Below are 72089 nucleotides of genomic sequence, written 5' to 3'. Positions count from 1 at the left end.
ATTTCTTGTGCTGCAAAGTTCAGAGATAAAGCTGAGTGTCGAGTAGATTTTACAAGGAGCTGAGAGCTGCAGTGGAACTAAAGTTTAGTGCTGCTTATGCTGAGTCTGCTTGTATTGTTAATAGCACAACAGGTAGTGTACTTTTGATGCAGAAGGATGTGGGTTCTACTCCCACATTAGGTAGATGCATTGCTGATACTGTACTGTGTTGTAAAGGGGGGGTGGATGCTGCAGTCCTTTTTGGCGAAGGTAAAGCGGTAGCGTTGTTACCTCACAGCAAGAGGTTCTCCCGTTTGATTCTCGGCTTGGCTTGGGAGTGCCTTCTGTGTGGAGTCTGCATGTCCTCCCCGTGGTTGGGTAGCGTTCGAAAGACATACGTGCGTAAATGGGCGTGCCTTCATTGAAGGTTGGGCATCGAGCTGGCACCTTGGCGTTTCATAAAAAATCTACTGCCAATCATTAGCGGACCGGAGTTCCGCTGTGGTGACCCCTTACTGGGAAAAAGCCAAAAGACAAACAACAACAACCTAGTAACAATGAACCTGTTGTCATCTATTCCCCATTGCAGTATTACTAGCTTATTTTTTTAATGCAACATAGACAATTTATTCCTCAAGGGCAACAGACACTTTATTTGTAGATGAAACAATGAAATATCAAGTTGTTTGCTAGCAGCAACCTCTTTATTAGTTACAGATTTCTTTAATGTGGGAATTATTTAGATGACTTTTACTACTTCAGATATTGTGCATATTTACTGATACTGGTGAACTGTTACTGGTGGACTGTAGAATTTTTAGTAGACTTCTATGATGGAAATGTTCTGAATTAGGCAGTTGTTGCATGCATTTTGTTTCAATGTTTATTGGAAAAATGTTCAAAACAATAAATTTAAAACGCTCTCTAACAACTGTTCTGTATTGTACAAGGAATATAATTTAATATAATCAGGAAGGTGTTATCAAAGAGCACGTGTATGTTTCATGTACAAGGGGCCTATGATTTGAAAACAGCCCAAAGTTAATCTTTATCTTCCACTGGCAAAATGTATTTTCTTTGAATGTTGGTTTCAATGCTGCTTCAATGAATGAGAGTTTCAAGGGCAGAGAAGTTTTAATGCTAAGTCTATTTTCATTGTGAGACTGCATTGCTTTGTTCAACAGATATTTATTAAGTGTTTGTGTTGTAAAATGTAAAATAAAACTTTCAAATGAAATCCAAATCATTACAGAAGGAAAGCAGTATGCACATTACAGTGTTTATGGTAAATGGGGCAAAATAACCAAGGAATGGGACATTGGAATGGCTGCAGGGGGGTGGCTCCATTCGACCATGATTTTGTGAGGGGGGGAAGGGCAGCAAACTCAGACAGGCTTGGCTGAACTATACCTCTCAACTATCCAGATTTTTGCAGAATGAATAGATTTTTGCTTCTTATTTTTGGTTTGTTCCTCATGAAATTTGTGGTTTTCTTGCAAATCATTTAGGAATAAAGTTACTAAATAATGACAGACATTAAGTTTCAGACATCATGACCTTCAGAAAAATGCATGCTAAAGCAAGACCTGTTATTCTATCAGTTGTCTTAAGTTTATACAAGAGCAATTTTTAGTACTGTTTGTATGTATTGTTCCCCCCCCCAATATATTTGGCCTTGTCCAGATTTCCTACATTAAGAGGTTGAGAGGTACATACAAATTGCTTTATGGAATTAGGAATATCCAAACCTCTCAACTGTCCCCAATTTTGGCTCAAAATGCTGCTTTCTCCCTAATAATCCCTCTGCAAAATAGCAATTTTGGAAGAAAATGTGGTGGGTTTACAATTATAAATAACTGTACTGATCAGAGTTATAGATTACTTTTATTTCAGAAATGCATGTAGATTCTCCAATTTTGTCAGTTGCTCAAGTTAACAGTACTAATATTAAAAAGGTCTCCCTTCTTTGACAGGTTCCCAGCTGTATTGTGTGGCAATTTTTATATTTTTGCATCACATTTTTGGTCCATTTTTCATAAAATTGTGGTTTTCTGGCAAATGAGTGGCAAATCATTAATGACTGAAGTTAGAAAGATAATGGCAGACATTTGAGTTTCAGATTTCATACCCTTCAGAAAATTCATACTAATGCAAGACCTACTACTATTCTATTATCTTTCTAAGTTTATAAGAGCAATATTTAAAAATTGTCCTTATTTTTGGGCCTGTGTCCCACTTCTATGTATGGCTTTGTCCAGATTTCTTGCTATGAGGTTGAGAGGTATGGGTGTCAGAGCCATCACCGTCAGCCAGAGACATTTCAAATTGTGACATACTTGTTGCACCCCACTCCCCCATGTAGTGACTCTGGATGCATCCAAGCAAGGCAACGAGCAGTTATGCAGTGTAAGTGTGCGGAGTATTCCACCATCCAAGGTAGACATAAGTACGGCAGTGGATTTTCATCTGTCCTTGATTTTGCAGAATTTTCTAGTTTTCTGTCATATTTTTATACTGTTGATTTATACTTCTTCAGAAAATGCATGCTGTCACAGTGCCCTGTTGCTCTGTGTTTAAGTAGCAATGCTTTAATGACAATCAGGTAAGCTTGTCGAAGATTGTAAGATGCAAATAAGCTTTAATAAGCATACTGTTAAAGAATTACTAACATTGAAAGCCTTTTTTGTTGTTGCCATGCGGGGAATATTTACATAACCAGATAATGTCTAAGCCTTAGGTATTGAAATGCATATGACAGTATTTGTAATAAAGGACAGGATTACAGTATTTTAAGAAGCTCATTACATTTGTTGGAGACTTGCAGTTATCTTTGCAGGCTTTACATGTAAACTAAACAGAACGCCAATCTATCATGCGTGGTCCATAACCTGTGCAGTAATCCTTTAAGCAATTTATCTTGAGCTTGTTTCATGTTTGCTGTTCATGTTTTACTTTGATCACATCTTCTCCATGAAACAAGTAGATAGTCATTGTCAGGCAGCAGGTCTTTTTGGATAAGAAACATTTTTACAAGTGGGGGTATCACAGAGATTGTTACTTTCAGCATGTTACTTGGTAATTTTATAAAGCTGAATATAAATTATAATTGGAATTGCACTACAAGACACTACAAGGAAAAGTGGTTTGAGTTGAGTGTTGCTTGTTTTTTTAATACTTGATTTTGACTGGCATTCCAGCAATGTATTTAAAAAGTAATTTATTTTTTCATGCCTCACAACCTTTGTGTTTCCAACTAGATATTAAGTAAGCTGCCATGTAGCCAATCCATTGAAATATTTTTTTCTTCTACACATCATTTTGTCTTGATTGGACTCTTGTAATGATGGTTTGGCACCCAGGGCAGCATATTTAATTAAAGTTCCAGTTGTTGTGGTTTTGAGCATAGCTCCACCCCTTTCTAGTTGGCCACACCCCATTCCCATTGGCCCCACCCATTCAACTGTCTTCTGCAGCCCCCCTTTAATTTGAAGTCACCAGCCGCTACTGTTCTACGCCACCCCACACCCTCTAAAGTGAAGGGCTATGCCAGCCACACCAGCACACCTATGTTTATCAACTCCAGGATTGCACTACATTGGGGAAGAGGACATATACCCTGCCAGTAGCATCGTCAATGACAGTAAACTAGCAGACTGATTATTTACTGATGTGATGTTTTGCCTATTTTGTCTTGGTGGACTTACATAGGCTAAAATGGGGTTCACTGCAAAATTAAGTACATCCTTGTGTACAGTATTCTCTGTGTATTGCATCAACACCAAAGCCTGTGTGTGTGCGTGTGTGTGTGTTATTCACAAACATGTGGTGTGTGCCACCCAGTACACTTACCACTGTCCACTGTAGAAGGGCTGCTGACATCAGCCACCATGCACTCACCTGTATACACCCCTCAGACCTATCAGCCATGTGGCACATGCAGTAACTGTTATACAGACCTGTTACTTGTCTTCAGCTGTACGTAGGATATGACACAGTCAATGTGTCACCACAGTGCCATACCCCTTGTAAGAAACAACAGCAGACCAACATCTTGCTGACACATAGACACCTACAACACAAACTGAATACATTATGGAGACCACAATCAGTCAGTGTTAATAACAGCTATAATGCATCATGGCTGGACAGCTACACATCCTGACATGTAAGCAGTAAGCTTTCCAGCTGAACATATGTTGCACAGCATTACATTGCTAAACCTTAGTACAGTCACCCTGTGCATCAGAACCATATTAGCCTGTCCCTGCATCGATGGTATGGATGACAGGAATGTGGCACAGTTATCTTCATATGCACAGAGTGTTGTGTGGGTTTGCCAGAGTCCTAGGCTGAGCAGTTTGGTTGACATCATGTGTGTGTTAGGGGGTTTTATCAACTGAGTTGTGCAGATGTGGTGTGTGTAGGTATGGAGGTGCCCTAGCTGTGTTGGTGATGTGTGTGTATGTATGCACACAGTTCTACCATGTGGCTGCCCTATACAGGGGTTTGTTGAACAGCTGCAGACCATACATGGCAGGGTGTGCAGTTCACCATGTCTGGCCAATGACACGAGAACTGTGCCTTCCAGGGGTTCCATGGGCACTACCTGGTACCAGCTCATATATGGTACTCTCCCCTGATGATGACAAATGTCCTCTGGATCCAGGTCCCTGTTGGGACTGTCCAGGACCAAGTGCAAATGGCCTGTTGTGTTCTGGTGTAGACAGCACCCCCCTGCAGTGCTGGTGCTGGTACTGCCACTACAGGAGTGGCTGTGACTTTTTGCACATCCATATTTACCTCCACCTGTTGGTGTTGCTGACCTTCATCTATGTGGCTGTCACCCTACTCCCACTGTATGCTCTAACACAGACATTGCAAGGTTGAGGATTCCTACCATCTCACCCAACTGTCTATCCAGGACCTCTGCAAAATAAAGGTGGGCACCTGCAAGATCACGGATGTTGTCAAGTACAGCAGAATGAGTAGCCCTCTGGAGCCTCAGACTCTGTCTAGTATAATGTTACATATGTGCCTATGCCTCCATGATGGCCAAAACATGCATCTGGTGACACCTGCTGTGGCACTTCTTCCAGGGGCATGATGGCAAGTAGCCTCCTATGAGCCCCCCTGTACATCTGCCTGTGTGGTACCTCACTGGTCATACATCTATGGCTGCTGTGTACAGACACACTTGCCATAGTCACCACACTGTCCTGTCCCATGCCATCACCCGCCAACTATCCCTCATCCATAGCCACTGGTGATGGGGTATGCATGGGCATTGTGACTGTGTGCGAGGATGGGGTGGATAAAAGTGGGATGTCAACCGATGGCACAGCTTCATCCCCTAACAGCCCTGCCTGTGCCTCACCATACCTATCATCATTGTCAAAGTCTGTATGGATACTAAAATCAGTTTGCCTGCAGGAAGGACCCTGACCCACCTCACCACCTGTGAAGTGAAAACAAAAAATGTAATTTAAGACCTGTACTTCATTGCTTACACACACACACACACACACACACACACACACACACACACACACACACACACACACACACACACACACACACACACACACACACACTTACAGGTGAGGTGGCACAAAGATATCACACAGACCTCTCATTACCCAACAGTCAACATGCATGACATATGGCACTCAACAGCATGCACTGCAGCTATACTCAATCCTTGTTACCAACATTATACATCTCTGTGATGCATGAGTTGTGTTAGTAGGTGATGCCCCTTCCCCTGGAACACACTGCACTCATGTACACAGTATTGCTGTGCACCTGTTCGGTACCCTGGCATGTACTTTACACCATACCTCACAAGTGTACACACTTTTGATGAATGTGTATATGTGTGGCAGTTATGTTTGCTCTGTCGCTCACAGACCCTATTTGTTTGTATGACACATACCTGGGATGATATGAGGACAGATGTCAATAGTGAATGCCTGACTTCTGATTTGCAGATCTCATCATCAGCAGTGATGTATGCGCAATAAAATCCAATTACACTGACAACCTTCAAACTTACTGTGCTATGAGGACTGTACACACCTTTATTGACATGCCAGCCTCTTCCCTGATATGCAATGGGGCCACAGTACTGCATATGTTAACATTACACACACCTGATATGTGACATATGATCTGTGCAATCAAATGGAGTATCAAACAAATGTGTTAGTTGTGCAGATGCTGATTGAGACGCATACAATATGTGGGCTGCATAAGTGTGCACACCCTTAACATGATAGTATGTTGCAGCACCTATTAAATGAACTACAGCAGCGACTATTCCTGGAAGGGTATACTAGCATGGCCCATCTTGCCATTATTTGGTCACTCCACTCTACAAATGTCCCCCAACTCTGCCGGATTGCAATGTCAGCTCATGTGCATAGCCCTTGGAGGTCACACAGTGCCTTCACTATTGCTGTGGAGTCAGGATTATGTATGGCACAATTCATGACCTTGACTGTGTACAAATACAGACATTCTTATCAAGCTTTGGATGTATGCTTCAGTTCACTGTTGTGTTTCAGGATGACACCCCTCCCCATTCTCAGCCTTTTTGCAGATGCTTGACAACTATGGGCCACACATGAGTGTCATTTTGCAGTGTTCCAAATTCATAACACCATGTCTACTGGCCTAGTTCCTGCTAATGAACAGCAAACCTAAAGGTGTACACTGGCACCAGCAGGGTACAGATGGGGATGGTGGACCTGAGGTGGAGTGAGGTGTTGCTTGTGTACCACATGTATCTTTATTAATACTGTCTGTAGGTTTTAGCCTTGGTCTCAGTATACCATTACACATTGCAACCCATGCCTTTGGGAGACATGATGTTATGCATATGTTAACTGTAGAGAGCCCTGGATGATGTTTCCTGTGGAACAACTCTTCCATCTGATTACCCTAACCCATAGGCCACACTTATGCAGAGTCCAGGTGATTGTCAACATAGGTACTGCACAGGCAGTACTTGCTAGGCATTCTTGCAAGTCCCTCAGTGTTGCTGCAAGTCTCTGGACAGCCTCCATGACCAGTTTGCAACATGTGTTGTCATCTGTCTTGGATGGGCATCTGTTTATTTCCTACATTAATGTTGTCCCATACTTCATAGTTACATACATGACTGTCTGCACTGTTTGCCATTGTATATGCAATGGTGAGGTAAGGCTACGTCTCCCACTCCTGAGTGCTAGATTTTGGATATGGGATCCATTCCATGGTTTGTAAGATGTGTGCAAGCCATGGCTGCCTCTATTGCATGTGAGTGGGCAAATGTCATGGACATACTTCTTGGACAACAGACCATTACTTGGTGTGACATTGAGTCCCTGTACTTGATGGAAGGTGCATACTCCAGAAGAGTGAATGCTGTCAGTACCTCAAAAGCTGCTTCCACAAAATGTTATTTGGAGTGTGTGCACACATATGCTTCCAATGTTTGTTAAGGTATGTATTCCCCATATTTGTTGTCCTAACATTGGATTCCATATTACACATTCATTGCTCATGTTAGGATCACATTACATGTTGTAAAAGGTGTGGAATGTGGTATTGTGATATGCCGTTGTGTAGCTCTGAAACAGTTGCCATTGTAATAGTGGTGTATACACTGTTGTAGCCACTGTATAAAGGTAGTGTTTTAGACATGTCCCTACTGTAGGCCATTTGTCCCACCATTATGTTCATCTCTGTCCAAACATCTTGCACTAACAGGTTGTTAGGTATACTGCAGGACTCTTACATACCTTTCAGATATGCCACCATGGTGACCATTTTAATGCAGTGCAGTTAACAGCAACAATAAGTGAACATGTACAGCATGCATTATGGGTAGGTGTGTTAAATGTATGCATGGCAAATACCATGGCCATAACATGGTCAGTGTATTGACAAACCTGAACAAAACAATTCCATACTCACCAGCTACAGGCTGCTGCCTCAGTTGTATACCAGAGGGACCTAAATAGTTGTGAGAGAGAAGTAATGTCAGTAACCACACCTGTGGCATTGATACAGGGTGGGAGCAGCATTTCAGCCCATTGACAGTACAAACCCACAATACTAGAGATTATGCACATCTGTTCATTATTACACTGGAGCAACAGGCTATTTTTTCTGACATATGCATGAAGATACTTTACTGAAGAAGATGGATAAGCAACAATGGTCTACTAATGTGCCCTGGGGCCTTAGCTGCACGCTCCTCATCAGTTGTGTGGGTAGCACCCACCTCCACAATGCTATCATCAGGTTCTTGGCTTGGCTGGTGGGCGGGTGCCCCAAGGCTGGAGAGGAGCTCCTCAGCATGTGTCAGTTGGGGCTGGATGGCATGACCCCCACCTGTGGCTAGCTGGTCCCTCCTAACTGCAGCAGCATGCTGATGGGCATGGCAGATGAGATCAGTGCAACAATGTCGCACCTGTTCATAACTGCGGTTATGCAGGCCAACATCATTTACCCTTTGGACAAACTCGTTCCAGAGGGCAGTCCTCTCCTGGAGATCATGGGCCGTATGCCCAAAGAGGTTTCTGTGGTGATGTACAAGGTAGCTTATTATTATTTCATTCTCCTGTGGAGTATAAGCAGGGAAACGCTCCCGGGACATGGTACCTGGAAGACATTAACAGGAAAAAAAGGTCTGAGGACCTTATACTGCAAGGATACAATAGTTGTTAATTGACATCTCCCCCCCCCCACCATATCTGCAACAATAATCTGAACACACAAATGAATGGGTATGTTTGCACCAAACCTACTGTTGGGACATATATCCTATTGTGCAACAAATATTGAAATGTGTTTCTATTCATGTTCTATGTTGAAACACTATCATTAGTGGCCTGTTGCTAACAATGTAACCTGCATGCCATTGTAATGGCCACTGTGGTTCCACATATGCATGTGTTCTGTTTGCTATGCAACTGTACCAAATCTGGTGTTTTGGTTTAATGTGAATATCTATGCATGCTGTTATAACTAATCCTGGACTGTGTTGACTATTACTAGCCACATATGTTCTAAAACTGCAACACAATAGCATGTTTGGGAAGGCTGTTCCCAGCAGAACCACCTCTCCCACCTCATCTGGCCATGGCATGTCTAGGACCCATCCCAAGACCTTCTCATCTGCTGGTCCTGCACTAGCTTCAGGTGGAACCACCTCAGATGATGGTGCTCGTCCCCGCCGTGGGAGCGGCACAGACAGGATCCTGTCACCTGAAGTCAGGTCCAGGGTCTGGTGCATAGGGAGCTCTGCAGATAATTGGGGGATCTGCTACACCAGCTTGATGGTGCAATTAGAGGGACAGCCTGCCTCTCCTGCTCAGCCCCCAGAACAGCCACCTTCAGGGCCATGAAGGTGCAGTGGTGACTGCCCATGGGTGGGGACCTCAGTCCCACTGTTTCCATTTGGGGGCTCATGGGCTTCCAATTTCCAAACACCCCTCCCTGTCCAAGGTATTTACCCACACATGTGCCATTTACCACCCCTGTATGCTGTCTTGCCTGTCTTGTCTGTCTTCCAACCCAAACTACCTCCCCAAATATATCTTCTATCCTTCCCCAACATCGCACTCTCACCTTAACAACAACACACGCACACACACACACACACACACACACACACACACACATATATATATATATATATATATATATATATATATATATATATATATGTGTGTGTGTGTGTGTGTGTGTGTAGACATACATGTCTATATATTTATTTATTTACTTATTTCCAGTTTGATCACCTGGGAGGTCCACTGGGCTCAAGGAGCCCATTTTCAGTGGAGGCCCGGGGAGAAAAGCTCCATATTACATCGTAAAAATAAGAAAAATGTAATATTATATAGTAAAACTTAGCAAAGTATAATAGCAAAATTGAAGAGCATACATGACATACTTACATACTAGATTAGAGAACATGTTGTACAGTGCTTAAGTTGTACAGAGGTTGTAAAGCATCTGTAAATGGTTATAAAGCAACTAACATTTGTAAGATGGCAGTAAATAAAAATTCTTCCCAGAAAAGTGGTGAATAAATGTGGAAAATACATTATTTACAATGTATACATTCATGATATTGATGTATTCCGAGAGAGGCTGTTGTATAATAGAAAAAGTGGAGAGCATACATTACATTTTAGGGAAGCATTGTTGTTCTTTGTTAAATAGCATCTAAATATGTATGTTGGCAGTAGTGAGAACCATTCCCAGATGGGGAAGAGAGAGGATAGATAGCATACTATTTACAACATATACATTCAAGATACAGCTGTTAGATTACATCATATTCAGAGTGAGGCAGTTGTTTAGGAAATCAGTATGGAGTAGAGTTACTTGTAGTAGAGTTACTAGCAGGTTAGGTAGGGAGAGTGCAATTACATTTCCAATTATGGGAGAGGTAAGAAAGGAGCTGGGTTTTAAAGTGTTCAACGTTTTCAGAAAGTCTTAAGAGAAGGAGGGAGAGATTTCCATTTTTGGCTAAGGAAAATGATAGGAGAAGCTGACCAGTTGGGACGGTTTGGTTTGTGTACAGTAATTAGATTTTCGTGGACAGATCTTAGAGTTCTGTGTGGGGTGTATAATGGTAAGATGTTAGTTAGTGCTGGGCATTTAGCTGGTTTAAAAATTAGCTTGTGGGCTGTAGTGAGTTGGAGGTAGTCAAGGTAGTTGGGAAGTTCTAGCCAATTTAGCAGGTGGAGAAATGTACAGTGGTGGGAGGAGTATTTGGATTTAGTGGCAAATTATGAGATTTTGTTGTAACAGATTTCCAGTTTGGAAGAGCTAGAGGAAGATAGGTTGGTTAGAAAGGGGGCGCCGTACAATGGTGATGGTAGTAAGTAGATAATAGTGAGTGTTTGTCTTGGAGAAGGAGAGAGAAAGTGGGAGTTTCTGTACAACATACCAAGTTTTTGATGTGTTTTCTTAATATTTAACTGAATATGAGTATCGAATTTTAGGTGCTCATGAATAGTAACAATAAGACGTTTAGCAAAAGGAACAACTTCTATGGTAGAGTTAGCATGGCTGATAATTTTGAAAGAGTTTTTGTTGAGAGGGATGGATTTTGAGGGAGAGAATAGTAGACATTTGGATTTGTTGGCATTTAGAGAGAGGTGGTTTTGAAACATCCAGTTCTCAATAGTTGAGAAGGCAGTTTGGGCTTTTGTTTGGAGCTCAAGAAGGTTAAAAGTGAAGCAGACTAAAGTTGAGTCATCTGCATATTGTACTATCTTAGTGTTAGGAATGGCTGTATGGAAATCATTAATAAATATATTAAAGAACATCGGACCAAGTATGGATCCCTAGGGTACACCAATTAGGGTAGGTAAGAAGGCTGAGGTGCCAGTTCTCCATTTCACAGCCTGATATCTGTCTGAGAGGTAGCTGTTGAACCAGGTTAGTGTGTTTTGAGAGAGATTAATCTTAGAAAGGTGGTTCAGGAGATGGGTATGGGAGACTGTGTCAAAAGCCTTAGAGAGGTCTAGGACTGTGGATACAGTTTCTCCAGAATCACAGGCATGGTTTACTATGTCTAGGAAAGAGAGAAGAGCAGTTATTGGGCTATGGCCAGGATGGAAACCATGTTGTGTAGGGGTGGGGAGTTGGTTATCGGTAAGGAAAGGCATGAGCTGGAGATGGATACATTTTTCAAGAATTTTTGAAATTGGGGATAGAATGGCTATGGGCCGGAAGTTTGAGATGTTATTATTTTTGCCTCCTTTGTGGAGGGGCAGGATAAAGGCTGCACACCACAGTTTGGGGACATAAGATTCCTGTATGGATCTATTGATGAGAATGCTAATGGGAATGGCGATACCATCTGCTGCAAGTTTTAGAAAGAGTGAGGGGATATTGTCAAGGGCATTGGAGCATGGCTTAAGTTTAGAGAGGTTTTTTTATGTATGAGGTAGAGATGGGTTTGAGATAAAATATGGGGGAAGTGTTAGGGATGGAAGGTTGGGTAGAGGCTAGGGAAGAGGGTTTGAGTAGAGAAGAGGGGTTGTGGTTTGGGAAGTTCTTGGTGAGTTCTGCTATAGAGTTGGTAAAGAAGGAGTTGAATAGAGTAGCTATTTCTGGGTCAGTTTTACTGATGTCAGGGCAAGGATTGTTTTTGGTACCTGTGTTTAGAAGAGAGTTGATGAAGTTCCAGAATTGTTTGGGATTTTTGGAGTGATTTGACTGGAGTTTAGTATAGTAAGATTTTTTTATCTTTTATAATTTGTTTTTTGGCAAGGTTGCGGAGTTGCTTATATTTAAGAAGGGTGTCAAGGTGCATATTGAGATGGTAAAGTTTCCAGGTTTTGTCTCTTTGTTGCATAAGTGTTTTAGTATCTTTAGTTAGCCACAGGCCTGAGTTGGGATTTATTCGTTTTGTTCTTGGAGGGACTTGGGAGTTCAGGGTATTTAAGAAGGCTGAGTTGAAGAATTATACATTTCTAGAGGAATAGTTTTTAGATTGTCCCAATTTGTTAATTTGAGAGAAATGGAGAAAGTTGCAGGGTTAAAGTTTGTAAGGTTCCATGTATGGATATATTGGTGTAGGTGAGGAGTGGATGGGGTTGCTTGATAGATGAAGGCTGGCAAGTGGTCAATTATGGAGTCTGATAAGATGCTTGTGTGTGAGATTTTATTTGGGTGGGAGACTAGAATCCAGTCAAGAGTGGAGCCTGGGGGGTTGTGTTTATTGGGTATAGTAATGGCATTTGTAAGTTGAGTGAAATTTAGTAGATTGATAGATATGGAGGGATTATTGGTATTAATTTTGTTCCAGTCAATGTTCACATCCCCTAATATGTATGTCTCAAGCTTAATATTAGTTGTGGCCCATAGAAGAATTTCTTCAAGTGTAGTGGTATTGTTTCCTGGGGGGGATGTAGAGGGCCATAACACAAATGTTTTTATAGTTATTCATTTTGAGTATTCCTATGACTAGTTCAGTGTTGTTAAACTGAGGAATGGGATTTTGGTAGGGAGTGATGGAGAGTAGGCTAGAGTAGATTAAGGCTACTCCTCCTCCTTTCCTATGTTGGCAGTCATATCTGAGTGCTTGAAACCCAGGGGGGAGGATTTCAGAGTCAGAAATTTTGGGTTTTAGCCATGTGTCAGAGACAGCTACTATGTCTGGTAGGGTATGATATAGCCAGGCATGGAAGTGGGCTGTTTTGTTTTTTAGACTCTGGGCATTCATGGTCAGTATTTTGAGATATTTATGGTTGGTGATATATATAAAGTATATAAATATATATATATATATATATATATATATATATATATATATATATATATATATATATATATATATATATATATATATATATATATATAGGTCCCCTTCAAAACATCTAAAACACATCTAAATTCATAACATCGAAACCAGAACATCTAAAACCCAAAACATCTAAAACCCATAACATCGAATTTCATAACTTCTAAAATGTGCATCACAATATCGAACACTAAAAATCACATAAAAATAACATCCCCTCCACATATAACAACACCAAACTACCAAACACACTTTTTACTAACAAATGAATGTTGCCATGTACTGACAGCAATCAACAGGGAGAATGCTACTGATATGTCAGAGACTAGACCTGTGTGGTAAACAGACAAAACATAACAGACAATCATCTGGCCATCATGTGGATAGGCACACAGTAAACAGAAGCAGTAAACATTCCAACAAGCCCACCTGCACCCCCCATGTGGGGGCGGTCTGCCCCCACACCCCTGTAAATTAAATATAACAACTCCAAGATCGCACTACATTGTGAAAAAGTTAATTTCCTAACTCACTGTATCACGATCACCATAAAGAATGTGCATATAATGTCTATATCACCTATCTGTATGACCTAAAAAACACATACAGGATGGTAAAATAAATACTATATAAAGAGTATAAATTCCTACACTATATAAATAACTACTGAAATAAAAACTACATCTCATAGTGATACCACAAGATTAACAGATTAAACTATAACATTTACATATTTGATGATACCCTATTACATATTATACATTTTAGATGTTATGAAATTCTATGTTATGAGTTTTAGATGTTATGGATTTTAGATGTTCTGGTCTCCATGTTATGAATTTAGATGTTATGGGTTTTAGATGTTTTGAAGGGAACCTATATATATATATATGTGTGTGTGTGTGTGTGTGTGTGTGTGTGTGTGTGTGTGTGTGTGTGTGTGTGTGTGTGTGTGTGTGTGTGTGTGTGTGTGTATGTCTGTATATATGTAGACATACATGTGTGTGTGTGTATATATATATATATATATATATATATATATATATATATATATATATATATATATATGGAGTACATTCTGACATTGGATCCATAATCTGAACCTCATCTGTTCTGCCTTGCTATGAAACAGAGCGTCACATGTGCACACAGCCTGACATTAGGGGGGTATATATAGGGACAGATTGTAGATATGCCTATTACAAACCTATGAAGTTTGTGCATTATACATTTCACATTACCATGATTGTTCTGAAGGTTGTGGGGTCTGAAACTCATGTGTCTATCTATCATGACTTCATTACTTCCACCTTCAGCTATTTGCCAGACTAATATACATGTTTGTAGGAACAGAACAAACATTATGATGGCTTAAATCTTGTCATGATGTGCTGATCTGCACAGTTGACAGGTATGGCTCACTGCCCACAGGGCCAGATGCTATGTCCATAGTAGTTGTTCAGCAGGACATCATTACAGCAAATCTTGATGGCATATATAAATCTTTCAACATCATCTATCCCATTAGTGCACACCAAGTACTACATTCAATTACATGATGACATGTTTCACATACCTGTTTTATTATTGTGCTCTCTTCTGTTTACCACTTGGATGTCTTCCTTGTTTTTTTTTTGTAGTATATTTGTTTTTTAGTATTATTATTATTTTATTTTCTCTCTCTCTCTCTCTCTGTCTCTCTCTCTCCACTACAGGGATCAAGCTGGTTTGAATAGGTTGCAACATGGCTTTTGTAGGTGATGCTCATGATCGGGTGATGGCCTCTGCACCAATTGGTGTTCCCTACTTGCTAATTGCATGCATCCAGCTGTGTAGTACTTCCAATAGCCAATGTCACAGCAACCCACTACTATAAATGACTAGATCATGTGGGCGTTGTCCCTTTACCATTCCTGTATGGAAGACATCCTTCCTGTGTGTGGGCAGCTGTGTTACAGACAGCAGGTAGCAATACCTCTTAACACAGGCCAACTACGTTTGTATAAGTTTCCAGACCTTGGGACAGTGTGTGAGTATTGCTGTTATATGCATTAAATACTGCTAGGGTTTGTGTGTACATGCTAGTTTTGTATGGAATGCAGTCTGTCTGCATAGCTCTCAGCTGTGTGCCTATCCACATGATGGCCAGAGGATTGTCTGTTTACCACATAGGTCTAGTCTCTGACATATCAGTAGCATTCTCTCTGTTGATTGCTGTCAGTACATGGCAACATTCATTTGTGTTTCTGACTTCATATTCCAGAGTAAGCATATGTTGCAATCAATCCTGTCACACCAGCAACTTTCACAGTGTATAACAGCAATATTTCAAATATGGCCCTGTGTTTCAGCCTCTGTCCTCCACCTATATAACAGGTTTTGTCCAGATGTCATGCAGTAAGAGGTTATTAGGTAATGGCCTATCATTATTTAGTGCGGGCATTCCTGCTATCATTCCAGTGATGTTGTGGAACCCCACACAAATTTTGGGGTAAAGTCCATCTATATGAGGGCTTCAGCTGGACAAAATGGGTGTGACCTTGTACAGTCCAGAGGTTAATGCATGGCAATCACTGTTATATGCCCTTCTAAGGCATTTTATGGGGGAGGGGTATTAAATGTTTTTAACCTAGGCTGTTACAACATGTGAGGGATATCAGTGGTAAGACACATTAAGGTATATAGCTCTACATTTTCATATGTTTCACCATGGGAACAGTAGTGGGCTAGAGCTTACAGTCTTACACACAGTTCTGTTTGTCAGTGTGATAGTGACATTTTAAGTTAAGCATTGATATGTAACAGATGCATTTACATTGCGACAACTAATAATTTTCACCCTAGGGGTTGAGTACAGAGTGTAATTGGAGGCTGCTGAACTACATCTGTAATTAAGTGTTGATTTCTTCTTATCATCAAGGGAAGTATTTTTTTACTGTTGTACTACTTGAAGGCCTTAGGCTGGACAGTAAAGTATATTATGTTTTGCAGATTACTGTATCTTATGTTTTGTTTCAGAGTTGCATTAATCAGTTATTATGTATTTCAAACAACTAACTGCTATAAGAAATGGCATAAACAACTGAAATAGTACACAAATATTTCTATGTATACAAACTTGTGTGCGGTGTCATGTCTTTTGCATTGTGTGTGGGTATATGTTTCATGTAATAATTCTCATTTGTAGGAAAGAATCAAACAATGGCCATTTTAAAATGTGGTAGCTGTAGGAATAATGGCTGTTTGATATGCTGTGCACACTTAATATATACTCTTTTTATACATATCTATAAGTAGTTATAGATTTATATGTGTATATGTGTATGCATGTGTATATACATATATATACGTATATATGTGTGTGTTATTGGAATGTTTACTGCTTCCACATTGTATATTCCCTATGGTAGGCTGACTGTTCTGCATGATATGTTAAAGAAATCATCGTGAAATTTTACAGCTGAGATGGCTTACTGTTAACTTGTTGTGGCTATGTTGTGCAGGGTTCTGGGTTCAAGACTTGCAAATGCTGGTTATTCTGTGTTCAAGACTTGCAAGTGCTGGTTATTGTGTTGCAAGGTGGATCAGTTCAGCTGTGGAGGAAGGGATAATGGCAATAATTACAAGAGATCCCTATTTTGGCCCCTTCACCCCCATTAACAGTGCCTTTAGTCAGCTGTTTTGCAGTGAGGGGTTCAGAGTGTGGATCCAATGTGCGAATGCAATATATATATATTTACACACACACACATATATATATATATTTACACACACACACACACACACACACACATATATATATATATATATATATATATATATATATATATATATACATACATACATACATAGATCTACATATGTAAATACATTTCTCTACTGTTGAATGACTGTGCATATGTTTGAGAAAACATCACTTTTTTCATACAGCTCAAATGGCTTAGTGGTAAATAACTGTGGCTATGGTGTGCAGGGTCCTGGGCTTGATACTTGCAAGGGTTGATTATTTTGTTGCTGGCCAGAACAAGAGCTGTTGGATACAGAGTGATTAAGGCACTTTTAAGCAGTTTTGAGCAGGTTTGCTTGGGTTTGCATGACAGTAAGCAGTGCTAACTTCCAGTTAAATAAGCTTACAGACAGTTAGCCTGACAGTGCTTAATCTGTGTAGCCATTGCTTGCCGCCATGCAAACAGGCTTAAACCCACTTACTACTGCTTAAAAGTGCTTACTCCCACTTACCCCAAGCTAATTTCTTTAAAAGGAAAGAAAAAAGGGATGATAGGAAAGTGGTGAAAAAGGAGGCACACAGAAGGAAAAACAATAGGGAAAGTAGCTAGGGATGTGCAGGACAGGTGTTGGGCAGGGCCATAGCTGTCCATTTCTTCTACAGCTACAGCTGTGCATATGTATTGAATTTGGAGGTAGATTTGGACACTTAACCCCCTGAGAAAGGGGTGAGGACAACATTAATGTGTTGTGAAGCCAGTTAGACCAGATTACGTGTCCAGTGGACACGTGGGCAAAATGCACAGGTATGTATGGGGTGAAATTCTTTTTGGGGAAAGATTGCCCTTTTTTTAAGGTGAGAGTTGGATGTTGTGGAAGGATAGTAGGTATATTTCGGGAGGTAGGCTGGGTAGGAAGACAGACAAGACAGCATACATGGGTGGTATATGACACGTGGGGGGTGAACACCTTGAATGGGGAGGGGTGCTTGGAAATTGGAAGCCCATGAGCCCCCAAATGGAAACAGTGGGACTGAGGTCCCCACCCATGGGCAGTCACCACTGCACCTTCATGGCCCCAAAGGTGGCTGTGCTGGGGACTGAGCAGGAGGGGTAGGCTGACCCTCTAAATGCACCATGTGGCCCTCAAGCTGGCGTAGCAGATCTCCAAACTCCCTTCAGAGCTCACTATGCACCAATCCCCAGACCTGACTTCGGGTAACAGGATCCTGTCCGTGCCCGCTTCGAGGGGGATGAACCCCATCCCCGGAGGAGGTTCCACCTAAAGTTGTTGCAGGACCAGCGGACAAGGAGGTCTTGGGATGGGTCCCAGGCATGCTGGGGCCTGGTGCCATGGCCAGATGAGGTGGGAGAGGTGGGTCTTCTGGGACTGGCCTTCTGATACGTGCTATGTGTTGCAGTTTTAAAACATATGTGGGTTAGTAATAGTCAACACAATCCAGGATTAGTTATAACAGCATGCATAGATATTCCCATTAACCCAAAACACCATATTTGGAACAGATATATTGCAAGCAGAACACATGCATATATGGAACCACAGTGGCCATTACAATGACATGCAGGTTACATTGACAGCAACAGGCCACCAGTGATAGTATTTCAACATGGAACATTAATAGAAACACATTTCAATATTTATTGAACAATAGGACATATGTCCCAGCAGTAGGTTTGGTGTAAACATACCCATTTATTTGTGTATTTAGATTATTGTTGCAGATATGGTGGAGGGGAGAGAGAGATGTCAATTAAAAACTTATATATCCCTGTAGTACTCACAACTTTAATGATCATTGCTCTAATCATTAAAGTACAGGTATTATTACAATACCCTATGGCCTTGGTTTGGGCAGTGGTATGCTTGTACACAATGTATACTTGAACTGTCTTATAACTAAATTCTTATATCTCTTACCTGGTAGACCTGTAGAGGAAATGTTTATTAACACTACCTGAGTGTTTCTACACATATTCCCAAGTTAATATTATGCACATACCTCTCAATCTCAAATGTACACATTCTGGACAAAGCTTGACAACATGGGGGTAGGACATGTTTTGAATATTGCTGTCATGCATGTCATGCATTTACACAAATCATATCCACCCCTACCAGGATAGGTAAACCCAACCAAAAAGAAAGCATACTTGACTGGGTACTCATAAATAGTCACCCCCAACTGTACACCTCTGGTACCCTCCCTGATGGCCTAAGCGATCACCTTCTCATCTATGTAATTAAGCACAAAGCCATTAATTCCCAACAACACTTACTCAGAAAGGTTAGAAACTATATAAACTTTGACCTTGCCAAATTCCAACAAGAACTAAACTCATGTAATTGGTCTATTCTAAAACACCTCCCCTTAGAGGAAGCAGTAGCATACTTTAACAACAAATTCCTTGAGATCCTTGATTTGCATGCACCTGTTCGTTCAAAGAGAATAAAGGCAAAAACTGCGCCATGGCTTACTAAAGAGTCTAAACTCAAAATTACCCTTAGAAACAAAGCATGGGCTTTATGGCTTTCTTCTAAAGACCCCCAAGATCACATTGAATACAGGCAATCCAGGAACGAAACAAAAAAATCCATTTTACAAGACAAAAAAACAATACTACTGTAATTTACAGACAGTAAATCAAAATAACCCTCAGAAGTTTTGGGTAGGTTTAAATAATCTACTACATACTAGACAAACTTCAACCCCAATCCCTGCTGCTACTATTGATAAAACTCCTGAAGTTGTTTTTGACAGTTTTAACCAATTCTTTACTGAGACAATTTAAGCCCTAGCTAGCCAACTACCTCCTAGCTCCCCTGGTCCTAAAAGTAGCACCTCTAGAAACCTACTCACATTCAGCTTCCAACCAGTTGCCACTTCACTTATCCATACCTTGATCAAGAAATTAAAACCCACTACACTTTCTGCTGATCAACTCCCTGCCGAGTACCTACAAAAATCAGCTGATGTTATTGCTTACCCCGTCTCAATAGTAATCAATCGAACCATAGTAGAAGCTAAAATTCCCACCATCTGGAAAATATCCTATGTAATCTCACTTCACAAAGGAGGTAGCTCTACTGACTTCTCCAATTATAGGCCAATAGCTATACTCTCTCCACTTGCAAAGATTATGGAAAAATGTATTCATAGACAACTCATGCACCACCTAATCCAGAATCACCTTATGGCAGACACTCAGCATGGTTTCTGTCCTTCTCACAGCACTACTTCAGCCCTCCTAGCCTTTACCAACACCATAAACCATAATTGCAACAATAATTATATATTCTCAGCCCTCTTCTTGGATCTTTCCAAGGCATTCGATATGGTTGATCACCAACTTTTAATCCACACCCTGCAAACATTCTGTCTACATACTAGAGCCCTTCAGTGGTTTCAACCCTACCTGAATGGTCGACAGCAGGCTGTCCTCTGGCAGAACAAATTCCCTAACCTTCTACCTAACACCCTTGGAGTACCACAAGGCTCTATACTAGGGCCCTTGCTGTTTTCCATCTTCATTAACGACCTTTATTCAGTCATCCCAAAAGTCAGCTGTATCCAATATGCTGATGACTCTAATCTGATTTTCTCGGCCACATCTCCAATAGAGTTATGGTCAGCTACCCAGACCACCTTTAATACAATAGAAAACTGGCTTTCTGAATGTCATCTGATCCTAAATCCCAAATAAACTAAAATGCTGTTATTTTCAACAACACATAGGTCTACCGCTTTCACCTTTACCATAAATTCAAACGATGGCACTATAATCTCCCCTGACCCCTCTACAAAACTATTCGGTGTCATCATAGATAATAATCTAAAATTCGACCTACATGTTAACCAAACTATCAAAACCATCAATAAAAAACTAGGGTCACTTTACAGAATAAAAGCCTTTTTAACCCCTCCAGCTAAAATTGCCATAGGTCGCTCTCACCTTCTTTCAACCCTTCTGTATGCATCCCCTCTACTCTCGAATTTAAACAAGACTATCCTTAACAAACTCTCAATTTGCTACAACCACATTGCCAAGTTTGCTACTGGGCTGCCATTTAGGACACATCATTGCATCAATCTAAATCAGCGTGGGTGGCTTGAACTACCCAGCCTAATCCAGTATAACCAACTGATTATGGCCTATAAAATCCTCTATAATCCGAACAATACTCCTGCCCTTAAAAATATTATCACCCCTATAACAATCCTGGACCACTTCAATCCTCTAACAAACTACTATTTCAGACTAGCAAAATTAATAACACAGTGACTCTCTCTTTGCAAATTCTGTACGTAGATCCTGGAACTCTCTTCCAGCTGATATTACCTTACTTTCCACCTTAGGTCAATTTAAAACTAGACTCAAACAACATTTGCCACTTGATGAACCACAACCAAATGACTGGAAACTGAAACGATACCACCAACTGCAGGCCAATACCAAAGTAGTAATAAAAGAAATGTAATAAAAACTGAAAGTCAAATACACATAGATCTTCTCTAGCGCCTCGGCCACACTTGCCTTTAACAGAGTATACCAAAATTAATCAACCTAATCTACTTATATGCTACCAACCTAATCTACTTATATACTACATCATATACATTTATTCAATTAATCAATAAAATAAAACATTTCACAATAAAAGCCTAAAAAACATAAATCCCCATTACTTATACAAAACTTTTCCATACACATTACTGGTTAAGCCCTAATGGGCTCATCGTATTAAATTTCAAAATCATAAGAGCCTCCTTTTTCCTTAATATATATTTTACTTGCTGTTCATTCATAAATGTATTACTCTTTGGGCAGGATTCAAGATGGTTTGCATGGAGTCTAAGAGACATGTAAGACTCCATGCAGCCATAGCGATCCAGGAACAGCCCGACATACCATGTAAGAGACCAGCTAAAACGTCTCTTACACGGGCAGGGAGTGGATTTGCTAATTACCTCACTTGCAGCCAAAAGGCATGTAGATGAGGTAGTTTAGCGATCCACAAAGCTGAAACCAGCCCGTGTAAGAGTCGTGTTAGGTGCAGAAATGTACTCAGTTGACAACTGAGTACGTTTCTGCAACTAACACAGTGGAGCCATGTCAGCTCCAAATAAAGTGTGCATATGTGTCAGGCAGCATGCCAATGGCCAAATATGTGGCCATTGGCACGGTAATCCGAAGCAAACATGAAAAAAAATAAATTTTTTTTCCGCGATCAGCGATGTTTAAATGCAGCGCAGCCCCGCGCAAGCGGGCTGCGCTATATAAAACATAAAAATAAAGGTTTTAAACCCACAAATGTGGGTTTTATGCAATACATGGATTTACAATGCAGGGACTAGCAGACCAAAAACAACATGGCCACCGTTTAGTGGTTGCTAAGGAGGGAAGCTGAGTGTAAGACACATAACTAAGCATTAGTAGGCAATCCTATGTAAATGAGTGGTAGGATAGTGAATCTCACTGTCACATAGCAAATGAGCACATTCCGTGTAGTGTAAGAGTTAGATAAGGGTGAGTAACAGAGTAGGAGATAGGTAACATCACAGGGGGGGAATGTTAGAAAGAAATCAAGCTCATTGGAGCAAAGTAGTATGTGAAAGATGTCAGTCACACTGCATAGAAAGAGGAGTGTCAACAGATAAGCATGGGAAAGTCAAGAAATGGAAGGTGTACACTGTGGCTAACACCAAAGTTTCTTGTTGTGTGTGCATGCGTGTGTGCGCACGCTGGGAGGCGCAAGTAAGGCAGAGTGTGCGCGTGTAAGGCAGAGTAAGCATGTAGGAGCCTGTTTAAAGATCTGAAAACCTGTTTGCACTGGTGTGCGCGCGTTATAACCGAATAAGCAGATTCTAGTCCATGTAAGCATGTGTGCGCACGTGGTAGCCACTGTGAGCGTGTTTTCGCTGGTATGTGCGCTGCTCCCCCGTGAGGAAACAGAGAGGAAAAAGGAAGCAGAAGAAATAGTAGGAAGCTAGCAGGGAATACTGGTAGAGCTAGCAGGTGAAAACAATTAGAAGCAGGCAATTACACAGGCAGAATACTATCCCAGCCCAGCACTTAAAACACTGCAAACAGCATTGCAGTATGTTTCTCTCAAGAGACACTGCAAGACAGGAGTAAGCTATTAGAAGTGAAAACTGAAAAAGCTGCACTCAGACCAAACATGCTAGGGGCTGCCATAGCTGTTATAAGGAGACATAGGAGACTTGCTGAGGGTAGTGACAATGCAAATGCTGCCAGATAACACACAGTGAGGAGACGGAGAAGAGTGTACAGGCCCAGGGTCACCTACCAGGGGTTACATGAGCTGGAGATAGTGGAGCGCTATAGAGTGGACAGAGACCTCCTGCAGCAAATTGTTGAGCTGTGCAGGCCATGCCTCACACACAGAACCAACAGAGGGGAACCCATCCCAGTGGAAACCAAGGTATGTGTTGGCCTAAGAATACTAGCAACAGGTACTTTCCAGAGACCAGCTGGTGATATGATGGGGATCTCACAGGCATCAGCATCCAGGGTACTGCACCAATTCCTGGATGCCATGTCGGCACATGTCGGAGATCATGTATATTTCCCCAGTTTCCATGAGGCATTGGCCAGCAATATGCAATTCTTCCATGAAATAGCGGAATACCCTGAGGTAGTGGGTGCAATAGACTGCATGCATATACGCATCAAGGCACCAGCTGGTGAGCGGGGTAGGGCCTACATTAACCACAAGGGCTTCCCCTCCATCAACTGCCAGGTCATGTGTGATGCCCAGGGCAAAATAACGAATGTGTGTGCTGGCTGCCCTGGAAGCTACCATGATTCCCATATCTGGCGTCTGACACAGCTGTACCAGACATTTGCCAATGGGGACATCCCACATGGTCACTTAGTGGGGGATGCTGGATATGCACTGGAGCCGTGGCTGATGACACCCATCAGAAATGCACACACACCTGAACAAGAACGCCATAATGAGGCACACGCACAAACACAAAATGTAATAGAGCGTGTGTTTGGGCTGCTCAAGTCACGGTTCCGGTGCCTGGACACATCTGCTGGAGCCTTGTAGTACTCACCAACTACAAGTACCCAAATTGTCATGGTATGTGCTATGCTACATAATATGATACTGTGAAAACAGCTGCAGCAGGACCAGCATAGGGCCGGGACAAACAGCCCCCCACCATTGCCAAGGCCATCACAGGCAGAGCGTGACTTGGAGGAGGAGGAACAACCTGAGCCTGCCCCAGTAGGCAGAAGGAGGTGTGCCCAGTATGCCCTGGCCTTGGCAAAGAGGCAATGCATAGCACATACACTGGCTCAGTAGGAACCCTGGGAATGATACCCCTCTCTGACTCACTCATATAGTAAAAGGGATGCCTAACATGACACAACCTGCTTTTAAACATGTACAGGGAGTGTAGTATGTGCATCCGACATAGGCAGCCCTGCAGCACCACCTGAGGCATGATTGCTATGTGTTAAGCAATGTAACACCATCTAGTATATGCAAACATGATGACCCTGCCTAACATCTCACCCTCACCAGGCATGATGCCACACTATGAAGACAACAAGATCAAGTACAATAATTGGCTGAAGTATTGCTGCTAGTCAAAGGGGAACAAATGGCTGACAGCCTGGGATGACATGCCAAGCAAGACATGATGCTCCACCTGCTAGGGATGGCACGCACCCAGCACACCTGGCTGTGTGGATACTGGCAAAGGCTGTTGTCACCCCTACTGTGCCTTGAATAGGTAAGGCTGGAAACACAAACCCACCACAATAGGTAGCACAAGGGATAACAACCTGGACGTAATGCTACCCAATGCCAGAAGTCTAAACTGCAAGATGCATGCAGACCAAACCCACCTCAGTATGGAGAATGGTAATATCTGTTCTGTAACAGAAACCTGGGTCAAGGCTCAGAAGAGCACCCTAATACTACCAGGTTATGCCTTATACCATGCTTTACAGCCCCAAAACATGGAACAAACTACAATAGGAGTGTGGCTATCAATAATTGTCAAGGATAACCACACCCCCAGGTTGGTACCACAGCAAGAAGCAGCATGGACTATCCACAGGCAAGTAACAGTGGCTCAAACTGCGTCCCAGTTTGCAGCCAGCTACAGACCACCCTCCCAAACCCAGGAACCCGAGTCAGCCTTCCTGAAGACACTGCAGAGTATGAATGTCTCACCAAATACCAAACAAGGCACACACAAATTATGACATAGGTGGTAATCCATTATGTACGGAAGAAGTAATCAGGGACCTAGGGACACAAGTGGATAGTAACCCATCATGTGACACTCACATTGCCAAGGTGGCCAGGAAGACCTGCTATATTGCCCACCTTAACATGAAAGGATGCACATGTAGATCAAGAGAGGTCACTGTGCCCCCATACTCTTCTCTTATCAGGCCCATACTTGAGAACAATGTCCCATTTTGGATGTACCTTACCTGACACCTGCAGCAGTTAGAGAGACCCCAAACGTACCTCACCAAGAGGATAAAGGGTCCAAACATTTGTCATCTGCTGCCTGGCTGAAGAAACCACAACCCAATTCACATGCATACTGCCCAGTCAGAGGCTATGTATGCCTGATGTACAAGGCCATGTCCAATCCAGAATGAATGGACATGCTCCACTGCAGAAACTCCAAATCCAGCAGAGACACCACAGTGAGATATCTGAACCTCAACACATAGATAAATAGGATATGCTGGAGGAACAGATTCATAACCCAGAGGCTCCTTACACTCTGGAACAGAATCCCAGTCCATCATAGGCTGAGCTCCACACTCATACTCAACAAGAGAAATCCGGTCAAGTGTATGGGAGATAGTAGGTGTACACTGGGGGCCATCTCTGTGTCACATCTAGTAAAGTAAACCCTAAATGGGCATAATATGCACATTGCAAGGGGTGTTGAAAGCCACACACAGTCTGTCTATGCTCAAACATGGCCAGGGCAGATAGCCTAGTATGAACCTATGAACTTATGACGATACAAATTGTGCAGGACACAAAGGATAATCACACAGCTGTCCTAACTGATGGTAGGAACCATGGTGATAATCCACAGATATGCTCTGCATTACTCAAATATCAAAAAACAATACACCAAACCCACACACATTGCCAACATTCAACCTAACAGATTCTTTGCAAACTCCCCACCAGCACCAAACTGCCAAATATCTATCCCAGCAGAGTGCTGCCCCCCTGGCATTGCAGATGCTGAGGTAACAGCCAGCATCTACAATGCAAACCACACAGCATCAATGGTACCAGATGGTGTCCTGGGTTGTGTCCAACAAGAACTGTAAGAAGAATGGAACACCAAATAGCACTACTGCTCACTCTCAGTCTTACCACAGGATATGTACCCAAAGAGCAGTATACAGCAACAGTGGTCCCTCACCACAAATGTGGTGCCTGAATGGATACTGCAAACTATCAGCCCTCAACCCTGACTATCTTGGTCGGCAAAGTAATGGAGAGGATGATCATGGACCCCAGGAATAAGGAGATTGGGTACCTACAGACATTGGACCCTACCCAGTGTGGCTTTCATAGGGCAGATCCTGCCTCTTAAACATGTCTGACTCATATGAAACACGCACCAAGGCCATTGAATGTGGTTCACACAGCCTATCTGGACCTTGCTAAACCCTTCCATACAATACCCCAGTTGTTCAGTACAGATAAGCTCACCAGCCTAACTATAAACCCCTATCCAAGTAGATGGGTTGCAAACCAGCTCAAGGACAGAATTGACCTGGTCAGAAATGCTGAAGCCATGTCAGACTACAAACCAAGTACAACTGGCATCCCACAAGGCAAGGTCCTGGGACCTCTCTTGTATGGTATATATGTCACATATGTACAGGCCAACATGGAAGGACTGTGTCTGAACAGGTTCGCAGATGACTACAAACTGCCCACCATATCGGACCCTCCAGCTGACACAAGCATCCTACAAAAGGCACACATAGAAACAGACAAGTGGTGCCACAGCCATGTCAACAAGCAAAATGCAGAATAGTGTATAGTCATCCCCTGTGGAAACACAGTACGTGGCCATAAATTACCACATAGGTGTTAACCCATTAAGTACATCAGGAGCAATAAGAGACCTGGGGACACAAGGTGATTAGATATCCTGCATGTGGCAACCATGTGTCTGTAGTGGTTACAGAAACATACTATATACCCACCTAATCATGAAGGTAAGCACAGCTAGGTCATGGTAGGTCATTGTGCCTCTCCAGTCATCCATCAGCAGCCTCACAATTGCGTACAATGGCCCTTGTGGGATGTACCTTAGCAGACACCTGCATCAGCTGGAAAGACCCCACAAATACCCCACCAGGAGGATCTCAAAGCTGTAATAGATGCCATGTGTTGCCTGATTAAACAAACTGCAGCTCCACACAGTGCCATACCGCCTGGCTAGAGGTGATCTGTGCCTGATGTATAAAGCCATGACCAAGCTGGAATCAATGGACATTTGGCACCATGTAAAATCTGAATGCTGGTGACCTATGCACATGACAGGCCTGAACCCCAGCACAGACATAAACAGGACATGCTGTACCGATTGGTCCATAACCCAGAAGCTCACTCCACTCATGACTAAACTCCCAGTACAGGTTATCCAGGAGTCCCTCATTGACTGTCATCCAGAGGAATCATGATGACTGGATGGGAGATGGTAGGTGTACCCTGGATATCACCTGTATGTCATGGGTAGACAGAGGCACAGCACACTAACCTTGAAATATGTCATGGCAAACACCAGTAAATATGTGTGTTGAAGGACAAACACTCTCTGACTAGCATTACAAATGGCCTAGGGCACATGGCCATTGTTTGTCACTGTCCACACAAGTTGTGGAATACATTAACAATGTCGGACAATCTTGTTCTATGTTGTCCATATCTGAACAAAAAGCAACAAGGTCATATCTGCACAACTGGCCCTCAACCAGTCTGGTCTGCTCACTATAAATATTACAAGCAGTGATAGGACTGAAACCAATGATACTGTCCACCACAGTGAAAGTACTGAGCCAGTACACTATACGACAATCCACTGTTTGGTCAGTATGAAATGATGTTGACAACTGTATGCAAACCATCCCATGGCAACCCTGCAGGCACAGCATAATGCCTGTTAGGTTCAGACACAAAGCAGTTGGGCAGTAAGAACACAACCTGATGTCCAACACTCAACTGTACATGTGAAATATAGATGAAGTCCACACACAAACACAAATGTGGTGGACCACAGATCTCAACATATGGAAAGTTCACACTGGGAATGCTCGCACACTTAGATAAATGAGACGTGTCAGTCAAGAAGCCATATAAACTGTGAACTGGGCATGCTCACACACTTAGGCCATGTCACAGTTCAGCAGTTGCACACACATATCTGGCATTTGTATGTGTTAATACAGGAACCTCCCACAATACAGAAATCTGCCCAGTGCACACAGTGAAATTACAACAGAGACATAAGTAAAGTAGTGGATCCCACTCATATGCAAACATCTGCCACAGTACACAAGTTGTTCATAGGGATAGGGAAAGCTATGGCAATAAAGACCCACAAACAGTTTATGAGCAATGGATACTTGCATCTGACAGGTAAACATATGGCAGTAGAGTTCTATACTAGGCTATTGTCCCTAGGGAATACAGAAGGCTATCCACAGTGTATTTGGCGTCTACCTCCGCAGTACAGTAGACCACTGTGCCTCTGCAAAGTTAATGCATATATATGCTCTCCCCCTTACTGATGGATAGTAACAGATGTACATACCTCTTCATAAATAATGATGTCAGCACACTATACATATGTCAGGAGCACAAATGATGCCCAGTAATTTGAATAGCGTGCTCAGCTACTGTGTCTCCCACAAGTGTCATAACATAGTTAGGTAGGGGTTTGAATCCTGAAAATGCTCCGTGAATGTATGGGGGGGGAGTAGGGTGTGTGCAATTCTATGTGTAAGAGAAATGTCCCTTTTGGCAACTAGTACAACACACCACATGCTGCATATTCCACTGTCTAAACACTGATGATGTTAGCACCCTAAAAGTACAGCAGGAGAAAACAAGCCTGCCAATAATGCAATTAGCACGCTCTGCTACTGCGTCTCTCACAAGTGTCATAATGTAGTTAGGTAGGGGTTTGAATCCCCCAAGTGCTCAGTGTGAATGGGGGGGGGGAGTAGGGTGCATGCAATTCTATGTGTAAGAGAAATGTCCCTTTTGGCAACTAGTACAACACACCACATGCTGCATATTCCACTGTCTAAACACTGATGATGTCAGCACCCTATAAGTACAGCAGGAGAAAGCAAGCCTCCCAGTAATGCAAATAACTTACTCTGCTACTGCGTCTCTCACAAGTGTCATAACACAGTTAGGTAGGGGTTTGTATCCTACAAACACCATGTGTGTTTTTGTCACACAGTTTGTCCATGTGTGTGGGGTGTTGTTCCCAATATTGCACGACATAGATTATATCAGTAATGTCAATGCACACATGATGTATGTGTGTGCCACATACACATATGTACCTGTGACATTCGATAGTTCCCATGTCTGAAGCATGCCTCATGTGAATACATGGAATTTGCATTAGACAACTTTATGACTGTGGTGTTCTGTGCAGGGGCTGCATGTGGTATGTGAATATACATTGTGAGTTGTATATGGTGTCATCCTACCAGCGAGGGATACACGTCTGGTCTGGAGCATATAGTCCACATGTTGTTGATGAACAGGTGCAGCATGTTTTCACCTCTTGTGGGAGTGGTAACAAGTTGTTCCATAGCAATTCAGTGAATAAATGCTAGGAACCTTTCAGCTAGGGTCTTGGAGCTAGAGTAATGCTCACACTCTATGTTTGGGTAGTTGCAGTCTACCCATATAATGGTGTTTGTAGAGACCGTCATATTCCCAGTGTTGTCAGGAAGGCCAAGTGGGTTTCCTGGGTATGGGAGGGTGATGTGTGCCAGGCTATGAACCTGAAGGCAGTCTAACCCACTGTTAGTTGCACATGGATAGGCTCTGATGCTTTGTGCTGTGCCACCAACCTGGAGGTGTGTGTATCTGTGGTGCCTTTGGATACTTCCCCCCTGTTCTGGTTTGGTGCATGTTTAGGGGACGACAAGCATGGTATGAGGTATGACCTGGCAGTGATGGGGTGCACCTGGGAGCCTTGTACCAGGATTCTGTTACTGCACAGATATTGCTGTTATCCATGCTAAGTACAGTTTCCAGTGCATGCATCTTGAGGTTTACACTGCTGGCGTTGAGTAGCATTACTATTAGTGTCCTATCCCGTGTGATACCTGTGTAGGTGGCTATGTAATTTGAGCCTTGCATAAAAAGGCACTATGTGTGTAGCAAGAGCCTTTGCCAATATACAAAGGCCCATGGGTGACAGGTGCAAGCTGTCCCTAGCAAAGCATCGTGGCTTGTCTAGCATGTAATCCCACGCTGACAGGCATTGGATCCCCTTTGAATGTCACCGAAACATAAGCCAATTGTAGAAACTGATCATCCTATCTACATATTGTGGCAGCATTCTTGGTGAGGATAAGATGCTACTCAAGGTCAGGGTCATACCAGCCTGTGTCACATGCTCAGAGAGCCCCTCTATGTCCCCTATCATGTAGTCCAGGGAGGTATGTCACAGGTCATTCACACTGGCACGGACAATGACTGAGTCATATTTGTACATGCCTTGGAGTGACCTGTATGCTTGTATTATGTGGTGGATCATAGTGGCCGATGGGCATCTCACCGTGACCTTCTCCTTGTTCAGCCTGGTGAGCGGGACCTCAGTGTACCTGACAATAGAGGTACCTATTACAACTGTAGCAGGTGTGTTGTTTAGCCATATGGGCTGTGACTGTTCGGCACACAGGCTTTGTGAGCTATGTGTTGCACGTGCTCTGTTCTGGCATAATGTTTGCTTGTGTGTCTGCTTTGCAGGTGTCTGCTGCTCAGGCAGGATGCTATTCTGAGACTCCAAGAATGTTCCTGTGTGTTTCTGTGTTTGGATTGCTGTCATGGTAGATCTATGTGAGACTGGTATTGTATTCACTGTAGTATCCCACTCCACCTGACAGGTTATGCCAGTACTGAGTTAAGAGAGCTTAGACCCCAGTTTGACTATGTGGTTGCATCTCTCACATGTGTTGTAAGTTTATGGGAAGGGGAGAGGGTTGTCTGTGTACATGAGGCAGCTGTAACATTGCCACATGACTCACAGATTCACCAACTGGACCAGAGAGGAGATTGACAAGTGACCTTTGCACATGCTACCATAGTATTGTGAATTCCATAATACTTAACAACACATAGGGCCAATGGGGAACAAGGTACTCAAGGTGAGTATGTGAGGGTGTAGTGCTTCTGATTTGTTAGTGCTGGCATATATAAATGCTTTCATGAGCAAATACCAGGTAAGTCATATGCAATGTGTTACAGGCAACTTACATGCAAACAGGACAAACAGCGACGTTCTGTCAAGTGAGACATGGACATCAGTACAGTAAGCAATACAGATGTCGCTAGGGATCCACAGAGGCACTGTAAATCTGCATTGCAGGTGGAATCAGTGTTTCAGGGAAATAACAAGAAAACATGCATAGAAACAAAGCTACAGTCAGCAGGCCTGGATCTAGTCTATGCTACAACAAACAAGGTGTACCACTTCCAGTAGGTAACAGTGCAAATATGCAGGCACTATAAGCCTGTACCCATAAATTCACAGGTCAGACGGGCAGGGTCCAGCCTCCCCTCCCACAAGTGTACAGACCATGTACCTTCGTAATGTAGAATAACTGGCTTGAAACCCAAGTGCTCATACCTGAACTAATACACATTTCGAATAACAGACACTGAGCCCTCACTCAGCAGTTCCAAACTTAGTAGGATGTATGCTACCTGTCCTGGCACCACAGTATCCTTGACATGTATGGAGACTCTCCCTCCTGTCATAGTTAGTTCTGTGTTTTGGGGCTGTCAAGCATGGTATGAGGTGTGACCTTGTAGTGCTAGGGTGCTCTTGTGAGTCTTGAACCTGTTGTGTATTACTGCACAGATATCAACATCCTTAAACATCCTCATTGCAGAGTCGAGTGTGGACAGCATGCAACTTGCAGTTTACATGTCCATCATTGAGTATCAATACTTACATTTTCTTATCTCCTGTGCTACCTATGTAGGTGGCCTTCTGTTGACAGCCTCACCACCAGTATGCAAAGATGTGCAGACATTACACTATGGTAATTACTATGGGTGTACAAAACAATACAATGACAATCATACTGTTATTGCATCAGGCATGCTGGGATATACCCACAATGATATCATTACACTGTACTGTTGACAACATGATACTATTACTACACTTTTATGTAGTCACCCTGTGCATCAGCATCATGTTAACCTGTTCCTGCACTGATGTTACAGATTGCAGGAGGTGGCACAGTTTCATCATATGCACAGGGTGTGTACTTGGTTTGCCTGAGTCTGCCACTGATACAACCAATTGACATGTATGTGTGTGTGTGTTGGTGAGGGACAGCAGTACAAGATGGGGCAATGTTGATGCAGTGTGTGCATGTATGCAGTAGCCCTAGGTGTTATCAATTCACATGTGTATATGCATGCACACAGTTCCACCTCATGGCTGCCATATACAGGTGTTTGTGGACAGCCACAGACTGTACCTGCCAGGTCATACAGATCACTGTCTCTGGCCACGGACACGGTACCTGTGCCTGGCAGGGGTGCTACGGACCATATCAGGTACTAAGCCAGACTGGGTACTGTCATCAGAAGCAGGTGGTTGGTGACTGGAGACAGGTCCCTGTTGGGACTGTCTAGAGCCACGTGCACGTGGTCTCCTGGGGTGGTCTGATGACAGCACAGGCCCAGCATTGCTGGGGCTGCTGCTGGCACTATGGGAGCAGCCGTGGTCCTGTTGTCGTCCGCAACGAATGCCAGCTACTGCTGTTGCTGGCATACTGCCATGTCGATGCCTCAACCGTTCACCATTGCCCTGGCTCATGGACATGTAATTGTGGAACAGATCTAATGTGTCCCCCCAACATCTGTCAATGAACTCGGTGAAATTACGGATGGCAGCCGCAACATCACGCATACTGTCATTCATAGCTGTGCGACATGCTCTCAGCTCCCTCAGACCCTGTCTGGTGTACCGTTCCATACGTGACTGTGCCTGCATTACAGCCCGAAACATAGCTGAGGTTGAAAGACCTCTGTGGGCACATCTGACAGGGGCAGTACACCTATGGATGCTCCCACGTGAACCCCTGAACATCTGCCTGTGTGGTACCATGTCAGGACCCTGGCCATGGCTGCTGTGTGGGGATGCATGTGCCACAGATACCACATTACCTGGTCAATGCCCACTGTCAATGCCCACTGTATCCTGTCCATCACCTAGGGACAGGCAGCTGATTCAGGTTCCCTGCTGCACAACACCAGAGCAGCACCAGAACCTGTGGGATTAAGACAGGAAACACAGTTTACAATGTGTACACAATGTCACCACAGATACACACATGCACACATGCACACATGCACACAGGTGCACATGCACACATGCACACAGGTGCACAGGTGCACATGCACACATGCACACATGCACACATGCACACAGGCACACAGGCGCACAGGCACACAGGCACACATGCACACATGCACACATGCACACATGCACGCTCCTCAGTATATGATATATCAACACACAGACACAAACACACCTGTAATCAAACACATAGCACTACTGCTTCAGCCTATTATTACTATTAGTATCAAGAGTATTGAAGGTATTGTTATTACACACTCACAAGCATGGATAGGCTGCCTTGCTGTTACACCAGAGGGACCTGCAGAAATGAGACATTTATTGTCAGTGGGCACAACTGTGCCATTGATACTGTGAGTATGATACAGTTCAGTAGTACAACAGTTGGCTTCCACAGGTCTACTGCTGATATTGAGAATATCACTCTTGCACAATAATTACCAAGATAACAGCTACAAACCGAGGACACACCTCACACATGCATAAACTACCAGTGTACAGAACAGTCAACTATACATATGGCATGTTACCTGCATGCTCCGAGTCCTGCTGCTGGGTGGCTCCAGCCTCCATCATTATGCATGTATGCTGCTGCTGTTGTTGCTGTTGGGCTGGAGCCACAACACTTAGGAGTAGTCCCTCCAGTCTGGTGAGGGTGGGATGTATAGCCACCCCACCCCCTGTGGCAAGCTGTTGCCTGTGGATATCCGACGCACGCTGACGGACATTTCTAATTAAATCCCTGCAGTACCTGCTCATATGTCCGGTTATGCGTGCCTATGTAATTTACCCGATGGACCAGGTCTTGCCACAGTGCAGCCCTCTCCTGCTGGTTTTGGCTGGTGCGGGAAAAGAGTATTGCAAAATCCTGCACCAGGCTCTGGTGTATCTCCTCATCCTCCGCAGTGGAGTAGGTAGGGTTTCGCTGGTGAACCATAGCCCTGAAAAGAAAAAGAAAAATATGTCAGCAACATACGTCAGCAAAATATGGCACACATAATACACATAATACTCGACTGTAGTGATATAACTTAACTCCCATATATAGCATCTGTCTGTCTATTGGGGATACACATGTAAATGACCAGATATCAGTGCTCAGCCGACAACTGTGCAACAGTACCTGGCACAATCCATACGACAGACTAGTATACTCCAGCAGTCAGCACATTGGTTCAGGTCCAATGCACAACCTCACACTGGGGGTTTGTATCAAGGTACTGTATGGGGAACATTATCAACCCATGCACTGCATGCAATGCACGTTACATATTTCACTGGTAATGCACACTACTCTTACTTGCCCTAACCCTACCTACACCGCAGTCACATACAGGGTAACACAGCACAACATATGGCAATGTAGTATGTTTGGATCGCAATACCTTACACATCTATCTCTGGCCTCACACCATAGACACACACTACTATGACAGACAGACAGTCATGGTGAGCAATCACACCATTACATAACATGCACCCAGTCACTGGCACACTCATTCCACCTCACATAGTTGGTTTGCAATGGGGTCGTGGGTGTGCATTGTGTCTTAGGTAGGTAGTATGCTATTGGCCCTGGGCCTACAGCAGCATACTGTTATGCTACCCTGCCCCTTGTGACACATGTGATGTGATCGTACCTGCTCCTGTCAAACAGTTACACAGGGTGACTCATATGGCATATTACCCATCTGCATAACATTCAGCAGGGGTATGTCTGACATCTGTTCATGGGGAGCCTTGCTTCTTAATGCTGTGTGGTTTACTCCAGGGTATGTCTTATCTGTGGGTAGGAACCTGTACTTCCACCATGTACTCTTTACTGCGGTGACAAGGACGACAGACATAGGTCATTTGGGTTGTGGATGTTGTGAGGTGTTACCATGGTTGTTGGACAACTGTCATGGGTGTGACTTAACTATGTATATCCAGCAGTGGTAACCTCTATGTAGGTAGTATGGGTGTGCTCTGTGGTCTTGTCAGTCACTCTGCATAGGTAATATGTTTGAGTGCATTGTCACAGTTTCTTACGTATGACTGTGTCCTTCTCCATATCTGTAGCTGTCATGGGAGGTACATACCGTGTAGGACATTGTGGGGTGTAGAGGGGTATAGTGACCTACATGTCCATAGCTGACACACCACGTCTGCTGACACATACCATGTACAGGTATTACAGGACTAGTGTGCCACTGTGAATATCAATGGGGAGCCTATTGTACACTTGTTGCCCCTGTTCCCCCCTGACACATGCAGTGGTGGGCAGGCAAGCACATACGTGGTGGTTACTGGTGTAAGTGTTTTGAAATGGGGTATGGTACTCCAGTATCCACACTGGTGTTCACTCCATACCTTTTTCACCAGGCACCTGTTGCAATACATCTGCATACACGTGCCTCACTCAGTATATATATATATATATATATATATATATATATATATATATATATATATATATATATATATATATATATATATATATATATATATATACATATATACATATATATATATATATATATATAAATATATACATATAATATATATATATATATATAAAGATATGGAGAGAGAGAGAGAGACAGAGGGAGAGAGAGAGAGAGGGGGTGGGACAGAGAGAGAGAGAGATAGTCATATACAGACATATCTGTAGACAGTCAGATCTGTCTGTATATGTATCTACATATATCTATATATGTATGTGTGTATTACATATATATGTATGTACATATTCTATCTATCTATATATGTCTATGTATTTCTACATCCCTCTCTATGTATACATATATGCATATTATATATATATATATATATATATATATATATATATATATATATATATATACATACATATCTCGATATACATACGTATACATATGATAGATATATATATAAACCTTTTTATTTACACATATGTATACACACACTAACGTACTGATAAACATCCATTACTGTACAACCTACATTGTACATTGCACATAGTTACCTTCACATACATATGTATGTACAGCCTTCAGTGACAGTTGCAGTATGTCCCCTGCCCTATGCACATCTTCATATACATAGATACAGACCAATAACACATATGGAGGGTTCATAGTATGTAGACTATTATATTATTATTATTACATTACCTGTGTTTGTTACAGCTGTTTGCGTTGGCTTTGTGATAGTTGGCCTGCTGCTGCTTCTCTTTCCAGCTTCAGTTTGGCTTTGCAGTGTCAGGTTGTTGCGACAACTTGTTTGTTTTGTTGTTTTAAATTTTCTCTCTCTCTCACTCTCTCTCCCTCTCTGTCTCTACCTCCAGAGGGTGCAATGAAAGTATTGCATGTGTGTACTGGGAGTACAGGATGCTTTTGTAGGTATCTGCACATGTCCATGTGATGGCCTCTGCACTAATTGTTAGCCAGCATTTACTAATTGCATGCAGCCTGTTGTGTAGTGATTGCAGTTCTCACTGTGATTTCAGGACAGTGCTATAAAAAGGTTTGTTAGGTAGGCGTAGCCCTTTCAGATTATTACGGTGGGGATCATGCTGGTATGCTGTGGACACTGTTCTGTGAGTGTAATGGTTGGCATGTCTCTCATATTTCAGGCTGTGTTGTAGACACTGCAATGCATGTTGTACTGTAACCTGAGTTTTCCTTCCTCCAGTTTCCTCTTCTCAGTGGTGTATGTAAACTAACACCTAAGTCTAGTAATACTGTGTATATGGGTGTGTGTGCTTTCCTGTGGGACTTGTGGTGTAACTGGTATATAGCAGTGGCTCTTGCAATTTGTTGCTATGGCTTCAATATTTGCCCTTTACATTCACTCCTTGTATGCCTGCTAGGTGTCTTTACTGGAATGTGTTGCTATGGCTTTCCTATTTTCTATTTACATTCACAGCTTGTAATACTTGCTATATCTGTTTGAGCAGCAATTCCCTGTGTGTTTGTTGTGGTAGGGTGGTACTGAATGCAGTGTGGTCTGGCCATGGTGTGGGCCTTGACACCTAGAAGGGTATTTGATTATGCTGCTGAGCAGGCCTCAGATACTCTCAGGTGCATCTTTTATCAGCCTCATGGAATGGTACATATTATTGGGATACACCCATGAAAGTTTCTGATATTCTGCAGTTGTGACTGTGGGTTATTTTGAGCATATGTATTACTACACCATTTGTGACATGCAAGTGGTGCATACTTTCAGTAATTCATAGTTACCATTGCATGTGTTGTAACACCTTTCTGCCTACTGTTAGTACATTTCACAGGGAGTCAGTCGGGCACAGTTAACATTCGTTTTCAAATCAGGGACATCCCTGTAACTCAGTCACCGTTGCTATGCTATGGCAGTGTTTATCCTGCTCTGAGTATGTGTGTGGCTTGCAAGGTGCTACTGTGACATTATTACCTACTAGCTACCAACTAGCATGGCTGTTTCTCTTCACACAGTAATATTTTACAAATCCACTAGATTTGACAGTAAATATACATGACATGCTTTGTGTACTAGACTTCCTATAGTCCCTTTACATTCATTCCTACTATTTCATGATATATTTCTTTCAGCACAATGTTCTTGTATATCAGTCATGGCTTAGTGGCAAGTCATGCAGACTAGTGTTTCCTAGGTCCTGGGTTCGAGACTGACAGAGGAATTTTATTTTTCTTCTGAGCAGACTACAGGCCTTGTCATTCAGAGTGACTAAGGCACTTTTAAGCACTTGTAAGTGGGTTAGTGCTGGTTTGCGTGGAGCTCACGCATGCGCACTGTCGCTTAGCTTCGCACACACACGCTTAGCTAAGCGCACACCCACTTACAACTGCTTAAAAGTGCTTACTCTCGCGCACACCCGTGCTAATTTCTTTGAAAGAAAAGAAAATGGGGAGATTGGAAAGTGGTGAAAAAGGGGGCACAAAGAGGGTAGGACAGTAGGAAAACAAGCTCGGGATTTGCAGGAAGGATGTAGGAAAGGCCCATAGCTGCCCATTTCTTTATCAGCAACAGCTGTGCATATTTGTGTGTAATTTTGTGTGAAATTTGAAACCTTCCACCCCTGAGAGAGGGGTGAGGACAACAATATTTGTTGTACAGCCAATTGTAATTGCCAGTTTACATGTCCAGCAGACATGTCTGCAAAATGGGCAGCTATGTATGGGGCATAATTTTTTTGCGGGAACAGAGTGCCCTTTTTTTTTTTTTCAGGTGAGAGTGGAATGTCAGGTACAGGAAGTAGGTATAGCTGGGGAGGTAGGTAAGGAAGGTTAACAGACAAGACAAACAAGATGCATACAGGGGTGGTGTATGACACATGTGGGGGGGGGGAACACAATTGACGGGGACGGATGTTTGGATATCTCGAGCCCATGAGCCCACAGATGGCAACAGTGGAACTGAGATCCCCACCCATGGGCAGTTGCCACTGTGCCTTCACTGCCCAGGATGGGGCTGTGCTGGGGGCTGTGCAGGACGGGCAGCAGGCACACCCGTGAGTTGTGCCACCCATGCCTCAAGCTGGTGTAGGGGCTCAAGCACAGAATGCCTGATCTCCCTACGCACCACAGTCCGGACACTACGGAGAGTGAGTGGATGGTCTCCTCTGGCCACGCTTGCAGAGGGGGGGGGCGAGTCCCATCCCCTGCAGTGCTTCCACCTGAAGGTGGCACAGGGCCATCGGAGGAGGGTCCGGCCTGCGCACTAGTGCCAGGTGCACTCGCCAGCTGAGGTGGGAGAGGTCGGTCTGCTGGATCCCGCCTTCCCTGTCGTCCTATGTTTGGCATTATTTTATGACAGTTTGGGTTAGTAACAAACAATACCATTCACAATTAGTTGTAACAGCATGCATTAGTATTCCCATTAACCAAACACCCATAAATTCAAGACATTGAACAGCAAGCATAACACATGCATAATTTGAACAACAGTACACAATCCAACAGCATGCAGGGTTGATTGATGGCAACAGGCCATCAGGTTTGGATGTATGAACAGGGCACATGCATCAACGTACATGCAAATATGTATGAACCAACAGGACAAATGTCCAGGGGAATTAATTGTGAATACACATACCCATTTCACGTGGAATGGATTATTTGTGGTTATAGGGTAGGGTGAAAAAATATTTCATTAACAACTTCAAATACCTATACATATGCTGTACATTTCTACTAGCTGCAGATATATACACCCTACAGGTCTGACTACAGTTTCCTATGTGTAAACTTAGGCATGTTGGTGATGGGAATGTTACTGCTACATTAATATACATTGCATTTTTATTCATACACATTCATATCTGTCTCTGTTCAGCTACAGCATCCTGCTATATTTGATTTATATGTCTCTAGACAACTGTGGATGTTTGGTATTTCATACAACCATACTATCTGCATATTGCAAAGGTACAGCAACATATCCAAATTGTGGGACAGACATTCCAGCTTCAGTACTTTATTGCACACATTTCACTCTTTGGTTCTGCCTGTCAGATTCATTTCATTCTGTACTGACTGCAATATACTTTATTCAGGAGTTATTACAACTTTCTTGGTGGATTCATACCTCTTTCTCACACTCTCACTTGTTTTATTTTTACAATTCAGGATGGTACTTAATTTTAGGCTTTATTGACATGTTTTACTTGGTTACAACATTCCTTTCCAACAGTGTCAGTTGTGTCATGTTTCAGATTTTAACCGGGGATATATTTCACACATGTGTTGTACTCAGCTTGTGTAGCTGTAATTTACAGCCTGCTGCAGATTATGTACTATTACATTACAGGTGGAACATCTTCATTTCAGACTTGTTTCATTTTTATTTTTGGATTACAGGCTGCATCACACTTACGTAATCACACAGTACTAGCAGAATCTCTCTTACACTGTTACTTGAACTTTTTGTTAATAAGTGACTACACTGCACTCTTTTGCAAGCTGTCATACTTATATTTTTTAACAGTTACAGGGAGAGAATTACTAACCTGCCTGGTGGTACAACCACACAAGCCTATCGGCATAGGCTCGACGATTCATGGAATGGACACCTGCAGCTGTAATATAAATGAAGTAATACTGGAATACACATCTCCATAATATCAGCTAGGTTAATTTCTTACATAAATAATTACATGTAACTTACTCAGTAGTGGGGCGTTGGGCATTTGCCGGGCCTCCTGGATCCAACGGTTCAGCTGGTCCTGCTTCCATCTCTTCAGGTCCGCATGGTGGTGACGGACCTGTTCACCAGTTCTTGGTATTCCTGTGGCACTGGTGAGATCATGTGCCAACCGGCCCCACGCCTCAGCCTTGTATGCTCCCCACAGGACCTGGCCCTGCATGAGTTGGGCCTCATGATCATGGACGAGGAGCCAAGCCATATATTTGGACATCCTCAATGCCCCACCTCTGTGCTCGGAAGCAACTACCCTATCCTACACCTGCCATCCTGACTGCAAATCGATTCCACAATCAGTTATGCTGTGTATTCCCACCTATGGGGCTTATATATGCCGTTTTTCCCACACTTATCTGTGATTGGCTATTTTGGAAATGTATCAGCTTCACAAAACCTGCTTTGTCATGCTTCTCTTTCCATTCATTCCTATATATATGCTAATACTGCATTTCTAAGAGCAACTGTCATGGCTTAGTGGTTCAGTACTTTGACTATGGTGCGTGCTATCCTGAGTTCGAGCCTGGCCATTGCTTTTTTTATTTTATGACTGTCTACACAGGTTAGGAGGTGTGTCTGTGTAAAGGCAGTTTTGATACAGCTTGCTCAACGTTGCCCGCCGGTTAGCTTGTTGGCACGGTGCGCAGCTCCGCGCAAATGGGTTACGCTGGTTTACGTGTCATTTGGCTGTCAGCACGCATATTACGCTCAGCTACCGGCACACAGTTTCAGCATGTTACAACATTGCTCAACCCCGGGCACTCATTTTACACCTGTTAAACCACTGCTCACCTACGGGCAGATATACTCAGCTTGTTAGAGTGTAGCTCAGCTATAGGCACTTCTGACATTTTATTTTTTTTATTATCTCACATTTCTTCAAAATGGCCCATTTCATTAAATTTTTACATAAAATATAATTTTATATATGTACATATATGTCAGGGAATTGTTTCATGCTTATTTCACTAGAAATAAAAATTTATGTTGTGGGGGCTCGAACCGTGACTGCCTCCTCTTCAGCCGACGTCTCTACCGCTACGCTATTGCTTCTTGGCTTACTTTGCATATTTAGATCTTATATGCTTTTCCACTGACTGCTAACTGTGGCTAAGCGATGGGCACACCCGCGCAAATGAGCGCAATTACGGGCAAACGTCTTTAAAACTTATAAAAAAATATATAACATGTTCATTTTTACATTTTATGTTTATAGTCTGTGGGGGCATGTGTTGTGTTTGTTGACATTTACGCGGACTCTGATGTGGGGGTTTACTTTCGGGACTGTTACTCTTCTGGGGGCATGTCCATTTGCAGGACTCTCCCTGCGGACACGCCCCCTACTCTTTACATGGGCCGTGTTAGCCTTGGGTGTGAGTCAGCATGCCCTCATGAATATGCATGGCATGCTGACATCACACCATTTAACTGCAGCCTCCATGTAAGACTTGTAACTCTTACACCGAGGCTTTGTGAATCCTGCCCTTTATATTATCTAACACTGTCACTAGTAGCCCCTCAGGGCTACCATTATGATACCTATTAAAATGTATTGCTATAGGGCTAGTCTGTTTATTATTTATAATGTCCCTAATGTGCTCCTTTATTCTACAGGCAAACTGTCTTTTAGTCTCTCCAACATAAAATTTATTACAAGGGCATTTAAGCCCATATAGAACCCTCTCAGTTCTACAATTAAAAGACCCATTAGTTTGAAAATTAATACCATTAATATTAATAAATTATTTACTTATATATTTACAGATACTACATTTACCACAGGCTTGTGTACCCTGTATATCAATTGACTTCACAGATGTAGCATTTGGCATACTAAATTTACTATGAACTATAAAGTCTTTTATACTTCTGCCCCTTCTAAAGGAGAAACACAATTTTTTACATTCTAAAAAATCAACTTCCCTTTTGACTATTCTCCAACTATGTTTAACTTGTTCCAAAACTTTATCAGATAATATAGAATAGGTGGAAATAAAATAAATACATTCACTATCATTGCTTTTATTTTTATTTTTATTAACACCATAATTATATCCAATTTTACTATTATTTAATACTTTATGTAAACTGTCCTTTAAATCTACTTCAGGATAGCCCCTCTCATGAAATTTATTAAAACTCTCATTCAACTCCATTTTCCTAATACCTAAGTCATTACATAATCTCTTAACTCTAACAAACTTAGTATATGGTATAGATTTAATAGTATTGGGGGGTGGTAACTACCACCATGTAAAATACCATTTGTTTCTTTAAATTTTCTATGTATACTGGTAGTAATATAAGCACCAACTTGTCCCTTCAAAACTACATCTAGATAATGTACTTCTGTCCCCCTTTGTAAACCATCAAATTTTACCCCTACATTATTTTTCTGTATTTCATCTATAAATTCATAAATATGATCTTGTCCTCCCTTACAAATAAATATGAGATCATTAATGTAACGAAAATATTTATAAACATATTTGATGAAAAACTGATTAGTATATATATATATATATATATATATATATATATATATATATATACAAATTCTCAAAATGACCCATAAATATATTTGCATAACTCGGAGCAAAAGGTGCCCCCATAGCTGTTCCGAGTCTGCTTATAAAGACTCCCATTAAATTCAAATATGTTATTCTTCAAACAAACCATAATTAAATCAGTAACATATTTTGTAACTGGATTTTCACCAAAATATTGTTTTATTGCCTGTATACCATCAAGATGCTTAATAATGGTGTACAGGCTAACAGCATCCAGTACAAGAAAATACATATTTTTTTCCCATTTTATGTTACCAATTTTATCCAAAAATTCAAACACATCCTTCACATAAGATGGCAATTTCTTAACTGTAGGTAACAACAATTCATGAAGGAAACATGCTAAATTATGCAAAAAACTACCACTTGCCAAAACTATTGGTCATCCGGGTGGGTCTATCATACTTTTGTGAATCTTAGGAAGACAATAAATCATGGCATTCTAGGATTTTTAATAATAAACTTCTCCTGCACATCCTTCTGTGAGAAATAATGTAATCTATGTCCTTTATTTATCAAGTCATTATATTCTTTTTGGGCTTTTTCATATTCTACCATATTGATTTTTTTATATACCTGTTCATCATTTAAATGTGTGTAACACATAGCTAGATATTGTATATAACTTAAAATAACTAACTTACCCCCTTATCTGCAGGTTTGAATATTAATTCAGCTTTTCGACAATTTATTTAGGCATTCCCATTCTTTCCTATCCATATTATATCTAACATTCTTTTTGTGCTTCAGAAATACATGAAATTCCTTTTCCATGTTATACCCAAGTGACATATTAAAATCCCTGATACTTTCATTTCTTTGCGGAGGCATAAAGTCACTTTTTACCTTAATACCATCTGTATTTAATTTACAATAAGCATTTTCATCTTCATTAGAATGGCAAGAATAAAAACTGCCATCAGTACTAATCAAATCATCATTTGTCACTTAACTGACTATGTCACCATATTAAGCCTGGCTAACTCTCTCTAGAATGTGTAAAAATCTGTTAACCAGCTTACTGTGTAATTTAATTTAATCCTGACTTACGCTCGGGATTAACTATAACCTGTGGAACTTGTTTAACTTGCTTACTTATGTAATCTCTGTAAATAGTATGTTTGTATTATGTAATGCTGGTATTATGCAATGCTGTATCTGCTTACCCTTGGAGCTTTTCTTCCCGGGCTTACACTGAAAATGGACATGCATCCAGTCAGACTATTCCGGTCAACAAATGTAAATAAAATAAATAGAAATAAAAAAAATAAACTTGGAGAGTTGCATGAGTGGCAGGATTTGTTTTAATTTTTGAGGTCTGAAAATCAAATGTATGTCATTATTTCGTGACTACAATTCTGAGATCATCCTACTGATTTGCCGGGGGGAGAGAGGAACAGGCAGAAAATATCAGCCAATTATCTGGACTTTCTGAAAAATCTGTACAGTTGAGAGGTATGATTATGCATACAGCTTACTACCACTCCCAGGATTCAAACCATGGATGTGTCTGCTAAAAATACAACAATTTAAGTTACAGTAGAGTGTGCTATTTGGATATTGCTGTCTCTGTCTTCAGTCTTTTCTGTCTAAGTCTCTCTTGGTTTTACAATCTGACTTTGTAATTGCAACAGTCTTATACAGACATTCCTACACATATTTTTATGTAGCACAGTGTGAGAAACAGTGGTTGACACCACAGTACTATTCTGATAGATGTTACTGAATGCTACATGTCAGGCCATACTATACCAGAGTAAACACTACCAGTCCAGGATTTAAATCTTTATTGGCAGGCACAGTTTTCTTATCTAACAGACCTGTGGAAGGAATGTTTGTTAACACTACCTGACTGTTTCTACACATATTCCCAGATCCCAGTTAATATTATGCACATACCTCTCAATCTCTTAATGCACACATTCTGGACAAAGTTTGACAACATGGGGGTACAAATAGGGACATGTTTTGAATATTGCTGTCATAAACTTGGAGAGTTCCTAGAGTGACAGGATTTGTTTTAATATACATTTTCTGAAGGTTTTGAGGTCTGAAAATCAAATGTATGTCATTATTTTGTGACTCCAATTCTGAGATTATCCCAATGATTTGCCAGGGGGACAGAGGAACAGGCAGAAAATATGGGCCAATGATCTGGACATTCTGAAAAATCTTAACACAACCTTACTATTTAGAGAATGCAACAATAAATGCCATACAATACCCGAGTAAACACAACCACTCCAGGATTTAGAGCTTTATTGCCAGGCAGTTAGTTTTATTTAAATATGACCTATATGGGACTATTACTGTCATATTGTCTGGTGTATTCAGTACAACCCATACAACAGTTTTTGTACTGCCAGATGACTTTCTACTACTTTATATTTGGTATGACTACTACAAGCAGGATTGTTATTCACCCAGCCTCGCGATGCAGCCTTTGCAGCCTACTAGCATGGGCTTTCTGATTCATAGCCTGCTCAGCTGCAGTTGTAAAGGAAATAGAGACATATTTAGGCATACCTATCCATCACATACATATGCTGGACTTTAGTAAACAGTAATGGTATGACTACTTACACACTGCTGGGACATCACCCCTCTGCCTTGCTTCTTGGATCCTCTCATCCAAGAGATCCCTCTTTCTCTGCTTCAAGTCGGCATAGTAGTGCTTGACCTGCTCACCAGTCCAAGGGATACCAGTGACACTGGTGAGATCATGGGTGAGATGGTCCCAGGCTTCTGCTTTATATTGGCAGCACTGGTACTGGCCCTGCAGCAGTCTCTCATCATGTTTTTTTTACCAGGAGTCCTACCATGACCTTGGACTCTTGTATGCCCCAGCGCTGTGCCTGGAAGTGCAATCCCTCTCCAACTCCTGCCATCCTGCCTACAGTGGGAAGCTGCAACTAGTTATGTGCTGTATCCCTGCCTGTGGGGTTGAAATATGGCCAATTTATCACCCTTTGCCATGATTGGATGGTTTTGAATATGCTGAGCTAAGCTAAGCTATGGGAAAACCTGCTTAGCTAATATTGGCATTACTTAAAGGGACAGGTTCAGCACTGCTTACCGATGGGAAAATCCATTAAGCTGAGCTATTAATTGCTTAGCAGTCATATTTACACAATGCTTACACCTGGTAAGCAGAGCTATGCAATGCTTAGCACTGCTTATTTTTCATTTTATAGACTATCTGCTGTATGGTATTGATTCATCATTCATTACATATTATAAATTTGTTTACTGTCTCTGACATCCCCCAATGTGCTTTCATTACATTTATCCATGTGTGACTATACTGTATGGGGCACTTGTGTTTATATGGGTATTTGACAACTTTATTAAACTGACACCTCACATTTGGACCTAGTGCAGTACTCTGGTTAATAAATATATGTTATTTAGTAGGTAATACTAAAAAAATGTTTATGTACTGCGCTCACATGTAAAATGCAAAGTGGTTACAGTGGGGATTGAACCAGGAATGTCTGTTTGCAAAGTGCACACTCTACTCACTACACTATTGCAATGCTTATGTTGGATGTCTCTTGCTATTTAACTTCTTGTGCTGTTTAAGCTGGACTAAGCGTAGCTAAGCAACAGGCACACCCGCGCTTTTACTCTTAAACTTTATCGCATTTATAAAAAAAAAAAAAAAAGGTTTGGTTGTCTTATTTTATCTATACCCTTCAGAATATCCCTGCTAATGCTGAACCTATTATTTTATCAACTTTCTGCTTTGTGGGACAATTGTCCCTTTTGGCTTTGTCCACATTCCTTACTCTGATGGGCTGGGAGGTGTGTGCTATGTGCTTTTGCTACCTATGTTATTCTAATAACTTTTGACTTGGTAACATACCTCTCAACCTCTTAGAGCAAAATATCTGGACAAAGCCTAAAATGATGGGGGTACAAATAGGGACATACTTTAAATATTGCTCTTACAAACTTAAAAAGTTGATAGGATAATAGGTTTTACATTAGCATGAATTTTCTGAAGGACGTGTGGAGTTTTAAACTCAAATGTTTTGCCATTATTTAATGACTTCAATCTTCAGCCATTTTCCAGAAATATACAGATTTTAGGGGGAACACACCAAAAATATGAGGCAAAAATCTGGGCATTCTGCAAAAATCTGTACAGCTGAGAGGTAGGCTTGGTAGGGATGATTGTCCCTTATTCCTTTGACTACAGATTTATTTTCCTGACGGGTTCGGGGTATTATGACCATTCTCACTCTTTTTTAATTGCTGAAAGGCAATTCTGAAGTGCAGGGGCATGTATATTGTAAGAGGTCTGCTCTCAGACACACCCCCCTGTGCTCGTACATGGAACCATGTCAGTTTTAGAGCATGACAGAGTGCCTTCATAAATATGCATGGCGCGCTGCTGTGCTGAACAGGAACAGTCCCTGCCATACAGGAATAACTTATTCCTGCACAGTTGCTTGCTGAATCCCGGGGAATGACTTACGCATCAGTTTGTGTAATTAAGCCCCATGGTAACTTCTAAATTTTGCAAATAAACTTTATTTTCAAGTATAAAAATAGATAAGGGTCAAGCTTGAAATAAAGCACACTGAGTATAAAAATTGGTACTTGAGCCCTCTGTCAAAAATGTGCCATCTGTCAGTATACCTTACATGTTTTATAGATTTATATAAAGAACATCCATCAACTGACAACGGATAATGCCATTGTAAATTAATCAGTATCTGTAGCTAATTACTTGTATCTCTAGTTACGTATTCCAGCTAACAGACATAAGGCTTCAAAGCAGAATTAACTCTTACAGCAGTATCTCTTTGAGGTAAGACAGCTGAATGATGTAGAAACTTCGGTATATTTTATATATCATGGGAATTATGTAAATTATGAATCTTCTGCATATACCACATATAATTATTCCACATTCTGTGTAGACCAAAAGGCCAACTATTTCCCTCACTTAAACAGTTGTAACAACCCAAGTTTATACCTTTTTTACTGACAATTTTGGGAAACATCATGTAATCATCTGTAGCCAATGGCTCCTTGCACATTTGAATATATAGCTGCCTATCCATAACATTATATTGCCTCCTTTATTTGTACCCCAAATTAACGTATTGCTGAAGTTCCTTTCTAAACTGTTGTATAACCTGCCACTGATATTAAACTATACTTAATGTTCTTTTTGTCCCTTCTGAATTAATTCACATCTTTAAGAATTACTTCTTCAAATGTTATATTTGCACTTAAATTGAGATGATTAATACTGGTATAGATACACAAGGCTGGTACCTGTCCCCTAGTAGAGCCTATAGTTTTCCTTAAAGTACTTAAAATGATCAGGTTTTCTCCTGTTCCTCTGAAGTTTCAGATTATCATCTCTCTGACATTTCCTAATCATAAACACTTAAAATTTCAAATTTTCACAAGTGTCATTACTGTTACTTAAAACTGAATCAAATAACAAGGTCCAAGCAGTGTTCCAGATGATGGTCAATGTTGATGTGACACCCTACCTCATGAGGAAAAATGGGGGAGAATGGATGGATCTCTATTTCCTCCAATACAATCACTTTTTCTACTCTTCTATACAATCCAGTCAATGCCCAGCAAAGTTTCCAGAATAATAAAAAAATAAACAATTTGATTTTTGGAGTCATTATTTAGTAGAATACTTGCTTAAACATTTCCTTTGAATTATTGTTGTTTTTGGCACAAATAGTAGTAACCTTTTAGATAAATGCTGATGGTAGTGATATGGGTTATATCCCTTCTTATCTCCACAAAAAAACAAAAAAAATTGAATTTGTATTACTTTGCTAAGTCTTGTTAGTTTCAAAATCCCTGTTAAACCAAATCACCCTTCTTGCCCCAAGCTATTTATTAAAATTGTTCACTAAAACATTCACATACTGGGTACCTAGACTGTACAACACATATATATTGATGACAGATTGACCATTGGGTCCCTACAAACTATGTTCTGGTTCAAGTCTTTTCATAACAATTGCCTTCATGAATCATTTTTGTGCAGCTGTGAGGACAGATACATATTTTGTATAATCTAATTTAAGCATAAATTCCAACTATTTGATTAAGATAGATGTTTATTAATTATATTACTATTTAATGTTGTGTCATTTTTGCTCCCCATATCTGCTGTCCATTAAACCTACTCTTGATAAGATATTAAACTGTTTGAGGAGGCCATTATGCAGGTAGACATGAAGGTGGTTTGTGTGTAAACCAGCATTATGGCAATGAAACTTTTTTTTTTATTCTATGACCCAACTCTGCCCATGGTGGTAATATTAGCACTTGAGTAACTGACTGGGCCATCTATGACCCTTTGTCTATGCATGCTCCCTCTCATTCACCAACAGATGCTACTATGACCAGACTGACTGTTCATGCACATGTCTTCTAAGCACTGTGTCCCTGAATCATGACAGGCTCCAGCTCAGTCCATGTCACCAAGACAACAGTGTGAGCTAGACAACAGCCACTATCCCTTGTCTCCAAGACGGAAAACCAAATCATCTCTAGCAGTATCATGAAGTGCCTGAGTCATTACCTGAATTCAGTTTGCTTAGACTGTAGTGGGAACTTTATCCGTTTTACATCAGTGGTGCAGGTAACTATGCACCGTTTTGTGTTAAATTGTCACTGCATTGTGACAATGCTGTTTATTGTACTATTTCTGCTGTGTCCTTTGAACATAGATTATTCATTTTGTGACAAAGCTGTAGCTGAAACTGAACCTTGGGGCCATCTGCTATTTTCAGTAACTAAATAAATAAATAATGCTTTGACTATTATATCTATTATATAGTTGTATCTAAATAATATTCTGGAAACTCAAAACTATTTGCAGTGGTATTAAATTGTAAACTAAATGACTATCATAAAAACTGTTACTTTCAAACTTTATTATAATTGAATTTTGTTATATTGCTATATTCAAGGCATGTATGCTTAAAAGGATGTAGTCAGAAGGTTTGTACTCATACACAGAGTTACCAGTTATCTCTCCTCACACTTGTCATTCTGCCCATGACATACTAATTCATAGCTATTTAAAAATGTAACATATAATGGAATTTTTGGACTCCTAGGTCTTTACTTTTGCAGCTCATAAGCTATACGTACACATCAGTTTGAGCAACAATGCATAATTTTTATTTCACTTAAGACTGTCTTCCTTAATATAGCCTGTGTGATAATATGAGACAAGTACTTTAAAACATCAAATGGAATATCCGCGGTGGTACAGCAGTAGCATTGTTGCCTCACAGCAAGAGGTTCTCCCATTCGATTCTTGGCTGAAGTGTGGGGAGTTCCTTCTGTGTGGAGTCTGCTTGTCCTCCCTGCAGTTGGATGGGCATTCGAAAGACATGCATAAATGGGCGTGCCTTCATTGAAGGTTGGACGTTAAGCTGGCATCTCAGGCTTTCGTGAAAATCTACTGCCAAGCATTAGCAGACAGGAGTTCCGCTGTGGCGATCCCTAACTGGGAAAAGCTGAAAGACAAACAACAACAACTTTAAAACATCAAATATGAGGCCTTAATGTTTGTTGTTAGCTAGTTATTGATGCACAAAATGCTGTCACTGAAAGATCACTAGTATCCTATCAGGACACTTAGACTTGGAGAAGAGGAAGAACATGAGTGTTGTGTTTTTCTTACTTTCTGCAAGTTTGAGTGTTCTCTGAGTTGGTGTGCATGCATGATATATATGTGTATGTGTATATATATATATATATATATATATATATATATATATATATATATATATATATATATATATATATATATATATATATATATATATATATATATATATATATAGATTGTGTGTGTGTGTTTGTGTATGTATAGAAGCATAACCTTCCCAAAAAAGCAACTTGTTGATCCATCAGTGATTGCCACCTAAATATTCAAACAGTAAACACCAATCCACAAAGAATCAAAAAAGCAAACCACACAATGTTCTTTGCAAGGGGACAAGCCCTTCTGCTAATTATATGTAAGAACTTTGAGATCACGCTACAGTGGTGAAAGGGCATATTCCCTGATTCCTCCGTACCACTGTCTCATACTGATAAAGCCAGTATATTTTGATCAGCTGATTTTTTGATTTTTGATTAGCTGTACTGGCTCTGACACTTGCCAATGAATGGACTTCAACAAAAAGTTGCGGTCTCATATATATATATATATATATATATATATATATATGGGTCTCCTGTGTTTGACTGAATATACATTTGTTCAACAATTGCTGGGGTGTGATTTAATATTGACAGTACAGTTGGTTGAATGGTAAATATGTCGACGGTACGGAATGTTGATACAGGTAAGTGGGGTTGGGGGGGGTGAGAACGCACATGCATGTGTGCTTGTGTGTGTATGTGAGTTAGGGTTAGGTTCATGGATGAGTGAAGGATGGTTGTTACGTGTTGTGTGCGAGATTGTGTATTTTAGGGTAAGGGTTAGGATAGGGGATAGATGTAGTGTTGTTTGTGCATGCTTGTGTGTCTGAGTCTGTCTTGTGAAGTGGTAGTGCTGGGGGAAAGTTTTAATGATGGCAAGGTGTAGGGTTAGGTTTGGGAAAGGGGGAGCATTTGGTTTAGGGTGCAGGTGGACCCCCTGCCCTTCTTAGTAATTGGTTCTAACCCTTTCCCCAACCCTGCCCCTTCCCCCAAATCTAACCCTATACCTTACTGTCATTAAAACCTTCTGATAACACTGTCACTATTCAAAAAATATTGAAGCTAATGTTACGGAGGGTTTTAGTTTTAATATCAGGAGAGGAAATAGTTTCCTTCACTCAATATTATTGTGTTACATTTTTTTTGTTTTCAGAATCGTAGATGACCTAACTTATTTTGTCAGTGTTATGCATTCGACATTATGGCAGTTTGTTCATTCACAATATGCCCATATGCATAACACTATTTTTCTCAAATGGTGCTTAGATTGACATATGTTTACTTGACACAATCTGGCCGACTAATGAGATGCCTGGCAGCTGTTGACAAAAGTAGCAAGATCAGACAATTCTCAGGGTTGGCAAATTTGCCCTTTCTTCGAGAATTGTGTGGTCTTAAAGTTAGTATATATAATTAGCAGGGTGTGTGTGTGTGTGGGGGGAGGGGGTACAGCTCCCTACATGGGGCCTCTTACAAAAACCAATATTTTCTTTTTTCCTTTGTTTAAAAGCTTTTGCTTACATTATGATTCATTCCTGGTGCATGCATAGTAATGTGTCAATGTGCATAATGTCGATCATTTGTTGTCGACATTATGCAAGTCAAGAAAAGTGCCATTCAGTAAAGTTAAAAAAGATACACACACACACACACACACATATATATATATATATATATATATAACATGTAGATATATAGATAGAGATATATACATACATACATGCATATAAATGCATATATGTGTATGTATGTATGTATATATATATATATATATAAATATATATATATATATATATATATATATATATATATGTATATATATATATATATATATATATATATATATATATATATATATATATATGTGTGTGTATATGTGTGTGTGTGTGTGTGTGTGTGTGTTTATATACATACACACACATACATATATGTAATTTGGTAACACATTTTTGTTGGAATCCAGGCTTGTTTGTGAAACACCAATGCTTGGCAATCATTTGCTTGATACCTATTGTGTGACTGGCTGTTTTTTTGGCTTTTCTCCAGAAGAGCTAATTGCCAGGGTTGGTTGGGTTTCCCTATTCTCTGTGATGGTGCAGCCTCAGATTTGGTACATGTAAGTAGTGGGGAAGTGGTGGTACAGCCCCATTGACAGAGGTTTGTGGGGTGTGGTGCAGTTTTGAATCAGTATTATTATTATTACTATTATTATTTGTTTTGAGAAGATTTTGCTCATTTGTAATCAAAGTTGTGTGAGGTAATCACAAATGAGTTGAATAATTGTCTGAAAGCCATATTTGTAAATTATACAATGACTGGCCAGTAATATTCAAAAGGAGCCCGTTGATTGGTCAGCCCAACCAGCGTGCCCATTGTAAATCTGAGGATATATCAATGGAAAAAGTTCCATTGGTATATCCCATAAAATGTTTACTTTTTTTTCTTTTTTTTAAATAAATTTACAAAACCGAAGACCTCAAAGGAAGGCGGGAGACGGCACAGAGAAAAATAAGAAGATAATCAGGCACATTCTGCAAAACTAAAGAAATGTACCCGATTATCCTTTTATTTTCTCTGTCCCATCTCTCCCAAATGTTAAAAGTATCCCAATTTATTTTTTCTTAATAAATAAACAAAAAAAGCAAAGGAGATCTTCCTTTCTCCACTGCTTCCTTTACACACCACTGATGTACTGCATAAGCGTGGAAATGGAAGTCCTATACACATGCTCAGTACATCAGGAAAGCCCCAGAATACTGGAGAAAATGCAGAAGGGCACCATGGAGGCATTATACAAAGACATTCCCCAGTATTCAATAAAATCTGTGCAGTCTCCATGTAGAGCCTGCACAGAATGTACCTGTGTACATGGCCAAGGTTTTCCCTTGGCAGTGCATCATAAATATTAATCAAGATGCTCTGCTGAAGGAGTGCATAGTAACAGGGATATAGAATCCATGTAGACAGTCATGTAGTGGCTATCCCATGGTTGTGGATTGTCCAGAGAATTCCTGGACAGATGTCATGTACAGGGTAAGAATCCCTGTAATGTACCCTGCTAGTGTTGAAATGTGTGTGACTGAATACTTAGTGTTTTAATTTCCTAAAGTTTTTATTTTTTTTAATTTTTTTAATGCCCATTTGCACAACACAGCACAGAGCACAGCAGTGCCGAGGTGCGCTTACATCTTTATAGTTGACACCTGCTAGACATCTAAAAATAGAAACCAGATGTAATTAATTATTATATCTGTTTTTTATTTATTTAGTTAGTTTTCAATGTCCATTTGCACTAAGTGGCATGGAGCGCAGCAAAGCCGAGCTGCTGTTACACATAAAGAACTGACACCTGCCAAACATCTAAAAATAGAAACCAGATGTAATTATTTATTTCTGGTTATGTTTAAGCCTGTTTGCATGGAATAGCATGGTGCTTAGCAATACTAACAGTGGCTTAGGATTATATGTGAAGGTATACTAGCTTACAAAATATCCAAGTAGCTAAATGAGTAGAGGTATGGCCTAAAGCTTCATAGGTCCTTGGTTCAAGTCCCTAGCAGTCATACCATTTTTATAATGTAAGTGAATGTTTTGCTTAATTTAAAAACAAGTTTGTTATGTTTGGAAGAGCTACATGGTGCTAGGCACTGCTTAAACATGGTTAATGGCTGTTACTGTTTACATATTGCTAAGCTTCGCTAAAACCACGGTTGTGTGAGTATCCACAATGGTCAACTCTGCTAAGCAGGATTGCAAGATGCTAAGCAACAGAGTGCTTTTTTGAATGCTGCAGAATGAACTGTAAGGGTGGGAAAACAGCCTATATTAAGGCAAATAGTCGGGAAGTCTGCAAAATTTGTTGGAGGTTTACTAACTGTTGGTATGCTAGGCAGTGTTGGAGAGGGCACACGCTTTTGGGCGCAGAGCTGGGGTGTGCAGGAGTCCAGAGTGATTGTTGGGCTCCAGAAACAGAATTATAAACCTAGGCTGTTGCAGAGTGATTACCAGGGCTCAGAATGTAAGGTTGTGGCCTTGGATTGGTTGACCAGGGCTCTTACCAGTACTACTGGTATCCCCCACACTGGGGAGCAGTGTCATCACCACTATGATGACCTGAAGCAATGGAAGAGAGGAACTTTGGCACCTGAGTTCAAGAGGCTAGGGATGGCCATTTCCAAACACATATGTCAGTATTTCTCCCACTACCTTACTAAAATACAAGCCAATCTGTGTAAAACTGGTATGCATAATGATGTGCTTCTCTTCCAACAGCTACAGCACAGATGGCTCGCAACATGCAGTCTCATGCTGGGTGCCTAGCCAGGATGTGTGGTAAGCACAGATATTTTATGATACCTGTAGTGCAATAAACAATAAACAATAAAAACTGTAGTGCAATAAACAATACCAATAAACAATACCGATAACAGCAAGCAATAAGGTGTAAAGCAGGATTGTGGCATCATAACATAATTGCAGTAGAGCTGTATGCATTGCATGTCTATTGTAGTGTTGCTGCAGTCAACTGAAAAATTGCAATAACTGTAGAATGCAAACAGTAATTGCCTGATAAATGTATTGCACCACCCACAGTACAGTTCAAGGCCACTTTCAGTCACATAATGCTCTCTTTTCCTCCCACTCCAGGAACTAAGTATATGGGTGAAGTAGCCCACTATATGGGCAGATATTGTGTGTACACTTCACAGATACTTAGCAGCAATACCAATAAAGTGTAAAGCAGGATTGTGGTGTCATAACAAACATTTCAACAAAACATTTCTACAACACCTAGACACTGTCACTCCATTGTGCAAAATCAAGGTTAAAACCTCTACAACTCCTAGCTCAGTAAAGAAACCAAACACATCCTCAAGTCCAAAGACACCGCCTGGCTTTATTATCAAAAAAACAAAGAAACACAAAGCCTAACTAAGTACCAAGAACTGTGCAACCATGCAAAAAATGCATTAGGATGGACAAAAATCCTACTATACGACATTACAAACTAAATACCAACACAACCCCCAAAAATTTTGGAAAAATGTAAACCAGCTACTAAAACCCACCCAAAAGACTACCCCCAAACCAACCATCCCTGACACTAAAGTTCCCATCGAAACTCAATTCAACTCCCACTTTGTGAACTCAATTCTATCCTTAGTATCACAGGATAGTTCCTTCCTCACTATCACAGGACAGTTCCAATCTCAGTATCCACCCCCCCAAACACAAATAACACTAATACAAGCTTTATCTTCAAAACAGTTTCCACCACTTCAATCAAAAGCATGCTCTCCAAACTAAAAACCTCATAAACAGCAGCTGACCTACTCCCCAGCTATTTCTTGAAACTCACAGAAGATGCTATTGCTATCCCAATCTCCACTCTCATAAACAGATCAGTTGTTGAAAACTATGTGCCCAAACTCTAGAAAATATCCTATGTTACACATATTCATAAAAGCGTGACCTCCACTGAAATTAATAACTACAGACCCATTGCTTTACTCTTCCCCCTGGCCAAAATCCTAGTAAAATGCATCCATACCCAGTTGCTAAAATATCTCCTAGACAACAACATCCTGTCACCTACTCATCACGGTTTTAGACCTGCCTATAATACCACTACAGCCCTCTGCTTGCAGACACAGTAAACCATCTAAAATGAAGGCCTGCAGGTATCAACTCTATTTTTGGATATGTCCAAAGCATTTGACAGAGTCTCGTACCAAATCCTGCTACACAAATTAAACCAATATCACCTATCAAATTCCACTCTTACCTGGTTCCAAAGCTACTTAACTGACAGGTACCAAGCTGTGAAATGGGAAATTCTCTCTCTCCTCAGCTGACCATAACTATAGGAGTCCCACAGGGTTCTACCTTAGGACCACTATTATTCAAAGTCTTCACAAATTACCTCCATACCTCCACACAGCATGCGTCTATCATTAAGTATGCAGATGATACTACCTTAATCTGTGCTGCACAAAACATTCCCGCCCTCATGCAAACAGCTCAACTAGCATTCTCTGATGTTGAAAACTACCTTACCAAAGCCCAACGTATCCTCAGTCCAAAGAAAACTCAGCTTATGATTATAACCAGTTCTAACAAAAACACTGACTACAGTCAATTCACTATCTACTCCACAAATGCTACTGCAATCGCTCCAGTGGCACAGGCTAACCTATTGGGAATAACCATAGACTCCCACCTAAAATTTGATAGTCATCTCAACTTCACTATTAAAAAAGTGCATGCCAAACTGGGATCACTCTACTGTATCAAACTATTTCTTACCAACAACACAAGATCAGCCATTGCTCGCTCCCAACTTCTATCCACCCTACTCTATGCATCTCCCATTCTGTCTAATCTCAACAAAACTGAACTAAGCAAAATGGAAGCCTGCTATAACAGAATTGCCCGCTTTGCTGCAAATTGCCCATATAGAACTCATCACTGTACTGCTTTAAGACAGCTCCACTGGCTTGAACTGCCCAACCTCCTAACCTACAATCATCTCTGCCTCTGTCATTCTATCTATTACCTCCCCAATAAGTGTCCTGCCCTCAAAAATCTAGTATAACATCACTTAGCCAAAAGGCCTCTTATATCATCAAGCAAACTACTACTAGAAGTCACCAACAGCTACAACAGCTTTAGAGCCACACTATACAGTAGTTCAGTGGCTAAAAAATGGAACTCTCTCCCCACTAGCATACAAAACACATCGTCCAAAGCCACCTTTAAAAACCTCATTAGATAACATCTCAAGCAAAGTTGGCAGTGCCATGACTGCTCCCTAAGCTAGTGAAAGCGGATAAGGTACAAATACTAAACCTAGAGTACTTGATAATAGTTTTCACTCTTACTCACAAACACGGGGTAATGTACAGTGTATGTACTGGACCCCATATGTTCCAAATTTCAGCTGTACATGACAAATCTATTAATTACCTTTATTTTTAAATTAATATTTTCTTGTTTGTTCTCTCCACTGTAACTGTTGATGTGCTGCATACCACTGTAAAAACATGTCTATTGTAATTTGTGTGTATACTGATCATGTCTAAATATCTAAATGTATCTGTAATTTTTCTATATGGAGCTTTTCTCCCCAGGCCTCTGCTGAAAAAGGGCTTTTTCGGCTCAGTCAGACACCCCCGGTTAACAAATGTAAAATAAAAATGTGTCAAAATGCTTGCAGTAGGGCTGTATTCATTGCATGTCTGTTCTAAGTTACTGAAGTCCATTGTTACATTATTTGCAGATGACCCTGCAGTAACAGCTTTTGAGTTCTACTCCCATGCCTGCCAACTAAGACATGATGGCTGTCTAGTCTGCTTAATGTACATAAACATACTTTTCAACTGTCACGATTTTTTGTAATGTAAATACAACCACACAATCTGTCTGGTCCATGATTAGTAGATAAATGATAACCTGGACCGCAATGTATTTTCAAATCTGTTTACAGAACACCTTAGTAGTCATGTACATGCACATTATGTGAAACAGTTCCATGTAGTTGTGTACCTGCATTTGTTAGTGCTTGGCCCATAGTGTTCCATGTTAACAGGTTGAAAGGTATGCACATGCTACATCATCTATAGAAGAATTGTAGTCACTGTACTCACAACTGACACTGCACACCTGTAGAATTATGTATTAGCAGTCTTTTTATGAATATCATCTGCAATGTCACTAGTGGTATGCTTTTCTCTCTCTTCTCACCCCTTATCTTTTTTAGTTTATTATTGTTATTTATTATTATGATTTAATATTCATATATTCTGTTAAACTAACTGCTTTGTTGGCCTTATGGGTTATTTCATACTGGCTTGCTGCTAACATACTTACTGTTATGTTATTTAATGTTGTGTTCCAGATAATATATCTTAATATGTATTTGGATTAATCAGTATTATGTTACATTATGTTAATGCTAACATTGGTTTGGTTATTGCTAAACTTAACTAATTGTTATAACTAATTTACTACATTTCATCAAGGTAGGCCTGTTCCAGCTGATCTACCTACTTTGCTTCCTCCAGCCGTGGCACTGAGGTCCAGCACGTCTGGGACCCAGCCTTGTGGTTCTCCCATGTGCTGCCTCTGCACTACCTGCAGTGTCAGGTAGTTCAGCCCCTCAGAATGGGCCTTGTCCCCTCTCTGAAAGTGGTGGTAGAGGGGGCCATTGTCACCTGTGACAAACTGCCAGGTTTGATGCACAGGATCATGTACCATGGGTTTGGATGCTGCCTGTGTCAGACAGAGAGCATGCTGGCCATGCTGGTGGGTCAGGCTCACCCCTGGTCCTAGCCTCCACCACTGCCACCCTCAGGGCAGTGATGGAGCAGTGCTGACAGTGCCATGGGTGGGGACTTGAGTCTATCTGCTTACCTTGTGGAAGCACATGAGACTGCAATTCCACAACACCCTCCCCATCCAAGGTGTTCACCCCTCATGTCAAACACCACCCCTGTCTGTTGTCTTGTCTGTCTGCAAAAGCTTCCTCACCTACCCACACATACCTATGCCCCTTCCCCAACATTCCACTCTCACCTTAAAAAAAAATGGGCACCTGCCCCCCCCAAAAAAAATATCGGCCCATACATAGCTCCCCATTTCACATGCGTATCCACTGGTCACACATAATTTGGCCCAATTTGCTTGACAATCTAGTCATGTTGTCCTCACCCCTGTCTCTGGGGGTAAGAGTCCAAATTCATCTACAAATTCTGTAAAAGTGCACAGTTGTTGCTGTATAAGAAATGGATAGCCATGGTTCTTTCCTACACCCTTCCTGCACATCCCTACCTGTCTTACACTATGTTTTTCCCCTGCTTGTACCCCATTTTAACACTTTCTGATCTCCCCATTTTTCTTTTCTTTAAAGATTTTTTGCATGATGTTGCGTGATGCAGTGCATGAGGCAGCGTTGGTAAGCCCAGCTAAATGGAGCTATATTGATATATGTGTTTTAAATGATGATTAACATGTACAAAATAAGCACCTGTTCCCTAGTTCGACCCCAAGACCATTGCACTTGCAGGCCACTGTATTAACATGCCACGTCACACAGCTGGTAAGTAAAACAGGTGGTTTAAGAAAAAGACTGTAACTTCAAGTTACAGTCATTAAGCAAGTTTAAACAGCGCTGCGCATCGCACAGCATTGTGGAAACTTGATTAAAGAGTGATGGAAAACATGGGAGTGTAACTTGGAGTTGAGTACACCAGTAGAAAGCCAGACTTGGAATAATAGATGTAATTGAGGTCTCTAATAGCATGTAAATTTGCACATTTACCAGCAACATTTAGAAATACACCTGCTAAAACATTAATGGTAACATACATGTTCAGCTGGGACTCTGGTGGAGAAATACATTCATATAAAGCCATTCACACAATGATGGATGTAAAAAAATATTTTCTCAGCTTGTATGTATGCACTTATATCTTCACAAATACACCTGCTGTAACAGTGACTCACTAGCTCAGTCTGTTAAATGGTGTGCAAACAGTAAGTTTTGAAACACACAGTCCTGGGTTCAAATCTAGTGTTGTGTAGCATTTATATTACATTATTGTGATACGAGCAATTAATGACTCTTTATCCACACAGTGCATTCCAAATGAAATGTCTGCTTTTCACAGTTGAAGTCACAGGCCTGCAGATAGGAACACACTTCACATATCCCTATAGCAACACCATAAGTGCAAAAATAGTCAAGCCATGCATTGATATGCATTCACAGAGGATTTAAACTTAGGTAATGCAAATGAGGCCTACTAATATCAAAGTGCCACACACAATCCTTTCATAATCACATTGCAGATTAGCCCTGCTGCACAACTAACATACACATGTGAAGCCCGTGCTAGTAACAAGGACTGCCAGCTTGCACATTCCAAATGAGTACCAGACTGTAACACATGGCCTGACAGTTGCCCAGATGGTGGACTTAATGTTATATTTACCCCTATGTTGCTCATGGACACAACAAACATGTTGCCTAGTACTTTGTGAGTGATACAATTGCCTAACAAACTTACCTTAAATGCATGCCTTAATTTTAGTGGAAGGGGTACCCTCACTGTAGCTCTGCCTCTACAACAAGGCTGACACAGCTTCCACAGTTACTCTTGAAGCTTGCTGTCCTCCAAATTGTTCACACTCTTTACCTATGCTATTGCCTGCAGCAGTAGCTGCAGCCTGTAACACACATCTGTTTGTAAAAGTAGCTGCTACAGACCTACTCTCTGTAATGACATAGTCTCTTGACCCCTGTAATGTGCAGCACAACATAACAGAAAGGGCTTCTAATCTACATGAAGGCCATATAACTTGTTCAGTGGTTACATGTCATTGGCTGATGATACTGCAAATCGGCTGTTTTGGCTGCCATTAGCATTTCAAAACCACAGATTGGTTAAGAGGCAGTCACCTGGTAATGAGAAGCATGTTAAAAAGGCAAAAAACTGGCTATGGGGAACCAGTCTGTATGAGACTTTCTTCACACAGTAAAAGCATTGCCAAAAACTTTATATATCTGCACATATCAACAGAGGAGTATTGTACTCCATCAGGTATGTAACCTTTTTGTTTATAACATGATGCACATGCATGAATATACTCAGGGAGAATGGGGATTGCAGCATTAAGCCTTACTTAAAACTGTGAAAATGACATGCCGTTAATCTCCAGATTTGTTACACCTACAGAGGACATACAATACATCAAGGGTGGAATGTTTTCTGTCAGTGTGGCACACTGATCTCATGGGATTGTCCCTTTATAGTGGTTGAAATAGGACACTGCTATTTGTTTGGCACTGTTGTTTTGACATAATATTGGGAACTTACCCCTAGGGGACACACTACAATGGACTTTAGTGTTGGGTGTTTGATCATACAGCAGTATCTGTCATGTCAGACACGGGAATAGCTGATTATCACTAGTATCTTAATTGTATCCACATGCTTAGTACGTTTGCACACTGTGGAATATGACATGTGTGATCAAGTAGTGGATACTGGTAGACATTATTTTCTTGTTGTATCTCTACATTGTGGACTTCTGTGTATGTGATCCTGACATGTGTTGCCATTTTGTTGTCTTTCAGGAAACATGTATCCCAGAAGCCGTGCCCGTTTCACAGATGCAGAGAATGATATAATACTGGAAGGCCTCCATCAACACCATGAACTCCTACTGTCCAGGTGGAGGCAAAACAGGGAACAGCAGTCAGCATTGTGGCTGACCTTGTCCATGACATGAATGCCATAGGTCATCACAGCAGGACATATGAGCAGGTTCAACAATGTGCAACAGACATATTAATCAATGCTGCACGCAGAAGAGCAGCAGATGTAGCCAGAGATCGTGGTGTCACTAGTGGACAGCCTGTAGCAGAACAACCACTCTCAGCCATTGAGGGATTCCTGGTGAACCTAGGAACACATGACAGCTCACAGATACCCATCACATCATACAAAGTGGATGTGGATGCCACATTTTCCATTACAGAAGAGTGTGCAGATAAGCTTAGTTTGATCAGCATTGGAATCCTGTAGCATTCAATGTGTCAGGGTGCACATACCTTTACATGGGTGTCAGGTCTTTGTTCTTTGGGGGGAGGGGGTTTAACTACAGTTTGATTCTCATGCTCAGATTTTGACTAACGTAACAATTAACACAGTAGCTATTGTAAATGTGAGACATATATATGTATTACCTTGTTATAGTGCAACATGCAGTGGTACTTATATTACCTCCCCCTCAACTTTTCACAGGTCTGTCAGGTATCAGACAAGGCAGTGGTCCTGCTCCTGGTAAGCACAACACTGTTTTGTTACAGATGTAGATTTACAGCAATTTTTTCCCTAAAGTGTCATCCCAGGTCTGCTGCCTTGCTTGCTGTAATGTCAGCATGAGTGCCAACTGCACAGATATGTTCTGACTGTACACATGTTATAGTCATACCTATGCCTTGTAGGTGTGACCACAATGATAGATGTGACAGTATTGTCAGGACATTACAGATTGTCATATATGTCAGTTGCGTAGAGTCTTCACAAATGCCAAAAGTGTACCTCATTGTTGTTGATGAGATTGCTATGTAAAGAGTTTTTATTTAGAAGTAACTACAGTCTGGGGATATCCATCTGGGCCTGCGGCTTTACCTAGTTTCAAGTGACTAATAGCCTTTATGACTTCTTGGTGTGTCAGTGGGGCAGAGAGGATGGCTTTCTGAGTATCGTTTAGCTTTGGGAAAGTAATGTTATTGAGATAATGTTTTATCTCTGAGATTGGGGTTTGGTGATTACTACCAGCATAAATATCAGAATATGTGTGATGAAATAGCTGAATAATTTGAGAGTCTGATTTGTAAAGTGCACCTTGATGGCAGATAAGGGCTAGTCTGGGTGATTCAAGCTTATTTTCGATTAGTCATTTAAAAAACTTACTTATACACAATTTATGATTACCAATAACTTATACTTCACTCCAGTCCACGTAAACAAATTCAACCCAAATGTGCCCACTCCATGCTTTTGCTGCTCCTATCCTCATGCTGACATCTTACATATATTATGGTTTTGTAGATACTCCCACAGTATTTGTTGCTCCCTAAAGGTTAGGCTTGACAAAATGGGGTATCACAAATCAACCATCTCGTGAGAAATGGCATTGCTACACGTTACCAGTCTTAAAATGTCAAAATTAAGATTGCATATCTTAATAACGCTTTATTTATTAGTTAAATTCTACATTACCAAACACTGGCTGGATCGTACCAAGATGTCTTGGAGAGGGTTTAGATGTTTGACTGTTAAATACATTACCTCACAAAAACTTTTAATAACAAACTCCTGTAAGCGTCCTTACTACCAGGAATTCTGGAGTACCATATTTGAGCTCTTGACTGACAATCAAATATCTATAAACGAAGGTAACTCACCATTACTTAATGCTCCTCCCCGTGGCTCAAGATATGTATCAAATCTTCCCTTCTATTTGTTATATCATTTTTTACTTAAAACTAACACAGTGTGTACAGCTCTTGTGTTTACCGTTCTTTCTTTTTTCTCTGTTTGTCCTTTTTCTTATTTAGACTACTTATTAGCTTTCTTTCAATGGTTTATATTGTTTTTTTTCTTAAGCAGCGCAGTTGTACATATTGTATAGAATGTGTAGATTTATGTTTTCTCTTGTATTACTGTTCATTGTTTAACTGCAATTGTTTATAATATTTTGGTATGATAAAACCAATAAAATTTTGATTTGAAAAAAAAAAAAATAATTTTGCTTATGTCCTTTACTCTTTCTGACATACAGGATAATAGTTTTGCTCATATATGTATCTGTTATTACATTTTCAGGAGATTTATGTCCTTATATCTACAGTTTTACACCCCCTATTTTCTGTCTACACTTCTGTACATAGAATTTTTCCGCATACACAATGGACACTGATACAGGGTTTGAACAGATGCCTTTATGCTTGTTGGATTGCTCTACCTTCCTCATTTACACGAGAACAACCTACTTATGAGGCGAATTGCATGCCACAGAAGTTGCGTGTGCATGCAGACCACTCAGCAGCCTTTACTGAATCTCAAAATGTTTGCTTCCATGTAAGCATCATGGCTCGATGCCTACATAGAAAAAAATGTATAGGCTTTATTAAATTCCCCCCATTTTTTTAAGAAAAGTAAGTATTTCTTTCTTAAATAATGTCATTGTATAATAGCAATAACTGACTCTGTGACATGGTATATTGAAGTTTTACCCACGGTTGGCTTTTTTAATCACTCAGGCTTCACCCTCATGATTAAACCACACCAACTGTGGGTAAATCTTCAATATACCACACTGATGCCATTGGTTATTGGTATAGAACCTACCTGTCAGAAATTACTTTATAAGCCTGCCCTGCATCTTTAGTCTTCATGTTTGCAGTCCAAATAGTGACATTTTAATATCTCTCAAGACTTCTGATAATATTTTAAGCTTACTAATTATATTCACAATTTTCACTTTAAGTATTAAAGTGCATCAAACCATACTAGATACTTTTGAACTTCCTTTATTATTCTGAATAGTTAAATTACATATATTCTTTTTCTGATTATAATACTCCATCTCATGACATAAATTAAATGGTTACATGATTAAAGGTTATTCTGTGTCGTGTAGCAGTATTCAAAAGTACTGGGAAACTACTTTCTGTTGTGACGATTTTCTAATAGGTGTCTATGCCTGTTTAAACCTCATTATGCTATCTGATTATTCTTCTGCTATGCTCGCAACAAACATCATTTATAGTTTCTCAAACTCTAATTTATATTTAAGGATGCTTTTAGAAAATTCAGAGACTTGCTGGCCTCATTCTTCCTGTGGCATCTTCTGTTATATTTGACATTAAAAATGTGATTATATGAAGACTGTTCAGCATCACGGATGTCATTTACTATTTCATTGTTTTTGTAACTGCATCACAGACTTGCAAATTACTTTCATAGCTGTATTTATTAAGCCTAATACAGAGCCATGATGTGACAGATGAAATGAACAGCATTTAAGAGAACAGCTGGAATACTGGCACAAATATTTTACTGCATCCATTAGGAGGTTTAATAGTGCCATTGAGACTGAATTTAATTTTCATTATTTATGTAGAATCCAACTATGGGGCTACATTCCTTTCAGCATAATCCAATATACTGACTTTTTAACTTTTATGAAATATAATTTATTCTCAAATAGATGTAACTGCATAATAAGGACAATGGTCTTTGTGTGGTACTATAGTCTATCAAAAGAAAAAAATGGTTTTGTTAGGGTTTTGTTTCCGATCAGTAGGGTAGACTACCATTGGTTTGCCTTAGGAAACTTTTCGCTGAAAAGTTCATTCGCTGATTTTTGGTTCGAAGAAGAGCCATTCACTGAAATGAGATTCATTGATGTCATATATACCCCATATGAACACACACATGTGCGAGCATACACACACACACACACACACACACACGCCAAACATTGCATTATTTCATTTCTTTATGTGTAATACTACTGGTGCAGCCTTGCAGTCTAGCTGCTTGAATAAAGCATTACTGTTTTATAAAGTTTAGAGTGCTCTATAGACCAAAATGGGTTTTCCAGATCACTGAAGCAGTGGAATGTATTCAGATGTAGTAACACTTATTTCCTCATACATCCTGTCCACAAGAAAAGCATACAAACATGAATCTAGCCCCCCAAAAATTCTGTGGTTTTATCCAAAATATTAGACTATATTTGCTACCATGACATTCAAGCAGAGAAGTGTAATAAAAATCTACTTCCTAAAATGATAGGTGCAAAAGAAGACAGATGCTAAGGTCCCAGAGGAGTGCTTCTAGCTGGTAAGTGCAAATTCTCTAGTTTAAAATGTACTTTAAATTCCATATAGCTGTATCTTAGAATGTCTGAAAATGAAGGTAAGAAATGAATAAATTATTTATATACCTTCACAGAGGAAATGCAATTCTGGCAGGATACTGAAATTTTTACTCATTTTTTTGCTGAGTCTGAATAAATCACAGTCTGGAAATCATACTTCATGAGAAAAGTATACTTACTGTATGTATAAACAGCTAACCTGCAAAGACTCAGTACAGGCATGCCTCATATTAACCCAACACATACGTACTATTCTCAAAGCCTCACTATCTGTAGTAGAACTAACAATGTATATGAAACCCAGGAAAATGACCACTGCTTACCTGTCTTACTGCTTTAGTGAGTATGTCTTTAAGATTAGAAACAAAAATCTGCTAAAATACACAAAGAGAAACTTTGACATAACAAACTTTTAATTGACATTTTCATAAAAAACTTTATCAGAAATCAAGAAACTCAGATCCATATTACATTATATACAAATATCAATCAATAAAAAAAATAGAAACAATCAGTGGAACATTCAATTAAGGTTAAAAAAAACTGAAACTTTCTTAAAGTACCCTCAGCCTTCATTCTTTTAAAAGACATTTGATGTTACTAGCTTCATTTAAACCTGGGGAAAAATCAGCCCTTAATTTAACCTGCCATCCAACTTCTCTTGTCTCAAGAATGTTTTTATAATTTCCACCTTTCCTACTTTTTAAAACTTTTTCAAAAATAGCAAAGGTGAATTTTTTAAAGCTCTCACAGAATATAGAATACCTATTAAAGAGGTTTGGTAACAAATCAATTTGTCCAGGGACATCTTCAGGTGGTGTCAGATAAATATAGTAACAGGAAATAAGAGGGTGGGGGATGAAATAGTTAAATGGAATGAGGGATGAGTGGGAGGAAATGAGGTAAGGGTAGGGAGGGGCTTAAGGGGTTTAGGCAAGTGTAACTGGGGGAAGGAATCACATTTTGGTATGAACTTGCTCATATGAGTTTACATCCAAGATGACCTGTAGGTACAGTTAGTGCAGGTAGGCCTTGGATTAACGATGGGTGGTGCAGTAGGTTCAGCTATTATACTTAAATAGAAGGGGTGTAGTGGGTACAGTCATTATATAGGTTGCAAGGGGTGGTAGGTGCAGCAGTTATCCTAGAATTTTATGGTTGTTTTGACTGCAAAGGTTCTGTCGGTTTGCAGACTTGCTTGAGGGGAGTCCGCTGGTTTTGTAGAGTGTGGGGTGTTGTGTTTTGTGCCAGAACAGGTTTTCCATGTCTGTTTCATTGGTATGGTGTGGGATTTCAGGTTTGTTCGTTTTTTGTGTTTTCTTGGGTTTGGGAGCATCCTCAGTGACAAATGTTGTTGGTAGAGTGGCGATCTCAGCATGGTGTCATTGAGTGGCTTCTCTTGGGTGCAGTGTCGAGTTTTCGCGGGATGAGATATGTGGCCAGCAGTGGTTGGTTGCTGCATGCACATTGAGCAGTAATGGTCAGTACAAATGCAGGGTTTCCTGTATGCAGGGTTTCCTGTATGTTAAGCATTTTTTCATACTCTGTTCAAGTTAAGATAATTGATTAAACTGGAACCACCTTTATATAGTGCAGTGATTTAAGCTTGATCTTTTCTGTTCCAGCACTAGAGAGTTTAGACATCTCTGTTCTTCAGTTACTCAGATGTATTTCAAATTACTTAGAGTGTTTATTGTGTAATTGATCTAATTATCCCAGGTACGATTGTGTTTAGTACTGGAACAATGCCTGCTTTTGCACACTGTTGGTATGGTGTGTCTTAAGTGAATTGCCATTCTAAGGGAGTTTGTGTACTTCAGTTTCTATTTCATTGTTGTGTTCTGGAGTGTGTGGAAGGACTTGCTGAGATGGAGTGAATGTTTATCGGCAGCCGGGGTATACAGTGGAGGTGAGTGACTTGCTTGCTGTTGCAGGCTGTAAAAGTGGAAACATTGGAAACTTGGCTTGGGACTGCCTGGTTTCTGGGGTGGGTTGATATGCAGCGTGTTGTTCTGGACATGGGGCTGCTTCAAGACACAATCCTTGTTTTGATTTCCTTACATTTTCTATTTCAGTTGGTGTGGTTATTATCAGAGGTGAGAATGAAGTGCTGACTGTGGTGGAGCAAGTCCTGCAGTTGGTGCTGAGGTTAGGGGCTGTGAGTTTCAGTTTCGGTGGTGCAGAGTTTGAGGTGGTGGCTGGTTCTTTGCATGGCAATGAAGGTTTTGAAGAGGTCTCGGTTTTCTGTTGTGGGGAGGGGGATTTGTGGCAGTTCTTATAGGTTCATAGGTTCATAGGTAGGTACTAGGCTATTGGCCCTAGGGCCTATATAAGCCTAGCCAAACCATACCCTAGCTTTCACCAACCAAGAAAATTATTTTCCTGTGCCACTGTCGAGCAGAGCCACAGAAGTAATCCCGGGATGAATTTCCTATCTCCCATCCAATCATCAAGATTTTTCTTGAAAAGTGCTAATGTGGAGCTTTGTTTGATATAGATAGGTAGTTTGTTCCAGATATGGGAAGTCTTTGGGACAGGAATCTACCTCTCCAGCATGTTCTGTTTAATGCGGTGACAAGGTTTAGGTCCCTAAAGCGAGTAGCTCGGAGGGATTGGGATTTCTTTAAGTGGAGCATGTCCAAAAGCTCTGGGTTTGACATAGCTTTGTGTGTTACGTAAAGATCGCCTCTGAGTAGGCGATATGAGACGGAGTAAAGCTGCAGTTTTTTGAGACGGTCTGCGTAGGGCATCTGTTTGATACTGGTAATCCTCTTTGTGAGGTATTTCTGCGGCCTTTCCATTTGTTGTAGATGTCTTGTGAGGTACATACCAAACGGGAGTTGTACTCTATAATGGGTCTAATGAGTGATGAGTAGAGGGGAACAATGAGCTCTTTTTTCCTGGATAAGAAACCTTTTGTGATGAGGTGTGCCACGTAGAAGGATTTCCTGACTACTGTGGCGATGTGATTATCAAAGGAGAAACTACTGTCCACCTGTGTCCCAAGGTCTCTTATCCCACTTTCAGTGTTAATTAGCCTACCGCCTATGTGGTAGTTCATGGGTACAGAGTTTTTAACAAAAGGGATGACAATGCGCTTTTTGGCATTGAGCTTGAGGCCATGGCTTTGACACCAGGCATCTGTCTCAGCGAGGCCCTTTTATAGGATGTCCACATCTTTTGGAGTTTTGATTATGGCTCCTAGTTTGCAGTCATCTGCAAACTTTGTTGGCCAAAGACCTTGTGTGTTATCCTGTACTTCAGAGAAGTAGATACAAAACAAGAGAGGACCCAGGACTGAACCCTGTGGTACTCCACTTGTCACTGGTCTGAAGTTGGATTTGGAGTCTGCTGCTTTCACAGTGTGGGTTTTGTCAATGAGGCAGTTGGCAATCCATCTTGTGACATAGGGATTTATGCCTAGTTTAGTGAGTTTATCTATAATTCTAGAGTGGGGGATGGTGTTGAAAGCCCGGGTGAGATCTAGAGAGGCTGTGTGAACCACCTTACCCTTATCTACGGCTTTGGTGGCTGCTTCAAAGAAGTCTATCAGGTTTAGTAGACATGATCTGCCTTTTACAATCCCTTACTGGGTGGGGTCCAGAGTTTGGAAATTACCAATGTCATTGTTTATAAGTTCCATGATGATACATTCCATAACCTTGCAGACTAGGTTGTCAGGCTAATGGGGTGGTAGTTTTTGGGGTCCGTGGTGGCTCCCCCTGTGTGGAGTGGGATAAGTCGCTGTGTGCCATTATGTGGGCACATAGCCTGAGGTGAGGCTATGATTGAACATGGTACTTAGGTGGGGTGCCAGTTCATTCTGTAGTTCATGTAGAACGCAGCCTGGGATGTTGTCAGGTCCCATGGATGCTGTGTTCTTGGCTTTGGAGAGTGTGTTTTTTTACCTGTGCAACCGTGATTACAGAAACTGTGCATTCTTCTGGTATAGAGATGGGCCCTTTAGGGGATGAGAGGGGGGGTAAAGTTAGCATTGAACCTATCTGCCAGGATGTTGGCAATATCAGTTGGTTCTGTATATTTAATGCCATTGTGCTGTAACTCAGAGCAGATCTAAGTGTTGCCATTGAGATTCTTGACATAGCTATAGAATGCTTTGTGGTTGTCTTTAGAGTCAGTGGCAATTTTGTTTTCATAACTAGCTTTGGAGGATTTTATGAGGGATCTCAGCTTCTTACTGAGGCTGACCAGGGAGTTCCTCCAATCATGGGATTTTACTCTTTTTTGCAACAGTTTCTTTCTTCTGTTGTAGAGTTTGTTTATGGCAGGGGACCACCAAATTGGCTTCCTTTTTTTCGAGGATAGCATCTTGGTTCTGTTAGGGATTGCACGATCCACGCACTCATGTAAGTGCTTATAAAGCACATTTGTATAGGATTCAGCAGTCATACCTCTATTGTATGTCAGCATGGGTGTTGTGAAGTTTGCCATTTCTGTCTTAAGAAGCGTGAAGTTGGCTTTGGAGAAATGTTTTACTGTGGTTTCCCTAATGGGGGGTGGGGGTGGGATGTGGATGTCTAGAGTGATTAGCTTGTTGTCAGATCTGACCAATGAGGACTTGACCTCTCGTGTGGAGCACCAGTTCCCATGTTGGTAATAACCAGGTCTAGGATATTGCTGCCCCTAGTGGGGGTGTGGATAAGTTGATCCAATGCATTGGAATTTATGAATTCCAGAAAATGTTGAGCACAAGAGTTGGTACATGAGTACTTTTCCCAGTAAATGGTGAGGTAGTTGAAATCACCCATTATTAAGGTGTTAGGTTGTACCCTAATATTTTCCAATGTATCAAGAAATGAGGAGTGGGAATCCTGGGGTTTGGTGGGGGATCTGTAGCAAGCTACAATTTGGATTGTGGTCTTGCCCAGAGTTAGTTGCACTTGGATAATCTTGGATGCATTATGCTGAGCAACTAGCCTGGAGGTGTGGATATCCTTAATGAATATGGACACCCCTCTGCCTTTAGTGTTTCAGTCCAGGTTAGGTGGCCGAAAGGTGTGGCATGAATTATAGCCTGTTAATGCAGGGGTACTCTCTGGAGCCTTGAACCAGGTTTCTGTCACTGCAAAGATATTGATGTTCTTCATTTTAATGAGTGCCTCGAGTGAGTGTATTTTGAGGTTTAGACTTCTAGCATTGAGTAGCAATACCCTCAGATTTTGCTTGCTTGTACCTGTTACGGTGGTGAATTTGTCATTTGAACCTTGCCTTAAAAAGGCACTATAGGGGTGGCTAGAGCCTTAGCCAGTATCCGGAATCCCAAGGGCAACAGGTGCAGGCCATTTTTGGCAAAGCATTGTGGTTTGCCGATCATGTCATCCCAGGCAGACAGATACTAGAGCCCCTTAAAATGACACCAGAAGCTTAGCCAATTGTTGAAGTCAATCCTTTTGTCCTCGTACTGTGTTATCATTCTGTGTGATAGCAGGATGCTACTCAGGGCTAGGGTCATACCTGCCTGGGCTACAAG

The sequence above is a fragment of the Protopterus annectens genome, chromosome 17.part0 (genome assembly GCF_019279795.1).
Source record: "Protopterus annectens isolate FY-2018-M chromosome 17.part0, PAN1.0, whole genome shotgun sequence".
Classification (NCBI taxonomy): Eukaryota; Metazoa; Chordata; order Ceratodontiformes; family Protopteridae; genus Protopterus; species Protopterus annectens.
Note: the sequence above shows the minus strand (reverse complement) of the source record.